A 72089-nucleotide genomic window follows, 5' to 3' on the forward strand; every position below is an offset into this window, starting at 1 on the left:
AAAGGCACAAGGCTGTGGTTTTGGGGGGTTTCTCAGTGAGCACTATCAACACCTGAAGCCCTGGAGACATAGCTCCATCCCACCAGAATCATGTGTGCTCCTGGTCCAGCCCCATGATGTCCTCTGAAGGTGACTTAAATCTGTCTTCGGGAGTGCCCTAGCAGAGGTGTCCCCTCTGTCCGGACAGACATGGACTTTGAGAGATGCTTTCCACCTCTTGATCCCTTTTGGATGGTGCAAAATGGAATGGAGCGTGAGGGGGAAATGCTAAATGTGCATCAGATGATGGCTTGTTTCTTTCTCTGATATTCCTCCTGGAATTATATTTTCTCAAGCCTGACAGCTCAGCCCTCTCAAATGAGAAGACACCTACAGAGTCAGCACCTGGAATTAAATACTTGTCAATTAAACAGAAACTTGGATCCCAGATGGGACTGGGTCTTAGTCCTCTATGGAGAGGTGACCAGCTCTGTTTAGCTTCTGTGTCAGGAGCGAAACTTGTCTCCAGTCAAGCTAAAAGGTGTTGATAATTCAACTGTTACAATATCGCTTTAGTCCTTGTGTCATCTCCTTTAGACTAGTCCTTCAAGAGTTTTCAGTAGCCTCTATCTTTGCAGTTCCTAGTTAGGATATGGATGTTTAGCAAACACAGACATGCACATAACAAAAACTTTCCTTATGGTTTCTTGCTAGATTATTTGCTTTTTTTTTCAATTAGGAGTTAAATTAGTCCTACTGAGCACTTGAAAGATTAATCTCCCACTTAAAGAGGAATAAATGCTGGTCTCTTGATTTCTGCTGTCTTCTGGAGTCTACTGAATATGAAATAGAAAATGTCAACACAATCAAGTGCAGAGAGTATGGTCATAGCACTAATGTGAGCGAGCATGGCATCCGGCCCCATTTGAGGTAAAACAACGTGTAATTTCCATTTGAGACTTCCACTGCTGGTTACAGCTGAAGTCAACCAACCACTGTTTCTGAGATTTTTTACAGCACATGTCATGATACGTGGACTCCCCAGTGCCAGTGGGAATAAAGTAAACAAATTCAAAGGATTCCAAGATGATATCTGATAGGCCATCTCACATGGGATTCGCACAGCGAGAACATTTCACAATGCTCTGGACAACAGAAGACTGTTGCAGTAATGCTGTAATAGATCGGTCATAAAGAATAACTCGCCCTGCACCCAAAAACCCCCAAAGATGAGGGAACAGTAAGCAATGATGAAAATCAAACAAAATAGAGAATGTAAAGAGGAAGGAGAGGATGGCAGACCGGCATGTTTCTATAGTTACAAATATACAGTGGCTGGTGAGCCCATAAAGATGTGGCATACATGGGCTTTAACATATTTTCTGTAGCTTCTCTAGGGTAATTTCCCATTTCAGTGAAATATCGCAATGCTGGAGACATTTCTCCCTGGAAAACTGTGCCAGTCCTTCCATGCCTCTGGCTCACAGTGGTGAATGAACAAGATAAGGGGGAATCAGGAGGTAATACATGGTATCTCTCCCACCTGGCCTTGAGATAACTCCTTCAAAAGATAAAACTGCAAAGTGAAGGCTGAAGTGGACGGTGCAGCAAATATAAAGGTACAAAACGTATTTCCCTAGTACAGCTCCACCAGTGCTAATCACACATGACATTTATTAATGAACTGTACATAATACAGTAAGGCTTTGTTGACTTGATATGTAACAGGGGGATTTCAGTTTTTCTGTCTCACCGGCACTAGTTCATGGATCACTTGGCTTCCCACTACTGATGGCGTAGCGCTCCTGGTGCAGCTATGAGTGCTTCCACCGTAACTTGATATCTGGGTAACGTTTGTAGTGTAATTTGGCTTTCTTTTAGCAAAAATAGAAGATGGAAACCAGGATAGGATTGGGCAGTGTGTGACCAGTTAGCCCGCCACAGCTGAGGGGCTGCCATCTGACGGTCCCGGTCCTGTATTACACATCCAGCATGTGGAGGATCTGCTGCCTGGTGGTGCTAATTGCCTCCACAATTAGACGATGTTATTTTGATATGTGTGCTGTTATTTAAATTGCTCTGTGCTTGTCGCAGAGAAGATCGATCGTAAAAAAATTGAAACTTGTTGCAACTACAGTATAACGTTTACATTAATCTCAGGTAATTGAAATGATTTTTAAAGGCGTTCACCCTATACTTCATATCTTTTGCATAGAAATGATTTAATGTCAAGAAAGTGCAATTTATTCTAATCAAATTTTATTTGGAAACGAAACTTTGATTCTAATGGGACTTCATAGATTATACACATTTCAAGACTTGAATCATAGATTTTTGAGCTGGAACTGAACAATGAAAAATCCTACAGTGCTATTAGCTCATTTGCTCTTTAATTTTTGCCAAAATAAAACTGCTTTTTGAAATGCATCCCCAAGAACTTTGTCTAATCTATTTTTAAGTGACTCATATGATGGGACTTCTGGCATTCCTCTTCAGAGAATATTCCCAAATCTAATCAACAGATTAATGTATTTTCACTGCTATTTGAATGAAATTTGCTGCCCCTAAATATTTCCTCTGAACTTCCACTTCAGTTCAAGATTTATATGCATTATGGTATCAAAATTTAAAAAAATGTATCCTAGTAATAACTGTTACACGCATAGGTTATTGCAGTAGCTGTGTCCTCCGTTCATAAAAGTCTGATCCAAATTTCAGACGGATCCTGATGGACGGTGGTACCCTTGTGGCATGAAGGCTGGCAAGGAGATTGGCATCCTGTCAAAGCGAGAGCGCTTGAGGGTGAAATGAGGAACAAACGAGAGGTCCACTAACCCAGCGAAATGCATCTGATCGGCTGTGCGAGATCTCTTTATCTTCTAGCTCCTTCTCGCTTCCCCTCCCCTGCAAGGTCAGGCACTCAGAGGAGCAATTTATAAACTCACAGCTCATATTCTCGTTGCAGTTCCAGAACTGACACAAAATTAAATCAGTCTTGAGTGCAGTAGGATACAAAAATTACCTTCCCAGTCTACTGAGCCCTTCAAGACTTCCAATAAATCTCCCAGCGGCAGCATTCCAGTGCCGGTTGCCTATCTTCCTTGCCTTACAAAAAGACCTTGAAATGGAAACAGAAGGGTTTTCTTTGAAGTCATATTTCATAGCACAAAAAGACATGCACAGAAGCAGCTGACTTAAGTGGTTTCCCCCTCTTGTTCAAAGTATTTTCTGAAAAGTTCTAAACGTGACTTTTTACTTAATCCCCAGAACTCCTAATTGCTGGGGCCACACCACGTGTGAAAGCAGGAGCTGGTGTCAACCAAGGCTCCTTTTAAAAAAAGATAAAGGCAAAACCCTTTAAAAATATGCTGGCTAGCAAAAACATTGTTAGGCTTCATCTAATTGCATTCCTCCCCATAAAATTATAGCACTCCTCCCTAAAAAATATTAAACTTAAGCAAATATATTCACTTCAGCTTAGAATTGGCACTGACTGCAGGTGAAATATATCCCTGCATAATTATTAAATTGAGCAAGCCATAATTATCTGTAGTAAGATTCCCTGCGCTTCAGTAGAGATATCCTTAAGCTGAAGTCTTCTCCCTTAGAGCAACCCTTCCACTTACGCTTTGTGGAGCAGCAAGGACAGGTCTCGAGGCTGGCTGGGTTCGGTCCGGAGCCCATTTTGCTGGTGCGTGGCCTGGCGTGGGCTCCCTGTCCTGTCACTGAGCTGCAATCACCTGGGGACGAAAAGGCTCAGCATGGTGGCTTATTCCTCTTTCCCAAGAGCTCGAGGAACTGGGGGACTGGCAGGCACACAGCCCTCATGGTCCCTGAATTGAGGGGTCAGGAGATGTCCCCCACAGTGACCGCTGCCTGGGGACAATGCTAGCTGGGCGAGGGAGCAGCTCCCAGGAGGAGCAGAGGTGCCCTTCTCCGCTGCTCCCAGCAAAGAGAGGGTAGCTGCCCTTGCCTGGGCGACCATGGGGATGGAGAACCTTCTCAGAGCCTCCATGAAGGTCACCCCACCATTTCATAAAGGGCTGCTGTGGTTTTATTTGGTGTCCAGCTCTCTGTTGCTCAAACCAGCTTAAATACTGCACAGTGGACACAGGCACCAGCCCTGGCACCTACCAAGCTTTGGATACGATGCAGATCCAGGCTTTGCCTGGAGACCACCTCTCTATTAGGTACAGAGCCCCCTGAACCTGTCTGTCTGTGTGCAAGTGGGCTCCGAGAGGAACTCCCATGTGAGCGACCCGTGAAGACTTCATTTTGGTTTAGGCTGCCTAAAGTGTTATTGGAAAATTTTGTAAGGCAGCTCAAGTGAATGAAAATGATTTGCTTAGGATGAATGTAACCACCAGTGCATTACTTCACATAATCTAAACAGAGTTTCAGACACACTTCATCTATCATTCCCTGAAAGAGAGAAGCTGAGTTAATGCTCTCTGACAAATATTATGTTTCTCAGGCAGCCCTGGTGCTGTCTTCCACGTTTCCTGACCCACTTTGATTAGATATATAAACAGCACAAGTAAAACACAGGTCGGGTTTTGCTGTTGGAAATGCAAGATAAGGATACCATAAACGCTCATCAACACCCCAGTGCTCTCCGTGCGAGACACTGAGCAGTCGGGAGATCGGAGATTCCTTCTCAGTGCTGTAAGATGAGTCACTTGGCTAATAACCATGATTTATAACAGCGTTTTAATAGCTCCCCGGGCTCGCTGACGAAGGCAGGAGAGGGCAGGGTGTCACACCTCGGGACGGGTGCCTTCAGGGCAGGGGGAGAGCGGGGCCGAGGTCCACCTACCAGAGGGGACCACTCAGGGGCGGCCATGGGAGCCCCGGAGGGAAGGGAAGAAGGCAGGCGAGGGAGAGTCACACACCGACGGGTTCCTGACAGCGGATTTGCTAACGCTGGCGCTCTCCTCTGCATCTAACGTTGATGTCAGGGACAGGGCTTGGAGCTGGTAATGAGGACAGAAAGCTCCGTCTCCTCCATGTTGTCTTTGCTACAAAAAGGTGTGTGAGCAGCGAGCCTCTCGGCGCTACAGCCTCTGGAGCGGGTGAGCGAGTGGGTTAAATTTGCCTGAAAAACACCCAAAGCCTTGAGTGTACTTATTAATTAGCTCTAAGTGGGCCCGTAGCCACATCTCTGGGCATATGTACAAAAAAGTAATCAGAAGAAAATTGGAACACTTCTTTCCACGCATGAAAACCTCCCACATCCATCAAACTGCGATTCCCCTAAAGTCGGTCCTCACTGCTCGCTTTCCCAGAAAGGAGCATTACAGAGCGACTTGGAAGTCAGCAAACAATGTACAAGACGCACATCTTCACTGTATTGCTAATCCAAAGGGCTCAGAGGTTAACCGAGAGCTGGCAGGAAGAACAAAACAGAGTTTTCTCTATCTGGTTTCCCTGATACAATCATGCTAAAACATTGGCTGGAGGAGCAAAGGCTTAAGCCGGCGCCCTGGAGAGCTGGGCTTGTGCCCTATCTTTGGATCTTCACTCATTTTTTTGAGAAGAGCAGCACAAACTCAGTGACTCCCCCTACCCCAGGCCGGCCAGAGATGCGAGAGCAGCTCTGCCTCATGGAGCTGAATGGTGACTTTTGGGTTTTGAGCTCCAGGGGTCCGAGCCTCAGCCACCCGCGCTGATGGACAATGCGGGAGCGCCCAGAGAAGACTGCCGCTAGAGCTGGCTCGGCACGATATCCCTCCCTCCCTATGACACATTGTGGGTTCTAAAAATATATTTCGCAGGCCAGGTCACGACAACAAATTAAAAATCTCAACCCAAAATAAAACCCACGAAGCTGATGGTTGAAAACTTTAAAACTAAAACCACGGTATATTTAATTCTGATACCTAATTCTTATCATTATGATAGATTTTTCAGTACTTGTCTTCTCTTTTTAAAAAAAAAACAACTAAAATTTCAAGATGAAAATCAATTAAACCTAACAGTTAACCCCTTCTGACTTCGAACAAGTAAAAAAAATAGGAAGTTTTCACAATTTACCGATTTGTTTGAAATGCTGATTTTCTTGTCAGTGATTTATATTTTAATGGATTGATGTTTTCAGATGAAAAAACTCTTTCTGTAAAAAAATATTTTAAAACAATTCTGTGAGCATGTGCTGATGTTTTCTTGCTCGTACCAAGCAGTTAAAAGCAGTCGCCTCATGAAGATGCCATGAAGTAGTGCCTACAAAGCACTCTCGTCTTCCTGGGTGCTATAAAAATGGGAAGCTGTAATTTCTTTAAGCATGATTTACAGAAGAATGGTGATTGCTGTCTAAAAGCCTCTTTCAGGCTGTTAAATTGAAACCTAATATGGTTAAGCATACAATATATGTATCCTGATTAATCGAAACTAAGATTTTTATTTTTTGCGCTAGGAAGTAAGACTCTATTCCTACTGTCTTCTCTAGCAGATATCCAATTTACATTTCTAACAAATATCGAGATGGGGAGAAGAGCATCCCAGGGTCAGTGGTACTGTCTTACATGGGTTGTAGCAGGGACTTCTCTTATTATATTTGGTGAAATCCTTATATAAAGAGACCAAACTTTTCTTTAATGGGAAGAGGAGAAAAATAGTAAACAAAAAGATGGTCGCTGCTAGGAAATAAAAAACAGCCATGGCTGTGAGCCACAGCAACAGGGACATATTCAAGGTGGTTTTAACTGCCCCTGGAGATTGACACACCAAAACGTTGTATATTGGAGAGCTGGGCATGGATAGCCTAGGTTTCACCCAGTCAGGCACGACCTCAGCAACCAAAATCTGTCTTTAGGATAAATTTACAAAAGAGAGGGAAATTTATTAAGGGTCACATTCTACAGTTAATGAAGACCCTGCAGTGCGTTAAGGGCTGGTGTGGCAGTGGTGGGAGGAGGGCTGGCAGTCCAGCCAACGCTCTGGTAGAGTAACTCATCCTACACGGTGAGCTGGGTCTTTACCCTGCCCTGCTGTGCCCACAGGAAGGGGAAATTTTCTTCCCTGGAGTCTGCTTTAACCTTCTGCAGGTGAACATCAACATACGAAGCTCCCTGCAAGCACAGCAAGGAGCCTCTCTGTTGGGTGTCACTGCTCTGTGCAGGGGTGGGGACCTTTTAGCAGCCTGGAGCCTTGGCCAGGGTCAGCCACCCTGGTGAGACCCCACCTGGAGTACTGTGTCTAGCTCTGGAGTCCTCAGCACAAGAAGGACACGGATCTGTTGGAGTGGGTCCAGAGGAGGGCCATGAGGATGACCAGAGGGCTGGAGCACCTCTCCTGTGAGGACAGGCTGAGAGAGTTGGGGTTGTTCAGACTGGAGAAGAGAAGACTCTGGGGAAACCTTAAAGCAGCCTTCCAGTACCTGAAAGGGGCCTACAGGAAAGCTGGGGAGGGACTCTTTATCAGGGAGTGTAGTGATAGGACACGGGGCAACTGTTTCAAACTGAAAGAGGGTAGGTTTAGATTGGATATTGGGAAGAAATTGTTTGCTGTGAGGGTGGTGAGGCACTGGCACAGGTTGCCCAGGGAAGCTGTGGATGCCCCATCCCTGGAAGTGTTCAAGGCCAGGCTGGATGGGGCTTTGAGCAGCCTGGTCTAGTGGGAGGTGTCCCTGCCCATAGCAGGGGGGTTGGAACTAGATGATCTTCAAGGTCTCTTCCAACCTGAACCATTCTGTGATTCTGTGATTCTATGAAAATAGCAGAGAAAGAAATTAAGGCTGCACTGACACCTGAATTAAATTAGGAGTTATGAAGAATGGTCTGCTGTTTTCTGTCCTTCCTTCCTTCTCGATCAGGACTTGCTTTCCTTTAGTCTACTCATCATATTGACTATGCCGGAATACCCTTCAAGTTGCTGCCAACATGGAGCCGCACCTGGAAGCTGACTTCAAGCTCTCTGAAGGAAAAATGGATCTTTCCTTTGTTTTCAGTGATCTGTGGGACTTGCTGTCAGGGTCATGATAATGCTGTTGCTTCTGTGCAGTTATTAATTAGCCTAACAGCAAAGTATGAGGGGCAGATGAGGAGTCGCTGGCAGGTTCGAGGGCAGCCACGCCATCCCTTTGCTCCCATGGCTGTGAGCTGTGCTACAAATGCTGACAAGTGCCAACACGCGACATTACAGAAAGGGCATCCACAAGGCTCTGCAACGCTGAAAGCCTCTCAGAAAACATCATATGGCTTTGATTTGGGAAACACCACACGTGCTACAGTACTTGTGCCACCTGCTACAAGTTTCTTGCCAGTCACTGCTTTGCTTTGCTGCTTCTGCTGTAGGTGATCTTGAAAAATCTTCTTATTCTGATAACAATACCAATGTTTGATAACAATGCATATTCTTCTCCTTATAAGCATCCCGAGGGAGTATTGCAAGAAGAGCACAGGCCACTGAACCAGCCAAGGCCAAACAGTTGGTAAAACTTCAGTTTCTGCAGCAGGTTAGAAATTTCCCAGTGGATTAGTGCAACCGCCTGGGCCAACATCGCTTTTGGAGGTTATTTTTATCCCAGAATATATAAGTCGTGGTGCAGCACCTGTTGGTTTGTTTTCCCGGCTGCTGCTCCGCCAGTGCACCCCATGAGCAGAGCTGGGGAAGTCTGGGGTCCCCCCTGCACCACCCACTGTACTTGTCAGCCCCGTGTCTTCTGCTGGCACTGCTCACGCTGGGCGACCTGCTTGCTGCTGCTGCACACCGGGGAAGTGCTCAGGGGGAGCAGCAATGCCCAGGTGCCCCTGCAGGTATTTGTCCCTGGGAACAGCTTGTGCTGTGTCACTGCCCACAAAAGCTCAGCAAATCTCCCAGCTGTCCCCTAAGGGAGCCCAACCAATTTAAATTACGGTTACCAGGGCGTCAACGTAAGATGGATGCCACTAATGACAACACTAATGCTGCTGCAACCAGGATCCCTTCATTTTGCTTCCCCGGGAAAACGATCTTGCTGATAGAAACCAAGAAACAAGTGCTGTGCTAGCACGGAGGTCCTGGCAGTAAAGAGAAACTTGCTGTGTTTTGAACAGCAAGGGACCATCTACTCTACTGATATAGACCATATACTCTACTCGTGCTTCGAGAGAAGTACAGGTTTCCTGCTTCTTCATCTAAGAATGTGCTCGGTGGGGGATTTTGTAACACAGGGCAAAATGTTGCTGGTGGTTCTCCTCGGGATGCATTCAGACATCCCACACAGACCCTGAAAACTGGCATCATTTGCTGGAAGTATTCCATTAATCTTTCAGGCATTTCCAAAGCTTTATCAGGCTGGGAATGGCATACCTGAACTAAGGTGCAACCACCTGCCTGTGTCCCCAGGCAGGGATCGGGATTGCACCTAGGCACTTCAAGCATTTTCTAAACTCCTAGGTGATGTGAAGGGTGAATGTGGCAGGAGAGTAGGGAGGACTCATTGCAAATAACCCCTAAATAACACAGAAATAGACTATTTGAAATAAACTACTCTAAGACTATCTCATTCCATCTGGGGAAGAGTGGCTGGAAAGCAGGTGGGGGTGTTCGGTTACAGCTGTCTGAATAAGAGCCAGCAGTGTGCCCAGGTGGCCAAGAAGGCCAACAGCATCCTGGCCTGTATCAGGAACAGTGTGATGAGCAAGACTAGGGAAGTGATTGGTACTGGTGAGGCCACACCTGGAATACTGTGTTCAGTTTTGGGCTCCTTGCTACAGGAAAGACATTGAGGTGCTGGAGGGGGTCCAGACAAGGTCAACAAAGCTGGTGAGGGGTCTGGAGAACAAGTCTTATGAGGAGCAGCTGAGGGAATTGGCGTTGTTCAGCCTGGAGAAAAGGAGGCTGGGGGGAGACCTTATCGCTCTCTACAGCTACCTGAAAGGAGGGTGTAGCGAGGTGGGGGTCAGTCTCTTCTCACAAATAACAAGAGAGAGGACAAAAGGGAATGGCCTCAAGTTGCGCCAGGGGAGGTTTAGATTGGATATTAGGAAAAAATTCGTCACAGAAAGGGTTATCAAGAACAGGCTGCCCAGGGAAGTGGTTGAATCACCATCCCTGGAGGTATTTAAAAGATGGGTAGATGTGGTGCTGAGGGACATGGTTTAGTGATGTTTTTGTCAGTGTGAGGTTAATGGTTGGACTTGATGATCTTGAGGTTCCCTTCCAACCTAGACAACTCTATGATTCTATTATCCTATGAGTAAAACAGCAAAGTAGCAATATATTCCACTTTGTGGGGTTGCAGGTGAACCGCTGGACCTGGAGAGCACGCGACAGGGCTTGGAGCAGGTTGCCTGGGCTGGGTCAGGACTCAAGGCTGTTGCAGTGGCGTGGCATTCAGTGCGACTGGACAAGAATTACCACCCACAGGTGAGATTCCTGAAGGAATGATCACCTGAGAGAAAGTGAGATCTCATGGAAGTCAATAGTGGATTTACCACTGGGGCCAAGATAACCAGGAGTATTCACTCCCCCTTTTTATCTGCTGTCATCTAATGCAGCACTGCCCAAATGCATACATTAGGGCAGATCAGGAGTTGGGATGACACAAAAGTATTTTTTGTGCTGAATCTACGAATGACCAACCCTGCTTTAATTTTGCTTTAGTCTCACTGAAGCATTTTGCCTTTCATGACCCTATTTAGATACACTATAAAATAAACCAAATATCTAAGCTTAAGTGATGTTTATTTTTATTTTCTTCAGCCCCTCTTATTTCCCTCTAGCTAGACATTTAAACTATTTCTAAAGCCTGCTAGGAAAGCAATGCACCAGCCTAGAAATGTATTATTACTTGATTTCATAATTCAAGAGTAAGCTCTTTACCAATCATTTGGTCTTTATTTAAAGGCTATTTTGTAAAGTAGGATCATAGGCATTAAAAAAACCAGACTTTTACATCAGAAAATATGCATCTTGGAGCTAGGATTCTTCTGTTTATCTCTAGAGTCATTAATACATGTTTTATGAGTTCCTCAGGAATAATTTGTGCGTTGTTGTATTTATTCAGATAAGTGGATGATGTTTTTATGACTTTGCTGGAAAACAAACAAAGCTCCCTGGTGACTCGCAGTCCTTGCTGTGGACTATTGGCTCCATCCTTAGTTCCCCCAGCACCCCTTGCCTTTTTTTTCACCAATCAAACTTAAGAAGCCTTACAGCATCGAAAACTTTGCTGTCCCAAACCCAAACACCACAGGTGCCCTCTAAGCTACCTTCTCTGTAGCACCTTTCTCATTGTGTCTCCTCCTTTTAAGTTCTGCCATAATTTCCTACAGATCCAGGTTCGTCAGATATTCTTTATATTTGCACCTCCTTCTCCTCATCTTGCACTCGCTACTCCACACTGATCTTCCTCAGCCTCTTTGTCCATATCTGTAGATTATACAGATAAGAAAATAGTTATTTTAACAGTGAATGTTCACTTGCTTGTGCTCTCTGGAGAAACCCAATTGTGCACCTCAGGGGAAGCCTCGGCTGTGCCCTGGCCAGGAAGGAGTATTGAGGGGTGGCTTAGAGTGTGCCTGACCTCTCCCTGTGGTGACATCCATTGTACGACTGATCTGAAGCAGACATCATAGATCCACTTCAGCTGCTGTGAAGGCAGATGGGAAAGTGACAATTGGCTTTGGTATAAGGGAGGAAGAGACAGAGGGAACCACCAGGCCACGGGAGGCTTCCCAACTTCAGGCCACAGCTGATGCTGTGGCTTGGAGGCAGCAGAGGTGTATTCCAACAGTCACCTTCACTTTCTAAGACCCTTTTATAGTTTTTCGCAAAGCATATTCTACCTTACCTTCCTGTAACAAGTTTTTGTGGGAAACACATTCTTCTGCTTCTCCAGCGTTGTATCAGCCTGACTTTTGGATCACTCGCAGCCCTTCTACAAGACCCCACCTCTCTGGTGGGCAGGAGGCTGAAGGTACAGCCTTCTGATTGGGGTCATCTGTCTCTCTTCCATCTGATGTAATTGTAGCCTGTATTTTTACACCCCTCCGTACTTATTTGTTTATGTTACAGAATAACAGAGACCTTTTCAAAGCAAAATATCATTTATTTGATTCAGATGAAGGAATGAAGAGAGTAGTGAAACTTTTTGTCTAGTTTTCTGTATTAATGAAGAAACATGAAATAACTGAGGTTTTTTACATGCTCAGAGAGTCTTACTGTAACTAGCAACGGAACAAATTGTAACGAAATGAAATCAGTCCAGCTCTATTAATTATCAAAGTTTGTTGGGTTGAAGTTAAAGGCTGAAGTAATGCAGAACTCTGCAGCTTTTCCTTTTGTGTGTGAAACTTGTTCACAAGGCAGTACACTTTTTTACAGGGCTATCAGCTAGATTCCCTAAGGGAGAAACAGTCAGTGCCCAAACTTAGACCAGATATGGATTTGAAATGCTAATCTTAGGTCTTCTCAAAACCAAATGAGGTAAGCACGCTCAGAGCATCCTACAAACTTACTAGAGCGGGCTGAGATTCGAGCTGTCGCCTTTTCTTCCGCTGCGTATTGACAGCAACCCGGCTCAAATCCACCAAGAGAAGGCATCTCTCCCAGGTGGTCCCTTCGAGCACCAGCCACCTGTCTGTCCCACACGGCTCAGGGGGGAGGTGTCCCTGTGCCCGCTGACTGCCTCTGCCTGCGGTGGGGGGCACACCATGACCACGTGTAATGATATACCCGCCATCTACTTTTTATCTGTAATATTTGTAACGAAATATTGTATATATGATACTTATACTAAATAAAATACATATTTTATGCAATATGTATATATCTGGGTGAAAATAAAGACTATTTCATAGTCTGTAGTGTAATATTACAGTAAGATGGTCAGATATAAATGCATGCATACAGTAACCTACAATTTTGTTTAGCTCGAAGGAGCTGCCTCTGATTTCTCCAGCCAGTGAGGTATTTGCTTTCCGTCTGCATGGAACAGAGAGGCAACTTCGCTTGCGCAACTCCGTCAAGCCAAGGTGTTGCCTCTGCTGAATAGAGCAGTATCGCTCTGAGGACAAATTTGCTTCTAGTACCCATTTTGTCCAAGAGCATTTTAGAAATGCTGATGTCCTGTGGGCAAGGCCAGACAAAGCCACCTCCTGGCCAGACACCAGGCAAAACCGCTAGCATAGTCCTTAACTTGACAGTAAACAAAGTGAGGCCTTGCAGTACATAAAACACCCTTGCAGGCTGTCAAGGCCACAGACAAACCTCAGTCCATTTCTCTTTCTACACTAAAAGTTAAATTTCATAACAACAATTAGCAACCTTATTACAAGTTCCAGTACTGGAGAGCAATGGGTGCAGTTTATTACTGCTCTGTTTTTGGTAAAGGCTGAACGCGATGGTAACAAAACCAGCTTTGGGCCAATAGCAGGATGAAGTAATAGAATTCTCCCATTTTATCATTTTCTTTTCTAAGCGATACACGTCCCATGTGTCTCAGTAAATGTGAGAAATTAACCCATGCTGAAGGATAACAAATGGTGGTTTCGACTAGAAAAAATACTTCTTTCATTCCTCTTTATCACACTCCCAGCAAGATCTGTCTTGGACATGCAAACACAGAATTTATCTTCTAGTTATCTGTTTTTATAGAAGGAATCGTGTACATCGATTCTACCAGTAACGCCCCGGGTGCTGTGCTTCGGCAGTGGCATAGAGCAGAGGAGAGGCTGGCACTTCCCAGAAGCAAAATCATTTCCTTCCTGCTCCTGTGACTACAGCGGAGCGGTCATATCAAGGGTCTGAAATACCCTATTCCTGTCATCACCACGGATGTGTGAGGGCAAGATCCCGCTGGACCAGACTGGGGCTCTAGATGGTAGAGAACCCTCTGCTTCCCAGCTTTTATCTGAAATATAATTTATACATATAAAACCAGTACCTGTAGATACCTTGGTCTCAACTGAAAGCACAAATCCAGCTCTTCTTCCTCTAACTTTGAATTTCATCATTTTTGATGGCTTGTTGGAACGTTGTTGGTAATCCTTGCCTGCTTTTCAGTTTGCGTGCTGGAAGGACTGGCCCAGCTGTGTTTCACATTTTTGTTCTTGTAGCTTCGCAGGGTCCTGGTGGGCACTGAAGGCAGCTGGAAGCGGCGGCAGATGCAGCGGGGGAAGAGGCTCAACAGGCGGTGCAGGGGCCAGAGCAACGAGTGCTTCCGAGGGAGCGCTGCCGTAGGGTCAAAGCCCTGTTTGGCGGATGGTCGGTGCTAATGCAAACCGGTTTCTTTGCATTCTCAAATGCCCGATGCACTTCTTACACAAACTCTTTCAGCTAAGGGAAGTGCAGCTGTCCCCTGCCTTGAGAATCCCTTCCCCTCATTAAGGTGGAGCCACCATAGTTCAATTCTTCACGCACAGGTGTGGACACAACCTTCAAGCTGAGGCAAACGAAACCCTTTGAAGTACACATGCTCCTTCCCTCACAACACAGTAACCGTGCCAGTGCCAAAGTTTAATCATGCTTTCTTTCAGCCATTTAATGCAACTGTAATTATCCCACAGAACAGGAAAATATGCCAATAAATGTCAAAATCTGAATCTGCAAGAAGTGAGTCAGCTCAAGCGATGAGAAATTACTCTAAGGTCCATTATGGCCATCTATCACTGCATCGCTTCCGCGCTGCCTTGCTGAATCATTCCCGTGGACATGGCCGGCTCCGAGGATTATCACCAGGACTGAGTTGGGGAGCATGCTTTCTGGTGTTACAGGTTTAAATGATCTCAACTCTCCCTGTCCTCGGTCTCAGATGGCTGAATGCAGCTGAAGTTGACATTGCTGTGAGCACCACCGTGGTACTCAGGCTGGGCCAGTGGCGTCTTAGGGTTTTCTGTCCTTTTTAGTGTGATCACACTAACAGCAGTGTTACTCCCAGTCTCTCTCCCTTCAGTTTTCTCCAAGTTACTGGCTTGTTTGAACTTTCTGTTTTTCTCGATCCCCAGTTTCCTGCTGCTGATTGATTTTAGACTGCAGTCACCAGTCTGGATAAATAAATGTTAACAATACTATTACTCATTTCTGAAACGAGTAGCTTTAAAGTTTTGCTCTACTTTCTAAGCTGTGATTCCCAATCATGAAACAACATGAAATCATCACTTGCATTAATTTCCATCTTGACTTCTAAACCAAGTGCTACCATTGCTGAGATTTCTCCCTGCCGGAGCTACTTGTTCAAGTGTCTGAAGTGCCTTCTCCCATGATTACTGTGACATTGTCTTCTTGCATTTCTATGCAGTGCCAATATCTTTACCGAACTGGTTCAGACATGCTTGAGTGGCTTGTGCAGAGACCAACCCGTGTACAGGCTCCCATGGAGCTCTCCTCACTTCCCGTGCCAGTGCTGATTTACACCTTGGCACCACCCCAGCTTCTTTGTACTGCTCGGAAAATGCCGCCTTTAAGCAGCACTCTTACTTCTGGTATCAGAGATTTTCTCATATCCTGCACCATCCTTTACAGCTACTCGACCATTTCAAAGGGAAGGCTCAAAAACCTCTCCTGCTGTCCGTAACTCCAGGTTTGCGAGGTTGGCTCACTCCTGTGCTTTCTCCATTCATTAGTGATAACATGGGCCTGATTCCTGCCCACAGCGAGACCCCCTCTATCAGACTGTCAACGTAAAGATATCTTACAACTGATCATAGAATGGTTCAGGTTGGAAGGGACCTTAAAGATCACCTAGTTCCAACCCCTCTGCCATGGGCAGGGACACCTCCCACTAGACCAGGCTGCTCAAAGCCCCGTCCAGCCTGGCCTTGAACACTTCCAGGGATGGGGCATCTGCAACTTCTCTGGGCAACTTGTGCTGGTGTCTCACCACCGTCATAGTGAAAAATTCCTTCCTAATATTCAGTATAAATCTACCCTTTTCCAGTTTGAAGCCATTACCCATCATCCTATCATTACAGGCCCTTGTAAAGAGTCTCTCTCCAGCTTTCTTGTAGGCCCCCTTCAGATACTGGGAAGCTGCTCTAAGGTCTCCCCAGAGTCTTCTCTTCTCCAGGCTGAACAACCCCAACTCTCTCAGCCTGTCTTCACCAGAGAGGTGCTCCAGCTCTCTGATCACCTTTGTGACCCTCCTCTGGACCCAGTACAACAGGTCCATGGTGCGTACTTATGTTGCAGCCTAAGCGATTCCTTACACTGACAGGTTGGGGTAAAAGGGCATTAACCTGAAGGAAAATCTGGCTCTGGTTTCTTCTCTTGGGTCCTCCAATATGGATTAAGGATGTTTTCTCACCTCCTTTTCTTTCTCTTGCTACGTGCTCTGCCTATGGGCATTTCATCTCACAAAACACAACCCTACACAGTTAGTAGGACCACTACTTTGTTCATACAGATTTCTCTTCTTCCTTAATACATGTAGCCCCCAAAGTTTTTAAATCCTTCCTGGCTGATTTCAGTGTGTGTGTGGGGGGTCTCCTCTACCCATCCTCTATAACCCAGTTTTTCACATAGCAGTTACTGTCTCAGGATCTGAAGGGATGACGTTTTGGTGTGAAACTTTTTACAAAGCCATGTCTAGAGTATGGTACAGATAAGAAAATGGTATTATACAACAGAGTAAGAAGAATGCAAGGCTATTTCTTTGGAGACAAAATGTGAGTCGAAAAGTGATGGAGGCTTATTATAGAGTGGCTCTGTCTTTGTTCTAGCAGCATCAGGATCATATAAAGGACACAACTATGCACACTAGACAGCTTGAATCAAGTTATTTCCTACCAACTGGGTTTTCTAGCCCTAAAATAGGCTCAGTCTAGTCCACTTCCAATTTGGGCCCCTCAGATTTTCTCATAAGGATGCATTTTGTTGCTCTAGCTGATTTTAATTCACTTAGGCAAAGTACTTTGCCAGTCAGCCCTTCCCAGCAACAGTCTGATGGGTTCACTAGAAAGCTAGGCCTCCGGATGTTTGGTTTCGGCAAAGGATCACCAACTTGTTTCAGACTGCCAAATCATACAGTGATGGCATTTCTTGTCCCAAACTGTGACCTTTCTGTGTGTCACACAGGTGAGGCACGATCAACTCTCCTGGTAAGAACTCTTGGGGACATCCCGGTTCCGGTGGAAGGAGATGGTGCCGTTGCCTGACCCATGCTGCTGTTGACTTTGAGGAGAAAACATTGCCAGAGCTGCTGAGCAGCAGATGATCTGGAATAGGTACCCTCATGATCAGAAATATCTGGTACACAATCCTGAGGGTGAAATGATGCCCACACACGCCTACCCAGCTGTCTGTACCCTGAATGAAGAGCAGGTGGTATCTCCATGCAGATTAGAGGGAAGGGGGTGATGAAGTTTGGATGCAGATATACACCCATCACAGCTTGCAGATACAATATTGACAGTCAAAGAAGCCCTTTCAGTTGAATTTATCCATGTTAATTCCTATGTGTGAATTTAAAAATTTGCATGATGAAACCTTCAGTTAACATATATGGACGTATCTAACAGGATTGCTTCTAGACATTGCCGAAATGGTCCAGTATCTTCACCACGGTCTGCACAATTCTTTTCAAACATAACTGTGATTTGTATTGCAGTTGATACTACTTGTATTAAGTTTCTTAAGCTCTATACTTTTTGTGCTTTAAATCTTATATTTCTAACACATAGCAATTAAATAATCAGTCTGATGATATCCACAGAAAGTTAAATAACTAATTCAATGCTGTGATATTAGCTAATATAAAATACCTTCTATCTGTCTTTCCATATAAAAACTGTTGACAACAATTGGGTTTTGTTTGCATATTAATTAGCATACAGGTGGTTTAACTGTTTTCGATCCACTGTTATTTCTATATCTGCTGAGAACTGCTCCTTCATGAAGCTTAAAAGCCAGGCCCTAACCCTGCAATCTTTACCTTAAGTTGCAGGAAACATCTTTTTAAAATTTATGTGTTTTCTTCCAGGAATTGGACAGTTTTTGTTCTGTGTAGGACCAAGCGAGTCCTGCTCTGCAGGCACTCTCCATATCCCAACCACCATAAACTTTTCTACTGCACTTGGTTTGTATAGTCCTACTGTCACCACAGTGAAAATGACCATTTCTCTGACGATCTATGCTGATGGCCACGGTAGCCCGAGAATGCATACCAAACCCAGGAGCAACTACCTAAACCAACGTATCCTAATATCTATTCAACTACCTATTTGAGTGCAAACTACCCAGTAAATAACATATATTTGGTATTTTTTCCTTAAATCATAGAATCATAGAATGGTTTGGTTTGGAAGGGACCTCAAAGATCATCTAGTTCCAACCCCCCTGCCATGGGCAGGGACACCTCCCACTAGACCAGGTTGCTCAGAGCCCCATCCAGCCTGGCCTTGAACACTTCCAGGGATGAAGCTTCCACCACCTCTCTGGGCAACCTGTTCCAGTGTCTCACATCCTCATGGCGAAGAACTTCTCCTAACGTCCAATCTGAATCGACCCATCTCTAGTTTTGATCCATTCCCTCTAGTCCTACCATTACCTGACATCCTAAAAAGTCCCTCCCCAGCTTTCTTGTAGGCCCCCTTAAGATACTGGTAGGCCACTATAAGGTCTCCTTATAGTCAGGAGACCCCCTTATAATTCAGCTGTCTAAATCCAGAGAGCTGAAAATATTACAGATCAACTTTAATAATGGCTTTTACATTATAAAAGTGTGAATAATCTCTTTAATTTTATGGATGCATTTACCTTTATAAATGTTATTAGGACACACCATGGAGTTTTTCAGAAGCCTTTCCATTACCAAAATCACTTCTGTATGCCATGACGTGCACTGTCTTCCTAATAATGTGCCAATCCTGGATGTAGATCCATATCGGATGTCCAAGCTGTCTAGTCGCTCTGATTTGTGAAAGAGCTGTTGCTAAGAATTTTAACAGGCTGTGAACCTGCTACGGCTAAGTCACAGAAAATAAAATAAAACAAAACCACTTAGCGGTCTGGAAATTTCTTGACACCCACCATCAAATAGTCCTCCACACAGCCAAACTATGCCATGCTGGTAGGGTCGGCTTTGGATGTGTATGTAGGAAGGGTGGATATGATTGTCTCTGTTTTCCACCATAATGACAGCTGCTAAATGAATGAAACAGGCAAAGTCTGAGGAAAAAAAAAACACACAAAAAAACCCAACCAAACATTTCTCAAATTGTAAGTTAAAGGCTCAGAAAAAGATTAAATCCCTGTCCTGCGAGGCTGCTGTCTATAAACGTCTCAGAGTTTTGTTTAAAGAGGCTTGAAAAGCTTAAGCTTTAAAACGGTAAATGCTGACTACTTTGCTTCTGCTGTAACTGTATTGCTGTTTCTCTTCACTTAAAACTATGCGTTTAGGCCAAATTTATTGATTCAAAAATGTTATCACTCACTGCCATCTAGTGTTAATGGTACAGATTGTCAGGAATTTAAAATTACTTTTCTGGCTTTAAGAATTAAAAAAAAAAACAAACAACTAAATTTTTCAAGTTCGGCCTTATCCTGTGAACCTCGACATTCCTGTTGCTGCTGACAGAGGGAGCTGCAGAGGCACAGTAGCTCAGAAAACCCCGAGAGTTTATTCACAGGAATAGATTGCCATGATGCAATTTCAATGACTACAGTTACCTTCAGTTTTACTTTCTTGATTCTGACTCTCCCTGTTTCACCATGTCACACCAGCCTTGGTCCTGAAGCAGCCTCCGCAGCTGCTCCTCCTGCAGCCTGCAGGGCAGACACAGCTGCTTCACAGCACGCCCTCCTCATCCCCTAGTTGTCAAGAGAAAACTGGAGACACCGTTAATGCTCTATGCACTGCATTTCTTTCCACCTGGGTACGGGAGAGCGATGGTACACACCAGATCTCAGCAGCACAGTTAGACTGTGCTCCAGAGGCAGACATAAGGATGGACACAGTCACAGAGCAACGCGTATGTCCACACCCCCAACCTGCTGTTTGAATGCAGTAGCCACGTGCTTATTTTCTGCCTCAAATTATTACTTAACTAAACTACTACAGTCACACTTAAATGCAAAATGCCTACGCAAATTCTGGGAGGCAAACCCAGAACTGAATTTCAGTTTTAACAGCAAACATCTCCAGTTACAACTGCTGTGGATTTATGCCACAGGATTCAAAGGTATCAATGAATCTTGCTAGTGAAAAGAAACAGACTCCAAAGGCTTCCTGAATCTCTAGAGACGCCGTCGGCCATTAGATATTAAGCAACTGATCACCTTACTAAGTGTAGTAGAATAGGCATAACCAGTGATAACCACCTCCTTTCTCTATTTTACCAGGCAAGGATTTAAAGGCTCAAAGCTGGGATAAAGCAGTTGGGTGAGAAAGCATCTTCCCTACTGAACAGCATGTCACCCCTGGCAATTTTAAGGCACAAGAGTCTCAGTAATTTACAGTGCATCTTCCCATGTTTTCTGAAGACTCGACAAGTTCTGTACTGTGTGAATTACCTTCTGGTGGCTACCTCTTAAATAAACAAGAATCATAACTGGTCTTTACATAAAGAATTAACGTATATTAAGTTCTTAAAGAAAATGTCTGAATTCAAAAGCAGACCACAGAGCATTACAACCACATGTAGTTATAATTAGTTTATTAGTGCTGTTTTTGAAACAAATATACTCAGGTACTTAAACACAGCTTAATTCATGTTTATTTCCACATTTGATATATTGCTGTATATTACATAATGCACTGAATATCCAGTAAATAAATAATAAAACCAAAGTGCGGATTAAAGTAGCAAAGTCAGTTTTTAGGTTATCAGGAAGGCCAAAATCACATTAGCTATATAAGGACAACAAGTTGTAAATGACTAATATTTAACACGTCATTGTATCATTGCTATGTGCATGCTAATACAAATGATCCCTCTGAGAACTGCATATAGTTATCCACAAAAGAAAACAATCCTTCCCTTACATTACATTTTCTTGATCTTTTTATTTCTTACCTTTCAGGCCTGATCCTGCAGTCCTTACTCAGCAAAACTTCCAACGCAATCTGTCAGGTTAGTTTCTTACTTTTTCTTTAAGGTACATAAAGCCCATTGGCTCTCTCAAAACATCTGAATGCTAAATGATTAGAGTTTGAATTTCTAAAAATTCGGAAATTCTAAAAATATTCATAACAGCGAATAATGTAATTAAGTCCAGATGTAAGAGTGTTAGGGCCAAATCCAGGAACAGAGCTAGACAGAAGCCTCGGGAACTGTCAGGACAGCAAGGCTGGCATCTGGTGAGTTAGGCACTTTCCTGATTAGCCAGCCACTTTTAGGATCACAGTTTTGGACGTAGACATCTTCAGTCTTCTTAAATACTGTTTTGAGCACCTGCATCCTTTTTTTTTTTTTTTGGATCTGGCCTTTTTTTTTTTTTATACTTGAATACACGATGTATCACATTAACATTATGCACAGACAATAAGAGAAGTGACCCTAAAGTAAAACAAAATGGTAATATAACATGATATCATAGCCATGTCTAGAAGAAGCTATTGTTCTTTTCTGTGCTTGGGTTAGACACATTTGTTTTAACAGCTTTTAACACTGTATCCCATTTACTATTCTTATGCTCTAACTGCCTTTTCCTAAATTTGTGCTGAAATAAATCATTGCTGTCTTCATCCTCAGCCTCTGACACTATCTCCATTTTTTGGATAATCAATTTAATGAGGTCATGTTGCTTTTCCAACAGTGTTGATATATCTTTGAGCCTAAAACAAAAGCAAAAAAAGGTAAATATGCATACAGCAGGCTTTGTCATTTGGTTTCAAAGGGCATTTTAGTCATTAAAATTAAAGATGTAAAAGACCTGACGGTCCTCAACTTCACCCTTCTGCTAACAAAGAATATTATCGGGACAACATTTAATTTTTCAAGCTGTGGTACTTCTCCAGGTTTCAGGAAATAGGATTAAAGAACAAATTCCTGGCTCTTGAGAACAGTAAATTCCTATGTACTTTAGGCAAGAGCAACTTCACTCTCAAAATAAAATTCCTAACAGTTCTATCAAAAGTTTCTCCTATTAATTGAAGTAATCTGGCAAGAGAAAAGGGCCAGATTTGCAATGGCGATTAAGCATCCACAAACATTTAGTGAACTTCACAACGACTTTAACAGCATCAGAGAGACACTGATGAGGCATTTACTGATCTCTTTTAAAAAGCGCTATCCAAAGTGCAATTGATGTAAATAAAGCGTTAACATCAGTTAGCATCATGCATACAGAACACAGTATCTGCTATCTTTTAAGAAATAGTGAAATAAACGGGAAATATGTCTACGAATTGTCTCCATAGACCTATGAAACAGGCCTTTTGAAAGTCTACTTTTCAGAATGTCTGACTCACAGTATTACAGCACGAATTATAAACGTTTGCTATGAAGAACAGTTTGGGGCTTCTTTAGATGTATTTGCCTTTTTTTTTTTTTCACAATAATTAAAGTACTGCAGCAATTAGCTAACATTACTACGAAGCAAAAAAAGAGCCCACCCCAAATGAAAAAACAAAAACATATATACTCAGCACTGATTGCCACTACCTTCAGTAGGAACTGAACTCCATTTTTAACTCTGACAATAAAAAAATATTGTCAACATAGTAAAACAAACTTTTCAGACAGTATTTTCAGAGCAGTAAACATAACTTTCCACAGTGAAATGGCCACAAGTTATTCTCTCCCAAATAATTTTATAATTTTATAAAATGATAGATTTCTTCCCTCTCTGTAGGAAAAAAAAAAAGAAAAGAGTATGTTCTGTTTTGGTTCCTAGTATAAGTATGTAGTATGGATTTGAAGAAAGACTTGTTAAATTCCATGGTTTGCCTGGGTCTGTAGCGTGCATTCTCACCCCTTCAACTCTTGCTGAGTCCTTCATGCAAAAAAATACTTAAACAGAATCTGTGCAGGGAGACAAAAACTTAGTAGCTTGAAAAATAAAAAAGGAGAAAGAAAAAAAAAAAGAGAGAAAAAAAGAGCAGGGGAGAGTGAGACAGAGTGAGAAAGAATAGATTTTCCTAGCTGTACATGCACACAAGGCTTGTCTGAAACCATTCTTATGGATATATTGGTAAGATGAGTAAGAAAAGTAGTACAGAGGACTCCTTCCCAGGCTTTGGGAAACATGTAATTTGTTCAAAGGAGAACCAGGACACCGATCCATTTTTGGGGAAACAATCTGAAGCAGATTTACCATCGGACCAGTGGGAAGTCAGTTACAGATTGTGTATATTTGCAAACCAACTGGAATTACATCAATTGTGAGTTTAAAATAACCCTTGATAACCTCCATCACAAACCTCTAATTCTGAAATAAAAATGCATTTTCCCCATTAGTTCAGTTTACTTTAATGAGCAAACAAGCATATTCTCTTTCTCTGCCATGGGATGAAAATATCTCTTTACCACACAGGTATTCTGAAGGTAAATACATTACAGAATATAAAATAATAAGTTACTTAGTGAGGCAGCTTGCTTAAAGATACATTGAATTTTACTTTTTAGGTACAGTATGGACAGTATGGATACCTGTATTTCTGCTTCAGAACTTCCAATTCTAGTGTTGTATCAGCGCTCTGTGCATCTGTGGTAGAGTCCTCACACCCAAAGCAATACTGGAACACGCTCTAAACAAAACATGGAACCAAGCTGAAATCAGATACTACAGTCTGGCAATAGATTAAAAATCCCAAATAAGAGCATGGTAACAGTCTCCACACTGTTACAGGTTGAAAAGAGTTTCTGATATGAAGGGTTTTTTTGTATATTAAACATTTGTTTTACAAATTTTGTTTAATTAGAAAATTCAGTCTACCAACAACAGCTGAAATGAAAAGTAAACAAATAAAAGAAGAAATGCCAAAAGAGAGTAATTCGATTTTCTGTCTGAATAACTTTTGTAGCTCTTCTCACTTAGTAGAGTCACAGATCACTGAGAATTCAAACTCTAATTATATCTGAATAAGTCAGGCTACACTCAAACTGATTTATCGTTTTCACTGAAGATAATCAAGGTCTAATCACAATTCTACTGATGTCAGTTAATGATTGAGTCTCATTAACACACTGTTCCTAACAATCTGCATACCAAGTTGATCATATCACATTTTAGTAAGAATTCTTTAGTTTAAGTTTCACCATCTTACCATAAATCCACAGTATCTGGGCCTGTTGGGATATACAGTGATTGATTCCTGGTCCACTCGACTTAAGAACCAAAATGGTAGCTTCTTCTCTAAGTTGGTGTGAAGATTAACCTAAATGTAGTTTTGCATGTAGAATAAGATATATTCTCTTAAGATAAAGACACATTATCAGGTGAAAATAACCATCACGTCATTTTATTCAATTGCTATTACCAGATGTCAAGTCTCAGAGGCTATTGGTGCTGCAAACAATGGTATAACATTTGAACAGTCCAGCCCAGATACTAAAACCATCCAGTCACAGCAGTACTGAGCATCTTAGCAGAATCAATTATTCCACATAGATGCACACTCTTATAACTAAATGGTTCCCGAACTGAGTTAGCTCTTGTGTAATGGCTTGAACAGCTCCTTAGTACACTGCAGGTTGCAGAATACAATTACAGGGCAGAAACATTCAAAAGACAGAATACCTATCATAGCCACGGGTTTTAAGACCAAATAACAATGGGAAACAGAGTGATCTTTCTCTCTTTAATTGTGCTATACCCTTTTACTAGATTATGACAGAGTCGGTATAGATTAAGATGTCAGTGGAATGTCTGTGAGAAAAGGAGTTTTCCCTTGGGTAGAAACAAGTATGTTATATATGAGTGCCTTTTCAGGTGATGCTGCCTTTTCAGGCGATGCTACCTTTCCAGGAGTTCTCAAATTGCTACAGAAACACAGATCACATGTATCTAAAAGACGACGATGCACAGTATAAGCCTATTGCAGACAACCACAATCCTGTCAAATGTACAGAAGGTTACACGCTTCATAAAGATTTTGTAGTACTGTCTGAAGTTGCAAGACAATATCCTTTCTGAGCTTTCTGTTGACGAAGAAATACCTAAACAGGTGAAAAGCATTAACTGCTACAAGATGCCCTTATACCTCTGCTTTAGTCATTTGTATCTCTAGCAAATGAAACACCTCTTGGGAGGAAACATTACTCTAAAAGAGAATCCTTCAAATACACTTGAACTAAGCAAGTACAACACACAATTTAGTTACATGACTACTAGAAGTTATTTCTGAGATGTTCTTGTTCTTGGGTATTCTGCCCGTGCACACCTCTTTTCTTTATGCTCAGCCACTAGGCAGGCTCTGAAACTTTTTAGAAAATGCAAAGCCAGCAGGGAACACAGTCAAAGCTGCTCCCTGCATCAATTTTATGAATGGTCAGTTCATCTCACAATACAGACTTTGAGCAGAACTTCAAGAAAGCACATGGACAGCCAGTTTCTAACAACATGTCAGTGAGACGTAATCTTTATTCTTTATTTGACAGGTGTATACTTCATGTATTTCCACTTGGGAAAGTCAAGCTTGATATACAGTTCACAAGGAAAAAAAGCTTTTGAAAACAGTATGCCAAATTTATCATTTCTTAATATTAAAATTTTAGGAAGTTGGTCTATTGCCCTAGTCCCAGTTTGTAAGCTGTAAGGACTACATTTGCAAAAGCTACTTTGAAAATATCCTGCATATTGTTATATGCACTATATAGATGCATACAGTTTTCAAAAGCATATAGGTTACTAAAGCCTTATGATTTCAACAGAAATTCTGTTAGGTGTCCTTATGCATCTTAAGGTAACTTAAAACATTTAGGAATGTGACATTAAGTTTTTTAGTTATGCTTGGTATTGCATAGTATCTCCTCAGTACACAAACCAGCATGAGCCTTCAGTACACTGCAGTGAATTTGGTGTCCTTTTCATTTCTGTGTATCTTAATCTTCTTCCCACTGCATCAATCCTCTCCTTAAAAGGTAACTCTCCAATTTCAAATATTGCATTTACTCATGTTGAGATTCTGTTCTTGGAATTTATCGAATTGAACTGTCAGAATTTATTGAACTGACTGTTCAAAAGATCCTTAAAAATGCATTTGCTTATACATTACCTTGACAACGACTCACATGACTGAAAATGAGATTCAGAATAGGATGTCCATGTTCACCCAGTTGCTTTACAGACATGCTAAGATGTTAGTTAGGGATGTTGATGATAAATCAGCTAATTATCTAAATGGTGTCCTAACAATGATATCTACTTCCTACAGTTGGTGCTTCTATGGTATGCTACTTACCTGCATTGCAATCCTTTTGAGTGCAGCATATTTTTGTACTTCAGCTATGTCCCCAACAGCCAAACCAATCTGAAAATATCAAGAAAGGTTTTTTCATGGTCTCTGTGATTTCAATTGTATTTCTTATTCACTTTTAAATCCAAAATGACTCTAAAGTCAAATTCATTTTGTTTCACTTGAATTTGTAAACGTACCTCTTCTGTGCATATTTGGAAAATCCATATCAAGAAATATAGTAAGCTTTTTTAATGCCAATGATCTGTCTACCAATGAGGCACTGAAGAGCTACTTCAAAAATTTGTCGAGAATAACATCCCTTCTTTTTGATTCCTCATCACTGCTGTTATGTTAAAAAACCTGCTGACTTCTTGATTGAATAGGATCATGGCAGCAATAAATAACTTAAAAAACCCGAATTGCTTGATTTTTATTGCTCAGCTCATATAAAAACTTGATTTCCTAAAAAAAACCTGATGTTCAATGAAACATGGCCGAAGCCATTACCACGTTCTCTGATTCTTTTTGTTCAGGTCTGGCTCATCAGTTAGTTTTAACAATACTGTTGACTGCTGTTTTGTGTGCAATGAAGATCTAGGTTTTGGCTTTTTTTAAAAAGAAAATACTATTAGCACTAGGTTATAATACTGCAAGGAGCTGAACAATTAAGACTACACTTACTCTAGGAGGCACGCATTTATCAAAATACTTCTTGAAATCATCGTTCCCCAGTTTTCTTTATCAAGAACTCATAATAATACATTGCAGCTCAAATTCAAATTCCATCACATTTACTACCTAAAGACATACAAGAGTTAATTGTGGGAAAATACTCGAACAGTAAACTGGAGGGAAAATGACTCCAAGGAAAGGCAACTTTTAATATCTTACTGAAAATACCAATTTGTTAAGTAGTGAATGAATGTCACAAATCAGCACTAAAGTTATTCTATATGCTAAATCTGTGTATAACTCTGTGCTTAACCACTTTTGTATATTAATAAGTAGTTTACTTACTAGCAAGTTCATAAGAAGGATTGGAATAAGCAAGGTGAATATAATGAGAACTGTGTAACTGAGGAATGGATATGGCAATTCACTGCTTAGTAATGGATCAAGGAATGCATCATGGTAGTTAATGTCTCCCAGCATCATTGCAAATGTCTTCATTACAGAAAGCAGAGGTGTGCTATATGTTTGCTGCAAAAAGAAATACCAAAATCAAGAAAAAACCCAAACTGAAGAAATTTGTAAATAACCACTTGAGATTCTCTAGTCAAAAACAATATTTATAAAGATAAAAAAATTAAGTATGCCATTCAACTAACCTGCGAACCCAAAAGGACAAAGAAACTCAGTCCAAAGGCCAGTATCAGGAAAAAGAAAACAACAGCAATCCGAATCAAAGTCCTCAAAATTTCCCAGAACATCACAACATAGATGCCATAGTTTTCAAATCTAGGCAACAAGTAAACAGAAAAGATATGCAAAATTAAACAGTTGAGTTAGAGTCCCTTACAGTTACTTATGTAAGGCAATAAGTGATCCTGATTTTCATGTGTGAAAAGAGATATTTTGCCTCTCTGAGGCATTCTGAGATGGTACGAACATGTGGTACTTTCACACCCAACAGAATGCAAGTGGTCGTATTTACAGCAAGCCTAAACTACATAATCTTCTATTTTAATGCACCAGAGCAGTACTTCTTCACAATATTATTTTTCATGGACAACTTTTACTCTCTCCATAGCCACAGACAGTACAATATCGTACAACTGTTCCACTCTGAATAATAACATTAGGAAATTATCTAATTTTTTGCTGTTTTTTGAACAAGAACAACGGACAACTGGCACCATGATCCATCTAGCAGACACATGCCTGGCTTAAAAAGATTTTGCTTTTTATGATACTACAAAGTATGTAAAACAAGCAAACAAAAAGAAATACAGAAATACATTGCACGGGAAGAGAAGGGGAGTAGTGCAATTTTAAGACACCTATGTTTCCAGCAACAGTACGTCATCTGGCAAGCCTCTCCCATTCCTGGCTTAAAAAAACCCTATATCTCAGAACATGGGTTGCCATAAAACAGATTAAGCTAATTTTTCCCCCAAATCTGAACTTGGGAATTTATGTCCTGCACCTGATTCAGTGACCAGATGACTGGTTTATGTGACAACAGTAGCAACTGAGAAAATCCCGCTGTAGGATTTTCCCCCTGAAATATTATGTGCAAGGCTGAAAAGATCAAGCTGGAAGCAAAGCAAACCTGATCTTCTATTTATTTATTTGGCAAAACTCCATTGAAGTCAGTGGAGCTACAGGTTGCTTTGAGAAGAGACGACCTGCATGAGTTCGAAAAATGATGAGTTCTACAGCTATACAAATGAAAAATATTCAGGCCAGGGAAACAATTCATCTAGCAGAAGAAGGAAGGTTGGGCAATCATGAATTTACTTTTAACTGTTCAGGTTCAACCCCCATTTCGCTGCCAGCGCACAGCAGAGAGGACACGCCCATTCATAAGTCACCTAAGGTCTGACACATGTAAGACAAGGTTTGCCAGCAGAGGCAGTACCATAAAGATAGTCTCTCTATGTCATTAAGTCTGTTTACAAACCTTATACTTAAACATTCCAACTGCAGTAAAATGATCCTGAAATTAATCAGCAAACGCCATGTTTGTCTGTCTGCCAGACCTCCTGAGGGTGACTAGTGCATATATACAGTAAGAATCACAAGAGCATATGTATAGTGTTATCATATACTGTCATCCTTATTTTCTGAACAGCTCCCAGTCACCACTTGTTGTGCTGATCAGCCACACCTCCTTTTTGTGCAAGGCAGTCCTGCTCGGGCCCAAACTTGTTTAATTTATTAGTCGTAAGCACTACACCCACACTATTTTTCCCTCCACCCAGCCATCCTGCAGTCCATAACTCTTGGACACTACTGTACCACTGACAGCATTAAAACCATTAATGACAATAAATAGACCTAATGTCAACTAAGGAAGTAATTTCATCCATTATAATTCTTTTACTGTGGTGTAGAAAAGTGGGGTGTGCCATTTAATCTGTAAAATGATAAAAGAATTTACCTTCTCTCAGGTATTACTTATAAAAACAGACTTCTTTTTGCCTCTTGTAATTCATATCCTTTTTTTTCTTTTTTAAGTGAAAGTCCTTACAGTATAGTGAAACATGTTCTTAAAAAGACATATGCAGTGGCTTTGCTTACTTAACATTAGAATAAGTCTTATTTCTTTAGTTGCCATAACACATGCTGTGATTCTCTACACGAAAAACACTGAAAACTACTTTACAGTTCATTAGGCTGAAAAGTTCCTGTGGTCCTAATCCGGAAACTTGTATAGCTTGAAAAAAATAAAAATAAAAAATAGGGCTATCGCACTTGGTTAGTCACAGTTTAGGATATGTAAAATCGCTGAAAATATTAAAGGGATTTCATTGTAAAGCATTTAAATAACTTTTACCGTTGAAGGTAAAGCAAGAAGTTCATCCAAGACAAGTATACAGCAATCGCTCCACATTCCCACTGCAAATGAGCTGGTGTATTAATAAATAAAGAAGACACAAAAATTATGCTTGTAGTATAAATTGTCCAGTCCAGTAGATTGGAGTAATCCAACAAATATTTCAATTTCTAGGATTTAAGAGAGACAGATGCACATTTACAAGTCATGCATTATTAAAGGACTAAATTCAACATGTTATTTAAATCCTCTTCTCACTTTTAATCTTATATAAATTTGTATTTCCCTTTTAATTAGGGAAAAATCAGATTTATTTAATATCACACAAACTGCTATGCAAGCACACTGTCTGATTAATGTTATTTCTCTATGTATTTACCTGCTGAATGAGCTGAAATATTTCTTTGCAGATTCCCAGTAAACTCATAATTAAAACTAAACACATACACACCCTTGTGAAGTATGAGTTCTGAAACAAAAAATCAGAACATAAAACAAATTAGAAATTATTAAATTAACATTTATTTCATCCCTATCAACTATGTATACATTATATTGCTAAGTTAAGAAACTCTGTTAGCTTGCTTCAAATACTTATCACTATCTAAATTCTGTTTTACTAATATTTATTGTGTAATCAATGTCATGTACATTGTGCATAAGTAATGCAAACCAAGTATGAAAGTTTAAGCATTTCCATGATAAATAGTTGCTGTGCAGCTTCCTTATTACTGCTACTCGAGTTTGGGAACTGAAATTGCAGTATTTATGCCACATTTTCAGTATTTTTTGCCCCTGGATGAACATAAAGACAAATTCTGTTGTCCATAACTTCATTATCATATTGCTGTATCTGGAATGGCAACAGAAGTCTTCGGAGAAATTGCAAGTCCCATACGTGGCTGCTCCCTTTGCTGCCTCCCTTTACAACCAGTGTAGACACAGAGAACTTTGTTGTGAAAAGCCTTCTATTGACATAGATGACAATAGTGAATTTCCTCTTTCATAAATAACTTGTAGAGTTAATTCCCCATCTGAGGGTTCATTAACTCATAGGCAGACCACAAATTCACTTTTCAGTGGTGCTGCAATACACATCAGCACCTGCCCGCTTGTCATGTCCCTCTCTAACCTGGGTTAAGAGTAGAACTGTCATGCCGCGCTCCCTACAGAGCTGGCATTCCCCACTCCATTCCCATTACTGGGTCATTAGGACACTGTGTCCTCCGGTGCATGACATTCCATATACACTGGTGTTGCTCTAGTCTCTCAGGCAGCACCTTCACGGCTCCTGTTCAGTGCATTGCTTCTCCACCAGCTGGCATCATTCCTCATTGAAGGACAGGATCTGACTCCTTCTTCTAACTGTGCTTCTTCCAGTCAGTCTCTGGTGATTCAAGGACCTGGGTGACTCTGAGTCATTCCCGTCTGCTGTACGCAGCTCCTGTCATTCTTCTGTCTTCCACCAGGAAGGTGAGTGAGTTAGCGGAGCATGAATTCTTTCAGTTCTGCTAGTTCTTCTGGCTTCTGAATCTTTGACAATCCTGCCTGTACTGGGCTGGGTATGTGATTCTCCAGACTTTTTCATATATCAGGATATCCTCATGAACCTTTTATATCCCTTGAGTTTATTTTATTTCATATTTCTACTAGCATATCCTTTTTGAGTTCCTATTTCAGTTTTATGTCTTTTCTCTCAGAAAAAAGTGTAAAATATTTTTTTGCCTCTTTTTTTTCTTGACCAATCCTTGGTTTTAGTGATAAAATCACTTATTTGAAATGGATCATTTGAAGAGTTTGCCACCCAACAACAACTTGTCTCCATTAACACCCGTATGTTACTGTTTCAGGGCTAACAACGCAGGTGTCTCTTCTCAGTATATATGACTTCATGTCGTGGAGACAGAGCTTCTCCTGCCCTTCACATAGAGACAGGAGTGTAACACTACGTATGAGTTGTATTCACAGGTTCAATATACAGCAGAACTTGCAGTTGCTTCTCTGGAAGTCTAGTACAGCTTAGCGACAACACAGCCTTCTTAAAAGACAGAATACTGCTTAGCTTTACTGCAGGAAGGAAACATTTACAAAAAGGACATCAACCAGTCACACCAATGTCTCTTTTCTAAAGTCTCATTCTCCTGTAGTGGTGGACCTGGCAAGTCTAACTTCTTCGTTTGACTATGATGTCCTAATTATTCCAGTTCCAGCTTCTGAACAAAAGTTTGAGCTTTGTCTCTTAACAACCCCAAGGTATCTATGGAGGACAGGCTTATCCTGAGACAGGGTTCATCGTTGCCTGCTTTTCTTATGGCCCTAATTAAAGCATCATTCCCATCCAATGCATATCATAAACAAGATCAATATTCATAAATTACTAGAGTAGTCCCACACCTGTCACAGCTGTGACTAAGAGACAAATATTCGAAAGTCACTATGATGCACATGTACTTTGCTGCCTAATCAAGTTTTTCATTTTGAGATACCATAATCCCTAAATGGGGGTATATCATTCACATTTTAGCACAACACAATTTTTTCTATTTTTTTTCTTTTAAGTTTATTAACTTTATTATCCTATTAGTTATTAACTATATTATTATTATAATATATATAATATATACATAACTATATATATATAAAAAACTCTCTCTATATATAATTATTAACTAATTATCCTAATTATAGGAAACATCCAATGCACTTAAAACCCTTTCACAGAGTCTTGCATCCATATAGGACTGAAACGTGCTCTTACATTTTTCACTACTGTTGTACATGAGGTACCTATATAAAGACTGGCAAAAATTGTTCTGTCTCAGCCTTATAGTTTATGAGCCTAGTGAAGAAAAACTGGGCCTGCAAGGGAAAGTAATACATAATATAGGTACAGAAAGATGTATTTGAATACCCAAAACCACTTTATTATTGACTGGTCTTTCTGTGTCACTTTTTAAATGTACTACATCCCCTTATTTTGAAATTTTCATCCCCTTGAAAATTAAAAGGACATAGAAAGCTAAGGAATTCACTGTTTTCTGTCTTTTCATAATTAGATACCCATTAATCTTTTTTCTTCAACAATAAAGAAATATTCACTTCAGGGAAGAAACCGTGTACCAGATGTAAAATATTCAGAAAAGATTAAAAATAAGAACTGAAAAAATTACCTACAGAAGTCGTTGCTGAATATTTAAGAATATATACTTTAATTCCATTCCTTTGAGTTGCTACATCATAAATAATTCTAGAAATTATTTAAACAATCATACCTTTTACTATAAAAATCCTAAACATATTGTAACTAGTAAGAAAACTCAGTACCTCATATTCTAATGGTCTTGCTTCATAGATCTCTGTTCCATTCAAAGGTCTTCCTGGCTGTATGTGAGTGACCAGAAGAGTCAGTGGGATGAGACCAAGAGAATATATTCCTAAATTCATCAGATGTGCTCGAAACCCATACGCCATCCTTGAAAGTAAGAATGTTAAAGTTACTACACTTAACAAACTTAGAAGACCATGCATAAACATTTCTTAAAATATCCTTTTGTGATGAAGCTGTTCATTGAGCTTTATCTGGACATTTTTGGCCATTCTGAAATACTGTTCCTTTACTTTTCAACTCAGAAATCCTACTGTATATTTTTGCACTACAGTGGAAACAAAGACAGTGGTTGTCTTTGCTGAAAATATCAAAGAATCATTACTAAATGATAAACAACATTTTATATGATAATCATCACCATATTCTAAATATGCTTATGAGAGGTTATATGGAAAAGTCATTTGCTTCAGTCAACTCTATAAATATGTACATCTTAGTAAACAACTCTCAGTCACAATAGCCTTCATCCTGACATGCAATACTGTATTTTATGTACTTTAAAATATACCTACCATTTCATAAGCAAATATTCTTTACACACGGGATGACTGAGTAGCTCCATGCGATTGTGGCGCACCATGGCCTACAAAATAAGAATGCAGAAGGATCAAACTTATCTCATCTACCTAAGTAAAGTGCTTAAAAAACTGGCTATCCCACCTTCTTTACTTGAATATTAGCCTAATGAAAAGTAAAATGTCTGTAAGACATTGCAAAGTTCTTTTGATTAAGTACTCTGGCCCAAAGCTATTACCATCTTGCCTTCTTTGCCTACTGAGGCATCCGGCTTCTCTCCAGCTGCTCTGTCAGTCCATTTCAAGCTTTAAAAAAATTGTACAGACTATTGCCAACTACACCTGTGAGATGACCAAGCTTTTCTAGTTACATTTAACAAGAAAATACATATTTATTTATTATTAGACAGTATACCAAGTCTAATTGCCAATATGAAGCCCAAAAAGTAAACAAATTAAGCCAGCAAGCTTGTTCTGTAAACATTTTCTGACAAAGAATGAGAGAACAGATTAGCAATATGAAAGAACAGCAAAATTTGTTTTAGGCTCGAAGTATTTTGCAATCATCATATGAAAAAGTCAGTTTTGTCAGGTTTTTCAATGCCTTACATTCCAGCGCACAGTCACTACAATAACTGGAGTATGGTTTTCTTTGATGTATTACCTGCACATACAGTATGTTCTCTTGAAACATTCATAGTTGTTTAAATAAACTAAGAATTTTTATCTAAACCTAAAAGAAATGTTATTTATTACTTAGATTATAATAACCGCCCCATACTTCATTCTAATATACATTAAATACACAGAGTTACGGGCTTTGAAGAATAAATACTATGATGAAAAATTCAAAGCTCTTGATTTTATCTAAAGCAAGACAGCATGGAATGATATCAGAGTAAAATAAAGAACTTACATTTAAAGTGGTAAGTGGTTCATAGAAAATGTCTTCACCATCCTTTAACTTCTTGTTAAGCGTCAGGGGACACTGAAGATATCTGAAGTTATATTCAATCTGAATAATAAACATACACCAGCATTTAAATGTGATGAAACTCATAATCTAAGACTGAGATAATGTGCTTAACTTAAAAAAGGTTATCCTTTAGAGAAAAAAAAAAGGCATGTTGTGCCAAAGTAATTAGAACACTGATGTATGTTGATTGTTAGTTACTCTGACAGTAAACACATGCCATCACGATACACATCTGTAAGATGATTAAACAGCCATTTCGAATTGTAAAATAAAAAGTACACATTTCTTAAAATATTACAGTTTAAAAAGGTCATTCTTATAACTGTAATTTGTTTTAATGTGGACTTTGAAGAAAAGATTGTATTTAAATGTTCTATGGCTTTGATAACACAATATAAAGAACATGTAGAGTAGCAGAAAATTTGCAAGTTTTCTGCTAATGATGCAGACACAAACAAATGTAATAATTGATAGGGTGGTTTTCAATAGGGTTTCAATAGTAATATAACTGTGGAACATTCATGCCTTCTTAGCATTGTGAAAGCAATCAACTGCAGAAGATTCTGGACAAGAATTTACAAAAAAGAAACATATTAGACTCTGAATTATTGATGACAATAGTACTACTTATGATAGGCATGCTTTTGATATGCATAAATAGGTATTGTGTGTTCTATCACTGCTATTTTGAAATATCCATAACCTCTGATACCCAGCTTGACTGCAAGAATTAACACAGCAAAGATAAAGTCTATAGATTGCTCAAGTTTAATGTTATACTTGTTAAAAGGCATAAACACAAAGATTACAAAAACTGAACTTCAAAGCCATTTACAGCCCAAATGATAAAGTAAGATCAGTGACCTGTGTTTTCTCTTAAGATCTGATAATCATTTACAAGCGTATCTTATCCATATAAACTTGACATACACATTAAAGTATAAATATTATGTACTACCCAAACTTTCAAGTCCAAAATGATTTAATTTCAGTGTCACAGAGGCAATAAAGAGAATTAAATCAGTGGCTTTGCTGAGAAAAAAAAAAGAAACTAATAGTTAAAGATTTCTAGTATATGATGAAGTGATTTTTAAAAGTCATGGTAATACTGAGGAGTTTTTTGCCAAATATATATTAAAAGCATAGGCTCAAATACAGTTATCAGTGAATAACTACTGAATTATTCATAAATCAAGATAAAATATTGGCTGATTTCAATTTACCAACTATAGAACTATAATTGTAACTATAAAAAATATTTAAGGGGCATTAGAATTTGTCCTGTATTAGTAGCTAAAAGCCAAGCTGATGATTTTCTAACTCAATTATTATCCATATAATGTGCCGCTGCTAACATATAGCCAGGCACATTGTCACATATTCCATCCTAAAACCATAATATGTACTGTCTTCATAAAACTTTTCATCCACTTACATAGAAGTCCCGACTTGTCTTTTCCTCTGAAGACTCGATTATGCAGTTGTCCAAAACCAGCTTTGCAGATGAACAGAAAAGTGAATTAAGGTGATATAGATAACATTCATCAGAAAGCATATGTTTGTACCTGAAGAAAATGACTTTCAATTACAGCAGTCACCTAGCAGAAGTGATGATTCAGTGAGATTTTATGGTGTATGTTTTGAAGACACAAAACTCCAGAGTTTACATGTAGGAGTTAAATAACAAAAGTATGCAGTTTACAAGGCTACAAGTTAGTTTACAAGTATAAAATATGAAGTGTTTATGAATATATATATACCAAGTCACTTGCTATTTTAATAAAAAACATTTCTGTAGCATCATATTACAGTTAAGTCAGAAGGTGAAAATATCTCAAATGGTTTTGAACCCAATTATCTTCTGACTTTCATCACTTTAATACTCCTTTTTATACTACTGTTATACTCTTGTAAGTCCATTGACCTCAGAAAGCTAACAACTTTTTCTAAAACCAAAGAAGTTAAACTGGCCAAACTGAAGTCATCACTAAAATACAATTAAATCAATTTGTGTGTAAATACTGTTTCTATTTTATAATAATATGTATTAGTGAGGACAGCGTTAGAAAACCAATGGCAAATGATGCAATGTAACTAAGGTTATTTTGTCCAGTCATTTCTCTAATATGTGCAGAAAACTCACTTTAAATGAATCAGGAAGATACTCAACCATTTCCAGCAGAGGACACTTATTGGCACTAGAATAGTGAGAGAATGTCACAACAGCTTCTTCCCATCTGCAAAAATGAGTGGATAATGGAAAATGAATTAGTTGCTTCTCTTTTAAATTAAGTACTTTTAGATTATTTTAGTTTTATTTAAGATATTATCTTGCAAATCACAATATGTAACAAGTGTACGTACCATCAATTGGAAAATCAGCTGTCTGGGGAGTAATTAACATTCTGGTTACTTCTCTAAGAATGATCCATGTTCAACTCTGTTATCAATTAAACTGAAATGCTTCTACTATGCTAAGACCTTCTAAAAAGTATGAAATCTGAACTCAAGCTGGAATCTTGGGTTACAAGATTAGGTGAGTAACAACACATATAGTAAAATACAGGCAGCGTTCCTGGAACTCCTAACAAGAGATGTGATCATTAGGCTACAGTGCAACACTTTTATTCCTGAAGTAGGGCTGTGAAGTAGGGCTTCTCTATATCGTAATATAAAATATTCTAAACTGCAGTTGAACTGCCACATTTTAAAATATTTGCAACATTTAAAACAACAATTTTAAATTAAATCTCTTGCATGGCTATCAGTTGTACTCACATTTTCATTAAAATTCTGTAGCTATTGAAGCATTATGCAAAAGGCTAAAATTATATATGTAAGAAGAGGGAAGACATGGGAAGGATTACTTGTTTCTAATGGTTTCTACATGTGGTTTTTTAACAGAATCTGAATACTAATCTAATATGGAAAACAACATGCCACATATCTGATGTCCATTACAACTATTCCATTTTTCATTTGCTCTCACTAGAACACAACATAATCTCTGGAATTTTAAAATATGTACTCAGTCTTACTTATTAAACTACAGGTTCCCAGAACTTATCTCAGTTAAAAAACTAAACAAAACACAATGGAAAATAAATTCAAAAAGCATTTTCTGTGTATCTTACCTTTTGTGCAAAATGACAGCAGACACTACATCTTTTCTCCTATTGTGTATTGCTTCATGGAAAAAAGAAGCTACTGCTTTGTTGAACAGAATTTTTGCACCATAGTCAAGAAGTAACCTTACTGCTTTTGCATGCCCTTCTCTTGCAGCCAGGTGCAAAGCTGTGTTCTGTGCAGAAAAGTCGTACAGCAATGCATCCATGAGAATAATTAAAAAAAAAAAAAGCGCACATATTTCAGTCCTTTCCCACACTGAAAAGCTATTCTCAGTTGCAAGTACTAGCAACATTAAAAAGTAGAGTAATGTCACAGAGATTCTGATGGAGATTATAGACAGCTATATAGACAGCTTTATTCTGTCTACAGCTACAGTAGTGCTAAATCTGAAGAGGAAACTTGGCTGCAGGTAAGAAAGGTGAATTCATTAATATCTTTTAGTTTTGTAACTAACAAAATGCAAGTGACAAGCAGGTAAAATGACGGTATCTACAGATACAGAACACCTGCAGTTGATAATCAGGAGGAGAAGCATCACACATACAAACAAACCTACAAGAAAATCTGCAGGCACAGTTTTATAAAAGGAAATTTTTTATCTCTGGTATTTTCATGAAAGTAAGGCAATGAGTGGCTTAAGAATCAAGTCACGCTGAAACCGGCTTTTGAAAGCCTTCTCAACTCACCCAGACTTTTCTGAGGGAAATTAAGAATTAAGCATTGGCTTCTCATTAATTTATAGGGAAGATTTGTTCCTAATCTAATAATTGTAAATATTTTCACCACCAGTTCTCAGAGAAATTAGCAACATCTTCTGTGTTGGAAACCAAATAGTTCTTTAAAATGACCACCCTGTGTTTTCTGATGGGGAACTGTTAGGCAGGTTCGTACAAGAGGTCTCCAATCCAGAAAATTGATTCTGTCTTGACCTAACAGATACTGCATTTATCCAAACCTCAAAGCAAGATAGGAACTGTATCTGTTGAACATGGCTGTGCAGAACAGATGGATTTCAAACAATACGTGAATGAGCTACAGTTGATACTGGATTTTTTAAAAATCTGTATAAGCTCTTTAAATTTAAATTACCGATGTTTGTACTACATTGTTAATATACTCTTGCATTGTAAAAGAGGCAAGAGGGACATGTCTAACATACTCAGTATTTTATGTTTTCCATTAGGCTATTTACATTTTTTTGTCTCACACAAGAATTGGATAACAATTTCAGCAGTCATATATTAATCTAAGCAATAAACTTTAACAATGGTGAAATATAAAGACCTTAAATCTGCCACAGGAAATTAAATATTACACGTCATGCACAGTGGAAAACTACTAATAGCATACTATTGACGTTTGGTCTAGAAGTAATAGCAGACATAAAACAAACAATGCTATGCAAAGACTTACCCCTTCTTCATCCACTCTGTCAGTACACTTCACATTAGTATCCAAAATGATCTGCATTGTGCGAGTGTATCCTCCGAAGGCAGCATGGTGCAGGGCTGTCCAGCCTTTATAATCACTTACATGTAAAATACATAAAATACATATAAAATTAGGAATTATAAATTGAAAACTTGTTATAAATTTAAAGTGAATGTAAATGCCTCCTTCTTTGACTCAAACCTCTTTTCTTTGGCATAACGACTGCAGAGACGTCCATGCTTTCTGTCAAGTATTATGTGATTATCAGTTCATCATTCGGAAGTAAAAGGTTCAACTCAGTATTTGGGTCTCTCTCTCTTTTCTTCTCTCTATTTCTTTATATATATGGATTGTGCCCATTTTCTTATATGTCCCTTGAGCACTGGAACAGGCTTCCCAGAGAGGTGTGGAGTCTCCAACTCCGGAGACATTCAAAATGCGTTCCTGTGTAACCTGCTCTAGGTGACCCTGCTCTGGCAGGGGGGTTGGACTAGATGATCTCCAGAGGTCCCTTCCAACCCTATGATTCTATGAAAATGACACAAATGCTTGCAATACTCTGTTACTAATACTTGGCAACAGATGTGGCATAGGTCATGGCCATGTTACAGAATTTTGCATTTAAAGATAGTAAGTACAGAAAACACTACAAGCACACAAACCTATACTTATTAATATTACTTCACCTTAGTATAATGAAACTCATTAAGCCTTTTATGACATAGAACCTACCAGGACATTTCTTTTAAAAAATGCCAGATGTAAGTCTAAATTAAGCATAAACACATACACACATTCATGTGTACACATAGATATACATACATATATATACTTTTATATATACTTTTTTTAAAATATATATATAAATATACATATATATATATATTTTTATGTGTCTATTGTCATCTCTATCCTTGCTAGGTGTATTAGTCCAGCTAAGGACAACTGAAATAAAGGGTTTGACAGTAATCCATTAGTAGGTCCTCCGCAGTCACAAGTAATGAACACACGACAGGTCTGTTTGGTAAAGGATCTCCTCAGAATGCTTAGACCCCGAGCTCCAAGGTGTAGCTGCAATGGACTTGGAAGCACAGGACTCGAAAGCTAAAGCTCTAGACTGTACCTTGGAAACAGGACTCTCAACTTTTGGTAGCTTTGGCTCCTGGCTTTACAGGTGTGAGCCTAGAAGTTTTTGGGGAGCTGCCAACGATGTGAGCATCTTTGACCTTAAATCAGGACTTAAGAGTGCGAGGCAAGTTGCCTGCAAACCACCAGTCCTACAAACCCCTACTCAAGCCTGTAAGCGAAGCTGATGGGATTATAATATTTCCAAAACAGTATTTTTTCCATCAAAAGATTCAATATTCTTCTCTCAAAAGGATTTAGAGAAACCTCACTTTCCCCAGCATTAGAAGCCTTGCTTTACAGATAGCCATGATTCTATGTGTCATGCAGAAGCAAGGCACAATCAATCAGCTAAGTTTTAGAAATCTTTTAGAAATATGCTCTTATACTGTATATTTATATATATTAATGTATTTAATATTTTCATATGTTGTATTTATATTTATATTGTATTAACCTCCCAGCAGATGGACATAAAATGTAGGGTGATAGCTCTTTTTTGCCTTAATGAATGGAAATCTGTATACTTACCAGAGAAAAAGGGCGCCTCTCTTCAGAAGAAATTGAACTACCTTCTCATGACCGTTCTGGGCTGCCAAATGAAGGGGAGTCATTCCCTTCTTATCACCTTCATTCAAAAGTCTTGTGTCTTTCATATCTCTTATAAGTCGTTGACATGTGTTGATGCGCCCATAGCTTTGAAAGACAAACATAGAAATTATTGTCAAAAAAATACGGATGGAAAAAACCGGCATTGAGTACATTGCCTCGACTGCACTACTAACCTGGCAGCAAAGTGTAATGGTGACTTCTTGTCCCTGCTCTTAGAGTAGATGGAAACGTTGAGGCTGAGTAAATTATTTACAGAGAGGGCCACACCTTGTCTGCATGCATAATGCAATGGAGTGCATCCTTCATTATCTTCATCTACTACAAGGTTTTTAATATGTTCCATCTGTTACCCCCACAAAAAAACCCAAAAGCACAGAATTACATTTATATTACTAATGCTCCACAGCTTCTAATAGTTTGTAGCAATAGCATTAATACTATTAAAGCAGTAACTAAAAATAAGAAACAAATTTTAGGAAAAGAAAATTTACCAACAATGAGCATTTAATTGTTCATTAAATTAAATGAAAAATTAAGTTAAATTAAATTAATTTGTGGGTCGCCATTTTGTCAAACAACTACTCTTCGAAGAACACAGCAGTTTGCCACACTGCACCCTTACTGCAATCCATCCACAGTGCAAGTATAATACAGGAGATTCTTCTTTGCTGCCGTTCAACCATAACACTCATCGCTGTCAGCAAAAGGTTTGTACAGAACACACGGGTAGTCTATAGTCTGTATGCAGTAGCAAAACTTCTGGCTGTCAAGAACCATCAGCTCACTGGTTTACAGTGTAATTTTATTTCACCTGTTTCTGTTTCTCATCTTCATTTCCCTTTTTTTCCTCCATACCTTGTCTAACACTATTCTATGTATATCCTCTCTTAAAGCATCTAAAAATCTCCTCCCCAGGTCTGCTCCACTCCTTTGTCTGAATTATTAGTAGGATCAATAGTCAGAAAGTCAATGCAGTAAACGGAGAGTTAGCACTCTGGTTTAAAACTGATTCTCTACATCTGCTGAAAAGGGAAGTTAAATCCATTCTGCATTACTAATCAGAGTTGTTTACAGATTTCAGCAGACGTTGTAAGATCAGTTATATTTGATTCATGTTTAAAAGGTTTTTTCTGGAGCTCTGGAGGCTAGCAAATTTAACTCTTCTGAGTGAGCTTGGGCTCTAGCAATACGAGTGCTTCACTTCAGCATAGCTAAATACAAATTCATGTTTGAAATCCTTTTTAAAACTAAATCTAAGACTTCATTACAGTCCACTCCACAGAAAGCTCCTGCAGAATGTTTTAAGATATTTAAATCCTAGAGCTTGACTTGAATATGAGCATGTCCCCTAGCTTTACTGCATGCAAGCTGGGAATATAGAAGTGAAAAATTCTATATTTTATTGCCTACCTCTTGAGCTATTCAATCCCCCAACAGCAAAATAATTTATGGGATTATGTTATTCCTTTGCCTGGCAATAAGAAAACTGTATTATTGGCTTTGAAATGTTTTCATGAGAGGTATGTACCTCTTCAAACTATTTTCTGTGACACTGGGCAAGTTCACAAGTACCACAAACTTTTACAAACATTGCAAAATAAAACGGTAGTTGCTTTTTTTCTTTGCATTTTCTAGCAAGGGTAACAGAAAGACATAAATTGATGCTTACTATACCTGCAGAAATTTCTCATTCAGATGCTGTAATCCTCCAGGCTGCAATACCGTCAAATGCAAGAAATTCCGACCAAGATGATCTTTTAATGATACATTTGCTCCTAGATAAATATGGAAATAAATACCAGCAACTTCAAAACTGCTGGCTCCTGGCACTAACTGACAATGTTTAAGACAAAGGAACAAATGTTGAACAAATGTCTTTAGAAATTTATAAAATAATAAATATTATTTCAAGTCAACATCATAACATATAATTTTATTTACAAAAACCCCCCACTGACACTCAGATTTCATTGTTATCTCATCTGTGTATGGATTTTGTATTTTATTGCAGCACTAAGATGCGGGGCCCTTATATTCAGAGATATTGAGCACCCACAAATAAAAAGGTAATTTAAAGATGCAGATGCGCACCTCCTCTAATCTTTTAAAGTTGTAATCTTGTTACAGCTTCAAAACTTACTACAGGGCTTATTAACAAAATCAGTTACATTACAGTTATATTACTATTAACAAAATCAGTTATATTAGCAAGAGGAAACATAGTAACAATAATTAGATTGCACCAAAGGGTAGCAATTGAAAGATATAGCTTATACATTTTCAAGGTGACTGTGATTATATAAAATCACAGGTAATGCTTGAAATATGGGTTTTAACATTTAAAGACTGATTGCTGGTATGAAATACGACTCTGTATAAGTGGTGTATTTATTCCACAGTTCTGCTTACTTCGTGAACTGCTAAGGAAGGCAGGGATGGAGTGCCAGTGCCACCTCTATCTTGAGAGCCATGACACATGGCATAAACATTTTTCTACAGCTTGTGCACTCTGTATTAAAAAGGGTGAAATCATCACACTAATTCTTCCTTTATCTCAGGGGATACCAGCACTGTGCAGCTGTTTAGCTCAGCTGCTCCTGGACTGTATGCTGAAGTACTGAACTGAAATTGAGAGGAAAGTTAGATGCAGAGTTTTAACACTTATGAACCCTCAAAGGAAGTATATCATATGTGTATATTCCTTTTTACCTTTTGAGAGCAGTAAATTCACAATTTTCCATGATGCACAGGAAGTGGCCAACAGAAGCGGGGATCGACCTTCTATGTCAACACTATCAATATTAGCCCCCTGCAATAAAGAATTTCAAGTTTATAATGAATAATGAATAAATTATGTTCTAAAATGGTGCTGCCCTTCATAAGCAGAACAGAATTACAGGCGTTCTTAGTAACTCCAGAAAATTAAATTCAATAAACACATTACTTTTCTACATAAAACTACTATGTTTGCAAACTATCAGCCCCAGCCCAGTCATCTATACATATAAATTTATATGCCTAAATAACAGCAGCCTACTTCTAGGTATACCGAACTCACAACTCATGATCTTTTGTTAGGGTACCTTTCCATGCATTTAAATACTCAAAATATATAATTCTAACTTGAAAATACCGGGATTGAAGCTCTGGAACAACACAAAAATAGCAGCCCTTTTGAATGATGTAGTCCTACCTATCAAACAATTACCCTTCATAGAATCAAAGAATGGCTTGGGTTGGAAGGGACCGTAATGATCATCTAGTTCCAGCCCCCCGCCACACCTTCCACTAGACCTTCTGAACCTCTATCCTATATGAATACTGTTCAAGAAGTAATGCATACAGAGATTAGTATAGTTCAATCTGTATAGCTTGACCTATCATAATTTTCTATTCTTCATCACAACCTATATGAGCCAAGTTAATTTTGACTCCAAAATAGCTGTATCAACAGCAGGCACATTTTTATTCTCCAAAGTCAAGGTTTTTCATGTGACCTTTCTCCTTAGGGGAAGCACAAAGACTGGAATGAGATATTCTGTCAAAAGCCCAGTTTTGCCGGTTTGTCTGTTTTTGCACAAGATGCATATTGCTAGGAGAGTATGGTCATTATTGTCACAGTATCACAATGATCATATCAGCAAACTACTATGAGCATAAAAAAAAATCTATCTAAAAAATCCCTCCAACAAGGGGCGGGACAAGATATAAGTAAATGAACCAATGAGATGTACGTATATTTTATGATGTTTGAGATATAATTTTTCTAGATAGTGACTTGCAAGTCAAACTGGATGAGTTGAACAAAGTACACAAAAAAATCTATTTTATTTCAGGTAATATCCAAAGATCATTTAAAAAAAAAAATAAATCAATGGGAGTTTTTCCATTAACTTGAATCATCTTTGAGTCCAATCCTAATTTGAGAGAGAATTAATCATAATCATGAGCAGTATTTACTTTCTAGGATGGTAAAACCTGTAATGTAGTAATAAGAAGCATTTAATAAATGTACAATGATTACTTTAGCACAGAGAACAGAAAGCTTCCAATGTATGTCAATGAAATGTTTGAGTTTAACACGTGCAGGACCCTTTCCCCAGCTACATTTCTACAAGGTCAGGCAATCTGTTTAAAATGTTGTTATTCATCAAAGAAACAGACTTTTTTTTTATCCAAGTGGCTCATTCATTTCAGTGAATACAGGGCAGCAATTTCCAGTTAATAATGCGATCTTTAATCACCTTCCCTCCAGCCAACATCATTGTTCAGCCTTCAGCAAAATGAATTCAGCAGCATTGATGATTATTTATCACAAGAAGGAGTAAATTATATCTTGACATATGCATTTAGCACATTTACGATACAGCTGAATTAAAAGCTTCTAAATTTAGTTTTTGAACTCCTTTTACTTTTGCATTTATACATTAATATATATGAATTAAACAGACATTACTATAAAAAATATTATGCAATTTTAAAAAATATCAGCTGGTATGTACCAATTCAATCTTTCATTTTTCTATTAGGGAAGACAAAAGAAGCAAAAGGGGAAAAAGGAAGTTCAAAAAAAGAAGCAAGAAAACGTATAAAGTTACCGCTTATTTACTTTGAATAAGGATGTTTCAGCAAAATTAATGAACTCAGTAAGGAGCAGACACCTCAATGCTAAATTGTCCAGTACACAAGAAAAACACCCACTAAAAGATGCAGGGAAATTGCTAAGAAACTAGCTAAATCATGAGAACTTTCTGATTTTCATGTCTTTTTTCTTCTTTATAGTTGTGTACATAACTTGTAAATACAATGACACCATTTGCATGCAAAAACCAGATACTGTGCACCTCATTGTCAAATGTGACAATGGCCACTTTGACATTATTGTTAAAGTCATTGTGCTCAAAATGCTTAATTTGCAAACCAATTTGTAAGTAGCATTTCTTTAAAGCTATGAAGTTCTGTAATGTTTAGAAGTTGGGAACAGTGATATAGGTTTCTCTATTTTGCCTTTTTTTAAGGCTTCTGTTAGCCTTCACTTATGGTAAACCATAGCTCCACATCTCACCAAACCAAACGCATGTACTCATTGACATGTAATGTTAAGGCCAAATGCAAAACAATTAAAAGCTCTGCAAGAAATATCTGTAAAGTTTGACACTCTGATTTTTGTGCAGCACATGGACCTACAACTTCCAAAAAAAATTGATGTAATTTAAATGTAAATAGCATACATTGCGTGCCTGGACAATTCATAGATAATCCTACCTTTTCTGTCTAGAAGAGCTAGATATAACACTGTATCTGTTTACAGTGGCTTTTATTTTCAGACACAAAAAGTACCAAAAACTATGTTAAAGGTAGTTATCACTGTAAGTTAATGTGCATGAAATGTGGATATTTAATGTATAAAATCAATAAATTTTGTTCTTTATTAAAACCAGAAAGCCATTCTGAGCTGGAATTTGCTATTTCTTTTGAGCTGTAACATTGCTCCACCTTTTCTTTTTCATCCTTGTGTACACCACAGCATAGGTGATTCCTAGCGATCTTGCCAGGAGTCGAAGAGAGCAGGCAGCACAGGTTGTACGTGCCACATCCCACTAACCCCAGCTGGCATATTTTGATTCATTCCCAGACAGGGCAAATGAAAACAGTCTGAAAACTTCAAAACTGAGATACTTTATATGGAAACCCAAACAAGCCCTCAGCATAGATTCTACAAAAGAGACCAAAACAGTCAAAATGACACTCAAGGAATAAAAGTTTGTTCTTAGCAAATGCAGTCTTAAAGATATTTCCTCTAATACTTTGTGCACACAAGCCTCCACATGCAAAACCATGTGCCTGTATTTATCAGGTAATAACTCCTGTAGATAGGTTGTGTTGTCAGACAATTTTAAGCAGCCAAATGTCACCATTTCACATTTGAAATATAAATAAGCACAACACATCTAGTGTACAACTAGTAGCACAACAAATCCAACTCCTGTAACAGTTTCTAAGAAAAACAAAACTGAATGTAGAAGAGAATTTTTCTTAATTGTCATGAAATTAAGTAAAAAGCCTAAACATACATAAAATGGAAAAGAAGTCTGATGACTTCTGAAAATTTCCTCATCAGAGTGGGGCATATAACGGTTATATGAGCCTTAGTTTAATTGGTATAAATGGACACTTGGAGTTTAGCCAGTAGCATCTCCCTGGCTGTGTTTCTTCTCTTTCTCCCTTATAATTATTCAGTGAAGAAATATAACCAAACTACACAGACTAAAAAATATTTCTAGATCATGCACAAACTTCAGTATATAATTTATGTGATCCCAGAACAATTGTATGTACACACTTCTGAGAAAGGATTTATTTCTGGAAAAATCAGATTAAATTCGACACACGTTTAGCATTTATTTCATGTTTCATATCCTAGAAGTGAGGATGACTGAACCAGTTTGTCATATCTGGCAAAAGACTTGATGAAACCTTTCTGAGTAAGTAAAGTGGAAATAAACATGGCAAGTTTCCATCCTCTGCAACTGTGAGATGCTATTATGGAGCCATAACTACTGCTGTACTGTAACTGTCAATTATGCATTATGAAATATCTCTCTCTCTCTCTCTAAATAACCTATACCTGAGAACACATTCTCTTTTATCAATTTCTCTATGCAGACCTGTAGTAATAGATAGCAATAATCTCTATAAACATGTTTCTTGATTAAATATTTACCATTGAAATCAAATACTCTGCCAGTTCATAATGATCAAACAATGCTGTCCTGTGGGGAAAAATGCAAAAATACAGTAACATTAGAAAGGACAATGAAGTTTCAAGCCAAAGGGTAGCATTCTGCTCCATTTGCTGCATTTTCTAATATTTTCAAATAAATACATTTTAAAATAAAGAGAAAGATACCTTTATTACATAATTAATTTTAATAAATTGTTTCCATTTTTTGTCATGGAGTTTTGTTTTTAAACTAAGTTCAGTTCAATTAATGCGTTAACTCACTGCAGGAAACAAAGACCTCATTGATAGGTCAACAGACATTTTACCACTGATTTTTAACAGAACCTGTCATTTCATACGTCAGATCTTTCACTGGACCATACAAGATCAATATAGAATTTCCTAAACTTCACACTCAGTTTGTTCCAGGCAGACCTAGAGCCTCAAATCCATTTCACTGATTCAACTGTCAAAAATAATATGCTATATATTTTATGTAGTAATGCTAGAGTGGGGTTAAAATACCAATTACTTAGCTAAACTTGTATTCTGGCTGTGCCAGGCAAGTCTACATGAAAAAATATGAATAAATATAATATACTGATATAAATCATGATAACATTTACTAATTAAAAATATTCTAAAGCTATCTATACACATGAAAAATTCTCAAGTTTTATTCTATGATAAGACATCAAATTATATATTATAGGAAAAGAATGGTTAAAGTAGGAAGTCTAGCACAGTTAACACACATGCTCTAAATGTTTTCAGAAGTCAGACCCCTATTAATTTCTTGACTCAATAAGCAACAGAGAAGGACAGTTCCAAGTTTGTGCTGTATCTCAAAGATAACAGTTCCCTTAGCATTATAAGAGCTAGTAATAACACAGGGTGTACTATAGTTAGAACTGATTACTCAAAAGACGTATTTTAAAAATCATGTCATGGTTCCAAATAAGTAGAGATGCTTCCATTATCTATAGCAGACCCCCCCAGACAAGCATAAATACTGAATGCTTCACACACACTCAAAATAAATTCCAAGGTGACTGAAGAGAGAGCGAAGTCATTTTATAAAATATTTAGATGGAAACATGTCAGTAGGAATGTGAAAAGATCAAGTCCTACCTATGCTTCAGTGCTACTTCACTTCTCAACACATTAATGTTCCTATTCAGTTTTCCTTACAACATCTTTTCCTGTTTCACAGCCATAGGGACTACAAGAGCGTCATTCTTTTTCTAACCTTTTTCCAAGGACAATCATTTGCATGGATATGACAGCCAGTTATCTATTAAGTAGTATGTTGTGCCTGCACAATTTTCTTTGGTGTTCTGTCATCACTTTGTCTTCAATAGCATTCTATCGCAGTAGCATTTCCAAATGTACCCAAACCTTATCTTAACTTTAGAACACACTCCCCTTTTAATTTCTTCAATTATCTTTGAATCATTCCACTTTATACTGTGTCCAAAGAACAACCATCTGTACTGTCTCTGACGTTCTACTAACTATTTCATATTGTAAAACTCCTGGTAGAATAACACGGTAAAATTACTACACTTAAATGCAGTGAGACATCTTTCTTGCAAAAATGTACAGATGGGGAAATATACTATCTTCTATAGATAGAGTTTGTAGCTAGAACATTTAACTAAGTGTCCTTCTGCTACAGAAGACTGAGGAAAATTCTCCAGAGTCTAGTGCTGTGGTTTCAAATGGACTGTGAAAGACTAGAAAGTCTAGAGGATTATTATCAATGCTACCTTCAGCTTTATAGTCATAGGGACTATGACTATCTACTTGTAGCTGATCAGGTATAAGATAATTTTTTACGGAAAAAAAGAAAATATTTTTTAAACTGTTTATATTATTTTTCATTCTTTACTGAAATAAATTTTCAATACAAACTGTTAGTGAACATTCCTTGACATGGTTCTAAAGTAACTGGAACTATTTTGATACCAGCACCAAAATCTTTCACATTCTGACCAAATTACTGACTCTTTCATATTGTACTAAAACCATCCCCCATCCCATGGAGAAGTTTCAACCCTTGTGGAAAGGTGTTCCAAAGTATATTATATAATTGGTTGCTGAGAATAACTAAGACTATCATGGCTCACAATTTATAGTGAAGTCTGGCAAAGCAGCCTCCTACCTGTGAAGCAATGTTTCCTTATTCCCATCTACAGCATCAATAATGGATTCCTCACCAGCATAGGATGACATCATTAACCTTACAATCTCCGTTGCTCCTTGAGTGGCAGCAAAATGAAGTGCTGTGCATTTTTCATTCTGTAAATGGGAAAATATAGCAACATTTAAATATTTAAACCTCAACAATCTAACCTCCATCCTGCTAAACACACCAGTGATTTAGCCCAGGATTCGTAATTCCTGAATGCCTAAATTTCTATGCAAGTAATGAAACTTTAGTAGTGGAACTCTAAAGAGATCTTAAAGATCACAAAAGACTAAGGAGATAGTTTTAAAGGATCAGTACAAAGGTCCTTATTATTCTATGACAAATTACTAAGATATGAGATAATTACACTCTTAACAATCTTGAATTAATAAACAGACACACAGAGCACCCTTTAATACAAGAGATGAAGTAAAGGAATACTACAGAAAACCATAGGTAGACCCGTACAAATGAATAAGCAAAAAAATGTGCCTATATAATACAGAAAATGCATTATTTTAAAATGGTTTTGACTTCCTTAAAAGGAATCTTTCTTAGATGTCATTCTTAGACAACATTTTCTGCAGGTTAAAAATAACTTGCTGTAATATTTTATTAAACTATTATAAACTAGATAGTCATAAAATTATTAAGCAATAAATAAATGATTAGAACAAGATTTGCCAAAACAGGCTTTCATTTGGCTGGATGGGACAAAATAACTTTGATACGTGCCTGAGGGTTATGTCTTTCTGCTTTTTAGAACAAAAATATTTCAGTGAATGCATTGGAATGGGTTTTTCCACAATGCCATAAGCATTTTCAGAACAGTCTTACCCATCAAAAAATCAACAGCATAAGTCACCTCATTCAAAAGCTGTGAGTTCAAAGAATCAAACCAATAAAGGAAGGCTAAACCATGTTTATCTTTTCTCTCATGAGTTGATTGCAGCCTTGCAAACAATTTGGTTAATGATAGGTATCTTCAGAAATGTTTATTCATCACGAATCCAGGCGCAGGCCCTTACACCAACAGTATCATGGTCATGGTAGCAGCAGTATTATCACCAATTTGTGCTTGCTTACAAAGAAGATACTGTAAAGGCCGCGGCAAGGCTGAGGATAAACATTTTTCTTCTATGGATCTGCCCAAATGCATTTTGGATCCATGCAAATTTCTCATAGTCACTACATCCTACATAACTTGTGTAAAGAAACCTGCTATTTTGCCCAGTTGAACTAGAGACTTGTTTTCATTTGCCGCTCCCTACACTTTGCACTGGAAGAGACAATGAGCAATGATGAGCTGCTCATCTTTTTTTCATACCACTTAGAGGTATCTAGGTTTTATCAACATTATATTTCGCTCCATTCAAAGTTTTACCTGCTTTAGATCAATTTGGGCTCCAAATTCAATGCACATTTTAATCATTTCAAGGTCCCCACTTTGAACTGCCAAATGAAGTGGACTGCACTTTCCATTATTGGTAAAATTGATGTGGGTTTTAGCAGAGTGACCCAATTCTTCACCTGAGAAATGAAAATAAATGGAATTTTTTTTAAGTGAGAAAGATAACAGAAGCTATCAAGGCTTTCAAAATGAGTATACTAACTGGGGAATAATATTCTCCCTCTCAAAATATGAACCTTTCACATCTATCATTAAACAATGGATGGGCACACATTTAGGACAATAGTTAAGCACTTGTTTGCACAGTTCTTTGAGAATTAAAGCAGTAAGTTGGTAATGCTACTATAATAAATCTTACTGGCTGCAACGACAGTTGTAGGAATAACATATTTACCTTTTTTTAAAAGAATTTCCATACATGTCTTTGCACCTGAAAATGCAGCTGCGTGGATAGGCATACATCCTGTTTTGTTTGGTTTACATATTTTCCCTCCATTTTCAATCTGAAAAATAATGCCTGGATATAGCTTAATGACACACAGAAAATTCTGACCAATGAACATATTACTACAGGTATAGTCTCCTGGGTAGCTGTCTCCTTTTCTATGTTGTACACGCATTGTGAAGTTTATATCCATACATCTATACATACATATGCTACATTTTGTGTTCTGATGACCTTCGAAATTAGTTTTTTTCTGTTTGCCACCCAGATATAAATATTACATATGCTCTTAAAAGATTACAGTTTGTTAGCAACCTATGCAAAGTTACTTCACTATTAGGTTCATGATTAACCTTTCTCCATCAAACAAAGACAGAGCACAGGAACAGAGTAACACTGCATCAAGGTAAACAGAATCACATCAAAAGGTGACACATAATTTTACCTACCAGGAGCGTCAGTGCTTCAGGATTATCCTTGTAACATGCTACAATTATAGGTGTGTTTCCTGCTTCACCTTCCAAATTAACATCTGTACCGCTATGCTGGACTAAAATCTAAATGTTTAAGAAAACATTCAGTCAACCATAAGTCAAACACAACAACAAATTCCTATTCCATTACTTTTGTTGTTTATTACCCATAGCACTCTTGCAACTTATTCTTTTTGCACGCCAACAGCCCACAATGCATAGGCAGAGGAGGGACAAAATGAGTGAGAACATAAAAACACGCAGATGAAAAATGCAGGTGGGAACAGACAAAGAAAAGTAAAATTCTTTACAGCAGACAGCTGGGTAACTGAGATAAACACTGCACATAGCTGCAGGGTATCTAAAATTTTTATTTAACAACTTCCTCAATACTGGGAGGAAAAAAAACTTTTCTGTAGCAAATTGCAGATGGGGGGTTTCAACTGAAGTTTGTTACAATGTCTTGTAATATTCTGTATTCCCCAGAAAGTTGTGATGTTGTAGATGCTGCTTAATTAGGCATCTATGGGACAATCACATAAGATCAAGGGATATGGGGCTTGATGAAAACAGGGACCCTTCCAGTCCTGAATTCCTGCTTCAGTCCCTACGTTAACAGCTAACACTGAGCTACCAGTATCACCAAGTACCTCTATGACTGTTTCCAGCATTTTCCAGGAAGCAAAGGATCTGGAAATGATAATGAACACACTGCAACGCATATTTATTCCTCTAACTACATATTAGTCTTTTAGCAATTCCAATGAATTTTTCTGTACTGGAGTAACCAGCACATTTTAATCACTCTCAGGCAATCTGACAGCAGAAACCAAAGAAGAATTAGCATGAATAAACAACAGAGTGGGTAAAAAAAATGACAGCACATATTTAGTCAAGAGCAGAGCTATAAAATGATCCAAATCCAGAACCTGATAAAAAGCCCATTTTAAAAACGTCCTTATGTTTCAGATGTTATTGTTCTTAATTCATAATAAATACAGATTTTGTAAAAGATGTGAGGACACTGAAATATTTTAGCACTGAAAATCTCTAAAAGATTTTAAGCTGCGAATACGGGGATATGTCTTTCTTTCTTTTGTTTGGATGAACTAGAAAAAGAGACAACTTTAAAGCAAAAAGCAAGTGATCTGGTGGTGGCACATATAAGCAAAGTCTTGACGTTCTGCATGCAGCTGCCATTGAGCTACTTATCAAGTCTGTATATTTATGTGGACTTTGGATTTACCTTAACAATTTCATTATGCAGTGACTGCACAGCCATATGCAAAGGTGCCATCATATTGGAGTTGAGGATGTTTGGATTGGCTCCTCTGCTGAGAAGCAAACTAACACTTTCAACCTGGTTTTTCTTTGTGGCCCAGTGCAGTGGCGTATTTCCAGAAGAATCCATCACATTTAATACTAGGTCAAAGGAGAGAAAACAAAACAAAAACAGAAAAAAAGCAAACCCATCAAATGTTCTGACAGCACTGAAAAAAAGAAAGTGTCTTCAACGGAGGTTTAGGTCTGTGCTATCACATTTCTTTGAAGAGAAAACGGGAAAGATTGCATGTCATGCAGAGCATTGTGTTAAATTGATTAAATATTGTGCCGAATACACGGTATTGGTTAGAGACATGAGAGGGTTGGAGCATCTGCCTATTTCTTGCCCATTATTACATAACTTTTTTCTCCCCCAAGAGTTACTTGATTTCCCGCTTTCCTTGCCTATTCTCTTTCCTATCTTATTTGACTTTCAGTTGTCGCTTTAGAAGGTGCGCAGAACAAGTGAGTGTGAATAAATAAAATAATAGATAATAAATAAGCGCTTGCAAATTGAAAGAAGATTAAAGACCATATCTATTCTGATTCACTTAGGAACACAGAAGTAAATCAATCCACACCAGTTGTAAAACTGGTCCATCCTATACATATATGTTGAGCTTCAAAATTGCAAAGTCTAAAAAATATCCTAAAAACTTAAGACAAAAATTATACATGGAAAAGAAAAAGAATATACTCCAGCCAGAATAATTTAAAATTAGATTGGCTATCATTAGGTGAAAAAAATTAGCTTTTCAGGGCCAGTGTATGCTTGCTCAGTAGTCCATAGTCCATCAGTGGAGTCCTATGTAGTTCACAATGCTTATTAATAATTACTAAACAACACCTTTTACACAGACTGTTTTTCCATCATTCAAGGCCCCATGTTCTCCTACTTACCACTTCTTCCCTGAATTTCTTTAGATGGCCTATCTAATCAAATGTTTCTTCTTCCCCATAATTAAGTAAACAAGTTGTGATGACAACTTGAATGACGAGTATAAGAAACCAAATTAATTGTCTTTTACATTTTCAGTATTATAAGTGTAACAAAAGACACATAACATAAATAAGACAAAAAGTCAGGACTACTGTACGTCACTGCAGTTTTCTTTTTCATATTTGAAAACTCTAAATCTGAGTCCCAAAGAAAATAAGATACATTGATTCACTCTAATCGGTTCACAATTAGAGACAACACAGTCCTAACATAACAAGGGTGACCCAAACAACACCCGACACTCTGCAAACTGTGGCAGACAGTTTGAACTATATTTAAATCTACAAATGTAGGTAACACATACCAGTTCTGCTTCAGTTGGTTAACAAGCACTTTGATTATTGAATATTTTTTTTTCCATTAAATGAAATAGTTCATAAAACTTGTGTTACCTTCACAGGAAGAATCGTCTATGATCAACTGCATTAATTCTATTTGACCTCCTTCTGCGGCATGATGCAGTGGGGTGGCATTTAATTCATCCACTTTGGTGAGCCCAGAACGATTCTTCTTAATGAAGCTCCGTAGCCTACAAGCGCTTCCATCTGAAATCACCTATTTTGGACACAAATATTCTCATTCTCCTAATAGGCAAGATGTTAGCAATGCTGTCATGTGTTACTGTGGGCATGTTACCACTCAATAATTCTCTCCCAACTGTTTAATTTCATACAGAAGTAAACAAATCCTAATTAGATTGAGCCAACAGTGAAACTCATATTAATCTAATTGATTGCAAAATCAGACCCAGATGAGAAACAGTGCAAAATTAACAAAAATGGAAATTATCTTGAATACATTATTTTGTCTTCTGTAGTGAGCTCAAGATCCTCCCTCCACCATGGAAAGTCTCAAAGAAGCAAATTCATCACCTACTGTTTTATACTCTCTCCAGCTGTAGCCATGTCAAATGAATTCAACAGAGAGGAAAAATTAATAATCTTGATAAATTCCTTTTCTAGATCTTTCTACAGAGACTGATATTATGCCCTGGGCTTTCAAGTTCCGCTGTTGGGTTTCTGTGACATTCTTTATTGTCAGAGCAACCAATAAATTCTTTAATTTCAGCAGTATCCTAAAAGCATCCCATGGGCTACTATCTTAGTCTAAAACAACCCAGCATCTTCACAGCTTAATACAATAAAACACCCTCCAACAGCTCAGCCCATTGACACCTTGATACCTCCCTGGTACTGCGCTTTGCAACCAAAGCCCACTGTGGAAACCCTGATGATTCTTACTTTATGGTGTTCTCCAAATATTCTTGTTAGTGTGTTTCAAAAGACGTACTCGTATATGAAGTGATAGAAAAAACTTACTGCAGTAGAACGGGTAGGGATTTATAAACAAGTTATTAAAAAATTAAGAAGGAATAAAAAAAGAAAAACAATTAATGAACTTGTGAGAAAAAAAAAAAAAGAGAAAAATGCATACCAAAAGTAATGCAAACCTTCCTAAAGGTATGTAAGCAAGCAAAGGGTTAAAAAAAGGAAAACCCCTAAAATCACTGTTCCATCCTCAGCTGCAAAAGAGAAGGAAAATTTTGCTGTCCGGGATCCCCCCGCCCCGAGCCACAAAGACTTAACCATTTTTGCTGTCATTAAGCAAATATACATTACGGGGCAGCCCATTCATGCACTTTGGCACGTGTTTAACTCCCTTTCAGCTTAATAGTCCCATTGACCTCAGTGAGGCTACTCATGTGACTAATGTTACAAATGTGTTTAAAGATTTAGAAGACTGGGGCCAAATACAGGGGTAGCATCTGCTTCAAAAGTGCAAATAGAAAAAGCTAATAGAAAACAGGTGGTATCATTGTGGAAAGTGTATTTAAGATGACTCCACTGTCACAAAAATAAGATGTCAGTTACATACATAAATATCCATACATTTTATATACATCAAAAAGCTATTTAAGAAAACCTTATTATAGAGCCCAGTATCTTCTATTCTTCCTAATAGTCTAACTCGATTCTAATTGTAATGATTTTCAAATCTTTCTATTGATTTAAACCACATTTTGCCACTCTTTACATTGGAATTTTTTGTCAATGTTAGACAAAACGTGGCTGAAATGTGGCATGACGATAATACCTATCAACAAAAAAAAGATTTTTCAGCCAATACTGCAGTGATTCATTAGCAAAATAGGAAAGGATGGTATCAGTTAGGTGTTTTCAGTACTTTGGTGGATTCAAAATAGCAAAGCAAGCTATTTTAAACAACTGCAGCTCCTTTGCACTTCGTTTGAACAGCGCTGTAGTGGCACATCATCCACCGGAGTGACAACCGTGTTATGCTGAAGAGGTGACAACCGTGTTATGCTGAAGAGGTGTTGCTCGGGACTACAGCCAGCACACAGAAAACAAGTCTGGAAATGATCTTAAGAGGTCTTTAAACCCATCCACATACTTCGTCAAATTTGTTTAGCCTGCTCTTAAAAATCTCAGAAGTTACCCAAGTCATACAGCTCGTAAGCAACCTCCTCTTTTGCTTAATTATTCTTACCCTTAATAAAAGCTTTCCTAACTTTTGGTCCAGGTCTCCCTAGCTGCAATAAAAATACATCACCTCTTGTCCCACTCTATATGGAAAAGGGAAGAGGTTATAACCTTCCTGGCAGCAATTTTGCATTTGTAGGTTGTGCTGCCAGTTCCCTTTCCTTTCAGAACATTTCCAGTGCTTCTAAACTTTTTTTCTAGACACTTTTGCTAGATGGTCTACTCCTTCCCATCATGGTCTCTGCACCTTCCCTCTCAGAGAGGGACTCTTTCTGGGGAGGCATCCCCAGGGGATGGGCACAAGCCCCATGGCTGCTGCCTGCCACCCACCACTTGCCCCTGCCACCCCACATCCTCCTTCGCCTGCTTCCCTCCCACGTTCCCCGGTCCGGACTTGGCCACACACCACCACAGCCTTCTGTGCCTTCATGCTCCACGGCCAGGGTGGCTCCCAGCCGGCCTCCCACCCCTCAAAGCTCTTCCCTCACAGTTCTTCCCACCAGTGAGGGCAAAGGGCCTCCTGGAAGAAAGGGTCCCTGGAACATAACCAAGACGAAGCCTGCACAGCTGCCTCCACTTCACCCTCACCCTGCACCTTCTTCCCTCCCCATCCCAACGCCCTCACGCCAGCCCCAGTCTCGGGCATCATCTTGTCCCGCACCAGCCTCGGTGCCCCTCGCACCCACCACCCAGCCCTCGGCGCCCCCCCCTCCTCCTTGCCCCTCCGCACTCACTTTGAAGACATCCTGCGAGGCGACGGAGGCGGCATCCGCCTCGCAGACGACGCCCTGGTAGGAGCTGGAGACGGCCGCCTTCTCCCGCGACTGGCAGAGCCGCAGCAAAGAGCGCTTCATGGCGCCCGCCCGCCCGGCTCCGAGCAGCGCCCACCCCGCCCGCTCCGGAGACCTGCGAGGCGAGAGACCGAGTGACGGACGGTGCCGAGGCCGCGCCCGGCCACACCGCCGAAGCGGCGGCGGCGGCAGGAGGCGGGGAAAGCGGGCGGGAGCTCTCCCGCCGCTGCCCCTGGCCGGGCCGGCCGCTCCCCGCCGGGGCGGCTCACACCCGCCCAAAGGCAGGTCCCGGGCCGTCCACGGTGGACACGAAGCCTCGGTCCCCTCAGGGGCCACCCCTTGAAGTAGTGCTGGGTGGGCGCGCAACCCAGGTCCCCTCAGGGACCACTGAAGTAGTGCTGGGTGGGCGGCTGTCTGTGCAGCCGGCTGGGGAGACAGCCTTAGTGGCGGGAGAGGGCTAAGCCATCCCCGTTGGGTTTTGGATGGGCTTTTTCTTAATTCCCTGATTGAGTATCCGACAGTGACAGAGGTCCCCACAAACGTACGTGGAAGAACTGCAGCGCGGGGAGCGCCACGTGCAAAAAGTAAAATAAATAAGCTGAAAACAAAGGCAGCCAAAGTCGGGCTCTTTGTAGGGCCCGCGGCGCAGTCTGTGAGGAGAGAGTCCGCCCCGCGCGGGCCGAGCGCGAGTCGGCACCGGCCTTGCAGCTGCAACGTCGTTTGTTGAGTTTTTTCCCATTAACTTCTCAGCCTTTGCTCCGTAGTCATAAAAATTTCTTGTAGAATTCGTTTTACCAGCAAATTTGGAGCAGTGTGGGAAAGCTACAGGGAGAGCACAGAAAGAAGCAGCACAAGGCATTTCAAAGGGTTAATTGGGAAAGCCACTTTAACTGAGTCATTCTTGCTGAGTCTTTAACGGAAACATTTGTAACTGGGAGAACTAACAGTTTACTTAATGTGATAAGAACAGCGCTACCAAAGGTCAGGTAGCGGCTGGGGCGGACACATAGGGGATGACTTTTTGCCTGTGTGTTCATGGTTTATGGCCGTCAAGCAGCTTAAGGACTGATGGAACCAGGTGTCGCATCCAGTCCAGCCTGTTTAATAGCCATCAACTGGCAATTCTCCACTACTTCGCTCATGCCCTTTTGTGAACCCTTTTTTATACTGTCCGTGCCACAACATCCTGTGGCACTAAGTGCCATAATTTCATTATGTGTTTGTGAACAATGCTTTCTTTTACCACTAGCTTCACTTAGTGCTCCCTAGTGATTTATTTTGAGAAATGGAGAGTTATTCCCTATTTTTTAATCCCAGTTAGTGTTCATAATTTCACAGAGTTCTTCCAGCTCTTTTGCTCGCTGATGGGGCTTGATTCATATGGTTTTCCATCTTAGGGATGCCATTTTGTATCTCTGAATGTCCTCATCCTACTACTCTGCATCTTTTCCGTGTTCCTTTTGAAATGGGATGGCAAAACCTACATGCTGAAGTCAAGGTATATTAGAACAATAGTACTAATTGTTTGTTCAATTTTTTCTTCATTCCCCTCCTAAATGCTTACAAAGGTATTTGCTTTTTTTTGAATGCTACTGAGCTAAGTTTCCTGAGAATTTTTGCTGTTCCACCACAATCCCTTTCTGACAGTATAAATAAATAGCCCTCATGTCTGATAGTCGCTCATATGAGGGTAGTTAGGGTTATGTTTCCTCTGTGTACCCACCTAGCATTTATCAACATTGACTTTTATCTGACATTTCATTAGTGTATCACCAAATTTTGTTAAGCCTCCCACAATCATCTGCATTTTTGGTCATCCTGAAAAATTCAACAGCACCTTCCAGATCACCAGAATGTCTTTGCACCACTGATCCCAAACATGTTTGCCCAGGGGGCCAAGAGGTCGGTAGCATCCTGGCTTATATCAGAAATAGTGCAGCCAGCAGGACTAGGGAAGTGATTGTCCCACTGTACTCTGCACTGATGAGGCCCCACCTCAATTACTGTGTCTAGTTTTGGGCCCCTCACTACAAGAAAAACATTGAGGTGCTGGAGTGTGTCCAGAAAAGGGCAACGAAGTTGGTGAGGGGTCTAGAGAATAAGTTTTATGAGAAGTGGCTGAGGCTGGGGTTGTTCAGCCTGGAGAAAAGGAGGCTGAGGGGAGACCTTATCGCTCTCTTACAACTACCTGAAAGGAGGTTGTAGCGAGGTGGGGGTCGGTCTCTTCTCCCAAGTAACAAGTGATAGGACAAGAGGAAACAGCCTCAAATTGCACCAGGGGAGGTTTTAAATTGGATATTAGGAACAATTCCTTCACTGAAAGGGTTGTCAAGCATTGGAACAGGCTGCCCAGGGAAGTGGTTGAGGCACTGCCCCTGGAGGTATTTAAAAGACATGTAAATGTGGTGCTGGGGGACATGGTTTGGTGGTGGACTTCGCAGTGCTAGGTTAACGGTTGGACTCGATGTTCTTAAAGGTCTTTTCCAAAGTAAATGATTCTATGATTCTATGACAGACTTTAAGGGGTCCTAAGGAACCTCTCTGCTTTGTGAAGATGTACTTCTGTTCCATATTTTTAAACCCTTAACGAGATTCAAGAAATCCTTCCTGCCTGCCCTATGACAGTTTAGTTTTGTTAAGAGACTATGAGGAGGGACCTTGTTGAAGAACTTTCACAAATCCAGTTATCATTGGCATCATTTGTATCTTTACACTTGTCGGTTCCTTCAGAGAATTTCACTGGCAGGTGTAATGCCAGCCTTCTCTCTACAAATGTTTTGTTTGTTTTGATCCTGGAGCCTGTAAATCCAGAATTGTTTATAATAAATTGCTTAAGTTACACAATCTTAACTAAGTAGTCTTAAGATCATCAAACTAAATAGTCCTAAGACTAACTGCTGTGGTGTAGAGCTTTGATCCTGTTAATTATCAGGCAACATTAAAAAACGGAAAGAACAAATAAAGTTTCTTCAGCCCACATTCTGCTGTAGCCATAGATACTGCATACGTTCAACAGCAGTGCATTAAGGTACATTTTTATTGTTATGTCATCATTAATTGTGGCCAAAAGAAAAAGGCTAATTTATGCTATAGCAAGACAGCTATACTCAAGAAAGCTAGCCATTAGTGCCTGCAGGGATTCTAATTATGTGTTTTGGGATTAAGTCACTGGAGGAGCCCTCTGTATTTGTAAACACTTTTCCTGATACTACCATTAGGAGCAGCCCCAGCTGGTGAGATTGTTCACCTTCTCATGGTGACGTCCCTTTGAATTCCCTGTCTGGCCTTGACTTTTTTGTTGCCCATAGCTTGCTTTATGAGAAATTAAACTCAACAAATAACACTCTAGATATTGTATAAAGAAAAACAAATGCTATTTTCTGCAAGAACCATTACCTGGAAATAGAAATATCACTGAAACATTGGTAAGCATTAGTAAATCTACCATCCATTTTTTCTTAAAATCCCCTGAATTGCAGTCAGAGTAATGCTGTGAAACAATAGAAGTCATGATCCTTGAACAACCGTAATTTTACTTATTTTCTTGAATCTGATAATACTGCCTCTTTCTTTTAAAATTACTGACAGTTTTCAGTCTTCTAGTAAATGTTCATAAGACTGTTCGGAGCATGAAAAATAATACAAAGGTTTTCCATTCCCAGGAGGAATCAAATGGAATTTCAAGTGGCCTGACCACAGCTTTTATTTCTGCATAATGATTTGACGCGAGGACCTAATTCACATAAGTAGTCAAAGAGTAACCTTTCCTACAGCTGGTTTTCCCAAGAGTGGATTAAAAAACATTTATACCATTTTATTTCAAATATGATCTTGCTAATGGTGGAATAGTGGATCCATTAGTACGAGCAAAATTCACTGAAGGTAATCATAGAGCAGCATTTCATTAAAAATCTGATTGTTTAATAATTAAATTGTATATACAGTAAATCTGCACCATTCCAGTCCTGTAGCCTTAGTAACACAGCACTGCAGTTTTGTTAATTTTGCAGGCCTAGGAACCATAAATTGAAGCAAATATCAGTAATGAAAAGGAGGTACTGTATGGTTTTTTGCTTTGGAAATTATTTATTTGACAACAGTGTTATGCAAATTATGATGTGCAAAATGATATTTAGGATGTTGTGTTGTCAACTTAATTCAGTAAGCCAAATGAATTAATGATGCTAGTTCAGATATTGATTACAGTCATGCAGAAATTAATCTGAGCTACTGCCTAAACAATCAAGAATGCATTGTCTCCTACAAGTTTTCAGAAACATGCTTATACGTACCATGTAGAAAAATCCTACTCTCTTTTTAAACCAACAAGGTGAATTTAACCCACATTTTACACTTATGTCTAATGGAATTTTCATTGCATTTTTTTTTCCTGAGATTTTGCTGTAGTAAGGAACAGGCTCCTACGCTCAGCAGGATGTAAGTTATTGACAGGTTTATTACATGTCTCATTTAAAAAAAACAAAAACAAAAACCAAAAAACAACAGATGATTTAGAAAACAATAATTCATTCCACTACACTGCAGTATTTTTTTTTTATGATAATCAGATATGAAATAATATCTTACAGATTTTGAGTCCTACTCTTAATGTTTTGGTCAAGAAGAAATTTAAATAGAGGCCCAGAGAGTACAATCTATGCTTTGAAAGTAAGTATAAATCAGTCTCGTGGTTAATATCAATTGTAATAAGAAAGGGAGGTGACACTCCATGAGAACATTCTTGGTAAGAATATTTCCCAAGGTGTCCAGTGTAGCCCAACAATTAGTTGCAGCAACTATTGGCTTCAAGTTAACTCCTAGACAAAAGCTTTCAAGTATATAAGCTGGATTTAGAAAACATTTAGCTGTATGGTAGCAAAGGTGAATGCAGTCCCTGTCCCTGTGAGAACTGGATGCTTCAGAGTGGAGTGTCTGCAGGTGAGGGGTGACTTAGGTACCCATTTCAGGCAACAATCCTCCTGTGAAGCTGGGAGCTAAGCCATCTCTTGCAAACTATCTTTTAAACAAGTTGAGGCATCATATGCTTCCCTCAAACTAAATAAATTAAAACACACTCTGTCTGCTCCTTAATAAAAGCAATTATGGCCACCAAATGGCAGCTTTCTTTCTGGTAGTGATGCTCTCACCTCCTCCTGTTGAAGCCATGCCAATGCCAGAGGCTGTCAGGGTCAAAGTGCTGAAGTCTGGTTCTTGCCACACCGGAAAACTTACCTTCTTGTTCCTGCCTCCAGGATGGGTTTTGTGGTTTTACATTCAGCTAACACTGATCAAACCCAGCAACCATCTATGAAGCAGGGACTTCAATCCTGGGCTTCCCCTAACTATGAAATTTAGGAAAAGATGAATTTTCAGGCTTGAGAAACTTTCTGGTCCATAAAGTCCAATCAGACTGAGGAGCGGTATATATGCATTATGCTCCTTATTATGCACAAGCTTATTTCAGTTCTGGATATTGGGAAGATATACCTCCAGTTGTACCAACTCCAAAAAACTGGAGAATCTTAGTAATGAAACACATAGCATCATAGAATAATTTGAGTTCGAAAGGACCTTTAAAGGTCATCTAGTCCGACTCCCCTGCAATGAGCAGGGACATCTTCAACTAGATCAGGTTGAAGATGCAGGTGCCTCAGGATATTCATACCTGTAAGGGTTAGGCAATGGTTTGTTTTAGGCAAGACGCTACTGGATTTCAGAAGCCTAAATCCTACTTGCAGTCTAATTTAGGCACTTTCTTGCTGACCAATAATACATTCAGAAAGCACTATTTCTGAGTGGTATTTGGTTTTTCCTCATCAGCTGTGTATTTTACATCACCATTGCTGTCCTAACATCCATCCACAGATTTCTCCTACACGGTATCTATGCTGCTGTGCCTGTCAGGGAACAGCACCCTTATTGCAACGGTGCTTTTGATTCATTAGTCTGCCTACTTAGAAACCCTTTTCTCTTCCGGACATCCTATCCAGCAAAATCTGTCCTCTATAAAGATGTCTTAATCACACAACTCTTACTCTCTAAAAATCTGGAAAGAGCCTTCGATGACATTCTTTCAGAGATATAGTCTAGCCTCACTAGTGGTTATTGATATTAACTTACTCTTGATAAATGTCTTTAAAGATTAAAGTTCTTAAAAATGACTGAAGGTAAACCTGTCAGAATGTGTCCTAGCAATTCATAACACTCTTTGGGAATTTCATTGAGTTTACCGTATACAGTAATAGAAAGGCAAAATACGTAGGAATAATTCCTTATTAGAACTATATTAACTGGTTTATTTATCATTCTGTTGAATGTTTCCATGCATTCATTACTTCCTAATGAAAACCCAAAGTAAATCTTAAGCTCACTGTCTTGGAGTTTCTGTATTGTGCTGGATATCTGATGTACTTTTTTAGATATAAAGAAAGATGCTTTCCAAAAGAAATTTTATCATTAAGGGATTAAAATAGTGATGGAAATATGTTATAAATTACTAGATATGTGTGAATCTAGCCCTAGTCATGTTTGTAGAAAATAACTGTTATATCAAAGAGGATTTGTGCCAGAAAGCGTGCCTGAAATCAGAATGAAATAGAAAAGTCCCAACCTGGAGGGGGAGCAGGGCAGGGAACCCAAATAAACAGAGAGAAATTAACTAGATTTTAGGATCACAAAGGTAGGTAAAATTGTGGAAAAATGCATGTCAGCATTTTCAGGGGGGACATACTTATACTACTTTCCTCAGTGTGGTGTGTTTCTCACCGCTAAACTAGAGAGCTCAAACTTTTTCATGCTCATAGTTCTGGGGAACCACTGATGGAAAATCTCATGGATGTTTCCCCTGTCACCAGTTTGCAAGCATAGAAAATGAAGGGTGGCAATCTCAAGCATGGAAAGGAAACGTTAGTAAAACAATAGTGCACACTTTTTTTCCAACTGTCTTCATGTTGGCATTTCAAACTTAATTTTGTGACCATATCTCTATCCTTCCTACCGTCTCCTCTCTTGCCTGTTCTTCTCCCTTGGCTTCTCTGTTTATATGTCAATGCTGCTTCATCCTCTTTTTTTCTCTTTTCCTGACATTATTGTTTTTTCTGTACATATTATCCAGCCAAAGTCTGTCTTTCCCTTAGCTTCTGCTGACTATACTTTCATTTTTTGACCTAAGAGGATTGACTTAAATCTCTGTCTCTCCAATGTACAAGCATTTTCTGAAAGCACTTCCATCATTCTAGTATCTGAGAGACGTGGATCCTACCTTTCCAGTGGTTAACCTAAACCTCTTGTATAAGTAACTGGGAATAATGAATTGAATCTATATCGCAGAAGCAGCTAACACCGGAAATCTTCAATATATGCTTTCTATCATCACAGACTGCAACAAAATATAAATTTTCCAAAATAGAATGTAGTTCCTATTATCTATGTCAGATTGCACCCCAGGTTATCACTTCTTTCAAATATCAATAATTTATTTTGCAAGATGTCTATATCACTTTTATTTCTTGCCCATGCAATTGCACGGAAATCATGAAGCAGATCTTTTGGTATATTAAACTATATTTCTATCACATTAGGAAAAAAAAAACTTCTTAAAAACAAGAATTATTAAAACGTATGCTATATAGTGCAAATAAATTACATATCTATTTTATTTTAAAATTAAAGACAACATTATCTTGATAATGGTTACATATAAAATGATGCTTACATACCTGAATTTGTGAAATATGGAAATAGATACTTTCTTTTTAAATTAGTCAGTTTACACAAATATAATTTAGGAAAGAAGAAAAAGGCAAAAATATCTTGTTGAAATTACTTTAAGTACAGTATTGCATGTTTTAGCTAGTCTTTAAGATTTGCTGACTTCTGGCTTGATTTCCCCAAGTCCTGGACATTCCTGTCCGAACTGCAGGATGGTATTCATTTCAAAGTCATTCCAACATTGTGTTTTAATTACCAAGATTTTGTTCTGTATACTTTTTCGATGGAATAGATACAGGTATTTGAAATATATTTTCTATTTCATATTTAGTAGATATGAAACTATGACCAAACCCTCTGTAATAATAGTCTATTTTAGTATAAGCAAATATAATTAAATATTTCATTTTTACAAATATTACTTAGAAATAGAGTTAATACCTACCAGTAGGGTAGGTGCAATACTTTGAATGTTTATTCATATGGGTCTACTGGGGAAAATAAACAATGTCTTGTGGCCAAAGGAAAAAAATACGTTGTAAAAAGGTTTTGCCAACAAAAAGAAATGTAAAGTCGTACTGAACATGAAAGAATGCCATATTATTTGTATATTACTTGCATTCTCCTGCTTGGAAAAAGGAGATTTTATTAAAATTCACTAAGACTGTATCATACAGTTCTTCAATTAGCTGAAATTATGCCAAATTTATATTTAAATATGAATTCCAAATATTCTACCTTGTATTTTTAACACAGAAATTTCCCTAAAAGCAAAAGAAAAATAGGCCCAACAAAAAATTGAGCAACAGAATCTGAGCTACAGGAAAACTATATTACGCTTACCATTCAAGAAGTTTGCAGGTGATTTCTCTCTGAAGCAACACATATATAAAGAACAAAAAAGATATGACTATTTGAGTCCTTATCTGATGCTTATATCAGTAAGTTCTTGTGACGTGTGAAGCCACCAGTTGTGTCATCTGGTGGCTGGCTCTCTGTAGGCAGGTGCTTATTTAAAAGAGGTGGTATGCATTGCTCAGTGTGGGAGGAGCATCCATACTCATCTAGTGGTCTTTGAAGCTTTCTTATTTTAATACATCTGATCCAACCCCATCCATTTTCATTCCTGGCTGCAAATGTACCTTCCGTACCAGAAGTTTTTTTCCTAATGCAATGTCTTAGAGTAGTTTCAGTTTTGTGAGGTAGTCACTGGAGGGTACTTGTTTACCTATTTGCAGTGAACTAATTGCTTTTAATGGAAAATCTAAACATCACTGAAGAGGAATACTGTCTACTTATGAAGATTCACTTTACTAATAAATGTTTCAAAAATTAGAATTGCCATATAAAAAGTAGCAGACTGTGATCAATACCTAATGCAATATGGGTCAGCATAAGAGTCATACATGCTTTCTTTTGGAAATATAAATCATACTTTGTTTTCTGCACTTTATTTGCAAAGTGCCATAAAATTGCTCAGTTCAATTGAACTAATTCTCAAATGACTCTTTGGCCCTGCCTGCATTAGACTGAAAGTCCGACGGCATGGTTCCTTGATGCTGGAACAGTGAATGTGGCCAGCATTTTGATACAGAACAACGCTTCCTTGTGCTAGCGTGTACTTATCAAATTCTCTGGACACATATACTTAAATACATAATCGTGCAATCTGGGGAAAGTAGCTTGTGTACTCCAGGCAGTATCACAAATTTAAGTTCTGTGTGATTTCATCTTCATGCTTCAGAATCTACCAGCCTTACTGATTTTCAAATGAGGGGTTCAATTTGTGGTTCAGAGAGGCACATTATCAAGCTTTTCTATCATTTTGATCACATAGAAGGTGGACAACACCAAAATATTTAGAATACAATACTTATTCTAAATTTAGATAAAGCTTTATCTAATTTTTATTTTTTTAAAGAAATTTAGATAAGTCTTTAGAATACTTCAGATAAAGTTTCCTAAATTGACATTTCACAAGGATGGAACTTCTGATTCTGTAGCTCATCTTTCCCCAGCCTGCTGAAACCCACCAAGCATTAGAACTCAGCCATGCTTGCTTTGTTCGTGACCAGATAGCTTAGTGACTCAAGGTGACAGAAGAAGAACAGCTTTCTAACCTCGCAACAATCAAGCAATTCAGACATTTCTCACTACAAAAGTTGTCTACCATCGCTACATAATTCTGTTTATCTGTCTCTGTGGATAAGGAGTCCCTGTCTCAGTAAATATGAAGTAGGGGAACACACAAAAGTAGTCTAAACAATAGTTGGAGCTTTGCAGCACAGCATGATTATCTTTAAAAAATATGGAACCTGAGAAAGAGTGGTCTTGATAGACTTTGTGGATTTACCAGTGCACTTTGAGTTATTTTCCAGTGCTGCCATACAGTGCTTGAAGCATGAAATGTGTTGTGTTCGCAGACTCTTGTTACAGAAGGTGACTAGATGATTCAGTGCACTCGTTGGAATTTTGTGGGTATTGAATAGCAGTTCTCACTCAGAAAACCTAATTTCTTCAAAATCAAAACTTCAAATCACCATGACGTTTTCCGTGGGGAAACTTCAAAATGAATGTTTTTTAAACAGGGATTTCTGCAGTCACTAAATTCAGTCATCTGATAACCCAAGTGGTCACACCATGACATTCATCAGGTGAACAAATTCTACCTTAAAGCCAGTTACATTTCTTGCCCCTATTGCTCCTGCTAAAAGGTTTCTCCAATACCTTACTGCTTTCACAGTTAGGAATGTTTCTGTAATTTCCAGTGTAAATTTATTCATGATCTAGGGATGACCATTTCCTCTTGGTTAACATTGTCTTCTGTTTTAAGCTATTCTTCCCTCACCATGGTATCTATCCTCCTGATTTACTTGGAAGAGGTCAATCGTAGCCCTTTATAGCCTCAATTTTGTGAGACTCAGCAAATCAAACTATTCTTTCATCTTCTTCCCAAAAATCCTAACAGCCTCTTGGGACCTGTTCCTGTTTGTTCTTACTGTTTCCAAATAGCAATTTGTAGATTTTTTTCTTCTATGAATATTAAAACAGGCAGCTATGCAAGTAACAGCACTTTCAAGAATTCCAGGTGTACATTAGGACTTAATTTCAGAACATTTAATGGGACTAATGAACTCATTGTAACCCTTTCTGTTGCTGTGAGAGTGAAGTCATACTTTTGACTACTCAAATATAGACTAACAGTGCTCCAAAGACGTCTGTCTCCCTCTCTCTTTTCCTGATGGTTAGATTGCATTTTTCTTTTCTCCAGTCTCTCCAGGAGTAGGGATTTACAACTCAGGAGGACTGAGAACCAGTGGGACCCACGCTTCAAGCATATCAAGGTCCCTGACTCCTAGACACCCCACTTAAGGAAAAAGCAAGGAAGAGGCAATATGACATGATAAAGGAAGACCTCCGGGATGCAACTGTGTCAGCCAGAGGAGTGCCTAGGCTGTGTACAGGGTGGAAACAAACTTTGCAGCATCTTTTATAGACCTCGTCACGTAAACATTGAAAGTATTCTCTAACATTTAAAAGTCATTAAGTACCAAATTAAAAATATGCCCTGATCAAATGAATGTGAATTAGATGCTTAAATACCACCAGGATCTGAACCTGAATCATTTACCCATTTTAAGAATTCAGTTTTTAAGACTAACACTAAAGAATTAGGAAAACTACCTGTGAAAAGTTTATTGCTCTATCGCAGGAGTGATTACAAGTCAGAGAGTGTTTGGGGAGCAACTGGTAGCACTCCATAAGTCATGTGGTAATTGGTGGTAACATATACAGAGAAAAGCAGAAAGAGACAGCACCATATCAGAGAAAAAGATTAGATGGTATTACAGAATGAAAAGCAGAAGAGAAAGAAACAATGCCAGTTAAAAAAGAAGAAACAGATAAATGCAAAGATATTTTAGTGAAAATACCTTCCATAGAATGGAGAAAGTGTGATGGACTAGAAATGGTAAAATCAAAGTAAAGATTTTAGATATCACATCTAATGAATCCAGAGCTGAGATCAAAGAAACAAGCAAACAAACAAAAAGTAAAAAAGTGATAAATGGAGAGGTTGGAGAAGGGGCTTTTAGAGGCTGTCTTCAGATGGTAGTACTGTGAAGAAGGGAGAGCTGAGAGTAGTTGAGAAACTAGTAAAATACCAGTGTTTTCTTTCTTGAAAAAAGCAAGTTGTGCTTTAATGAGATTTGTTATAAACTGAAGGTGAGAAAACATATGCATTGTTTGTGCATAACACCAAAACCCACCAGCTACTCAGCACTGTAAAAGGTGAGACCATTTGACAGGTTCACAATTAGAAGAGTTTAATCTGAAATATTGGCCAAACACGTCCAGTTGAATATACCCGGGATAATTTGTTGATTTTTCTTCAACATTTTATCTGCCTAATGACTCCATTTCTGTTCTCTGGAGATACTACGCTATATTTCAAAGTAAGAAGCAAGATTAATGTCCCTAAAATAATGTAGAATATATATCTAAAGATAAAACCTGTATTAAATTCAAGCTTTTTGTTTGCACTGTGCTGTCTTCTCAATGAATGTGTGGCCTTCATGAAAAGAAATATTTTTTTCATATCTCATTTCGTTATCACTTCATTTAATTAAAATATTAATGTCACATTGCAAACAATGGATTACACACTTGCTTCTCAGATAGATATTTATTTTTACTTAGTGAAAATTCTGATAACTATGGATACAGTTGACTTCAATAGAATGACAATGTGCAGTATTATCCAGTATATTTAAGGCATTAGTATGTAATTTCAAGAATTTTAACACCTTGACAGAACTACTTCAGTATGAATCCTTATGAATCACCTCACCTATTCTTGACAAATTAGAAGATAACCTTTCAAACAAGTTCAAAATCCTTAATTTCTTCTCCACTGTGATTTCTGGCATATATTGGAAGAACGTCAAAATTGCTCCCATAATACACTGGCTGTACCAGTCTTTGAGTTACTGGTTCAGCACCAAGAACATTAGCAACTGCCCTGGGAAAGAGGGATGGCATCGAGCCACTCCTTTCCTAGCATAGGATTCTCAAATCCTGGGTACATAACAGCTATGTCAGCTGCATTTTTGCAGTTGCACAAAACCAGAAAGGCATAACGGAATGCCTTCAATGGAAAATGTGTCCCTTCGATTTCAAAACTAAAGAGATTCAAGCAACTAGGTAGGACTCATTCCTCAGTTCTGTAATTTTCTTAGTACTTGACAAATCGTTGAATTTTTCAAATATCCTGTATTCAGTGCAGAACAAGTGTGACCTATTGTGATTTTCTTTTCCTTTTAAGTCTAACCAGCTCATATGTTTTCCCTGAGTATATTATATTGAGTCTCAGGCAGATTCTGTATTTATACTCAGGAATTAAAAATAGCAATCAATATATTTTCTCTGGTCTTCTTTACAAATGCGTTCAGTTTGATGTAAGAACATACAGAAATTTATATGCCAAAATATATGTATGCGTTAATCTGGAAGAAATATGATGTGAAAACAGAACTTCAGAAAAGCCTCAGTTATACTTTATCTTAAGACAAAGAAGGAGATGCTGTTTCCAATATTATTATCTATTATATTTGCTGTTATCAAAACCTGTAGATTTTATGAGAATGCTTACAATGTATTGAAATGTATATGAAAAAGCACGTATTAATGTTAAGTAATTATTTAATAAATATTTATTAAAACTCTGTGGATTTTGCAGATGGTCATTGTCTAGTTGCTGGAAAAACTGGTAGGTCCTGTTGTAGTGCATCCCAGTAGACATTGTCACTGAAATGATACTGGATTTTTAGATAAAATAGTGTACTGAAATAACTATTGAAAACTATTAAATCTTTTTCATTTTATCAGAAATTCCATGGAATGACATACGGATTACACAAAATTATCAGGGAGTTAAGTTTCTGTCTTTCACAAGTTCATAGACTATCTGAGTTTATATGTATAATTCCAGATATTTCTAAAAGGAGAATTAAAACAGTCCAAACTTTATGTCAGGGAAGAAGGGGAGGGAGGAAAAGCGGGGGAAGAAGGGCTCGTAGGCCAAGGGAGAGGGAGGCAGGCAGAAGGCAGGAAGGAGAGGGAGGCAGGCAGGGGGGACGGGAAGGAGAATTCTTGCCCATTACTGCTTCTATACTGTCTCTTCCTCTTTGGCAATAAACAAGTTGATTTGTATGAATATATCTTTTTTTATAAATAGTCCAACTGGATTGACCTTTTGTGGTATTTTTGCATCCATGACAATAGCCATTTTACTTCATTTCCTGTTAGGATGTTTCAAAGAACCCCACAGCAGTAAATACTCCATTAAAATGGGGTTCGTAACTCTCTTAGACCCTCTGAAATTATTTACCCTTTTACAACATTTGTCAGCCTTGCCCACCGCATTAAACTTACAAATGTATGTTTGGAGTGGCCGGAGTGATCGCAGTACTTAAATAGAGCAACAAATAGGATGACAGCCATATGCCAATCAATTAGGTTGCATAGGGAGTCACGAGATAGCAGTACGCTTACGTGTGGTAACAGGCAATACCACATCCGTTAATATGACTCATTCTGTTTATTGAG

General features: G+C 38.7%; 1 protein-coding gene across 1 annotated transcript; it reads right to left on the minus strand.

The window, feature by feature from the left end:
- Positions 1–20591: 20591 nt before the first annotated feature.
- Positions 20592–57865, minus strand: TRPA1 (transient receptor potential cation channel subfamily A member 1). The gene is made up of 27 exons (XM_063324020.1): positions 57717–57865; positions 54874–55036; positions 53405–53580; positions 52135–52242; positions 51635–51743; positions 51214–51359; positions 49803–49939; positions 47639–47687; positions 43624–43723; positions 42589–42689; positions 41088–41257; positions 40834–40998; positions 39160–39274; positions 37752–37918; positions 36761–36854; positions 36053–36112; positions 34558–34656; positions 33639–33709; positions 33063–33210; positions 30118–30207; positions 29739–29908; positions 27568–27697; positions 27257–27439; positions 26243–26311; positions 24107–24217; positions 23490–23587; positions 20592–21673 (listed from the first exon to the last, which is right to left on the minus strand). Exons 1-27 carry the CDS (start codon positions 57834–57836, stop codon positions 21442–21444), a joined length of 3381 nt encoding a protein of 1126 aa, XP_063180090.1. The 5' UTR covers positions 57837–57865; the 3' UTR covers positions 20592–21441.
- Positions 57866–72089: the final 14224 nt, after the last annotated feature.

The sequence above is a fragment of the Chroicocephalus ridibundus genome, chromosome 2 (genome assembly GCF_963924245.1).
Source record: "Chroicocephalus ridibundus chromosome 2, bChrRid1.1, whole genome shotgun sequence".
Lineage (NCBI taxonomy): Eukaryota > Metazoa > Chordata > Aves > Charadriiformes > Laridae > Chroicocephalus > Chroicocephalus ridibundus.

What these genes read in the sequence shown, in the direction of transcription:
- TRPA1 (XM_063324020.1), bottom strand. Translation starts at nt 57,836, where the DNA reads ATGAAGCGCTCTTTGCTGCGGCTCTGCCAGTCGCGGGAGAAGGCGGCC. An exon ending in CCCAAATTGATCTAAAGCAG is followed by an intron (nt 49,940 to 51,213) that starts GTAAAACTTTGA and finishes TCCCATTTACAG; the next exon opens with AATGAAAAATGCACAGCACT. An exon ending in CCATTACACTTTGCTGCCAG is followed by an intron (nt 40,999 to 41,087) that starts GTTAGTAGTGCA and finishes TGTCTTTCAAAG; the next exon opens with CTATGGGCGCATCAACACAT.